The sequence below is a fragment of the Thamnophis elegans genome, chromosome 9 (assembly GCF_009769535.1).
Source record: "Thamnophis elegans isolate rThaEle1 chromosome 9, rThaEle1.pri, whole genome shotgun sequence".
Lineage (NCBI taxonomy): Eukaryota > Metazoa > Chordata > Lepidosauria > Squamata > Colubridae > Thamnophis > Thamnophis elegans.
Genome location: NC_045549.1, coordinates 76136572 through 76208660, shown reverse-complemented (window position 1 = coordinate 76208660; position 72089 = coordinate 76136572). Strand labels below are relative to the sequence as shown.

The 72089-nt window shown below is 43.6% G+C and overlaps 1 protein-coding gene across 1 annotated transcript; it reads right to left on the bottom strand.

The window, feature by feature from the left end:
* Positions 1-22196: 22196 nt before the first annotated feature.
* PPARGC1A (PPARG coactivator 1 alpha) lies at positions 22197-69798 on the bottom strand. The gene is made up of 12 exons (XM_032223683.1): positions 69784-69798; positions 67613-67807; positions 62273-62395; positions 60193-60397; positions 57564-57596; positions 54282-54327; positions 54096-54169; positions 37366-38245; positions 35568-35688; positions 28828-28949; positions 25714-25868; positions 22197-23062 (listed from the first exon to the last, which is right to left on the bottom strand). Exons 1-12 carry the CDS (start codon positions 69796-69798, stop codon positions 22965-22967), a joined length of 2067 nt encoding a protein of 688 aa, XP_032079574.1. The 3' UTR covers positions 22197-22964.
* Between the last annotated feature and the right edge of the window lie 2291 nt (positions 69799-72089).

The window sequence follows — 72089 nt, the reverse complement described above, 5'->3', positions numbered from 1 at the left end:
ATCTCTCATTTGAGTGATCTTTAAGATATGCCGATATTTTAGCCATCTCGGCTAAGTTTGTGACTTTCAATGTCCATTCTTGGATTGTAGGCAAGTCTTCCTTGCCAGCTATGGGCGAATACGTAGCAGCTCCACCTCGGCCTCTGAAGCAACCCAGGGAAGACAATTTTCTACACTAAGATTTGGAGACAAAGCATTCAGCCATTTAAGGGTGGCTTTTACCCTCTTATCATAAATACCTAATTAATTTATACTCCGAAGGTTCCAGCACAATTGGGGTTTTTTTTAAGCCTTTTTTTCCTTCACCTCGGACAAAAGCAATCAGGTTCCAGGTGTAAATGTCACTTTTGCGTGACAAATAGGTCCGTTCCCAAACACCATTTGGGCAACCTTTCTTTTTTAAAAAATAAATAAATCTGCATGCTTGTGGTGACTTGGAATACTGAAGCAATTACAGAAAAAAAAAATTGGTTTGTAAGCCTTCGATTAACTTAAGTGCTGAAACCATCCATGCTCCTGCCTCATCTGTTCCCCTTACAAAGGCAGGGACTGAGCAAATACTTTGGGCTTCCTGGGAAATCCCAGGGCTGGAGCTAACAAGGGATCATTGTGGGATGCCTTTGCATTCACAAAGGTGTAAAACAGCTGTAACAATGACAGTAGCGGAGGTGACCTTGGAGATCATCTAGTCTAACCTCTTGCCCAGGCAGGAAACCCTATGCCATTTGAACAAATGGTTGCCCAGTCTTATTGTAGTTCAAGAACGATATTTGTTCCTATTAAACTTAGAATAGAATAGAATAGAATAGAATAGAATAGAATAGAATAGAATAGAATAGAATAGAATAGAATAGAATAGAATAGAATAGAATGGAATGGAATGGAATGGAATGGGATGGGATGGGATGGGATGGGATGCAATAGAATAGAATAGAATAACAGAATTGGAAGGAACCTTGGAGGTCTTCTAGTCCAACCCCCTACTTAGGCAGGAAAGCCTACCTCACTTCAGAGAAATGGATATCCAACATCTTCTTAAAAACCTCCAATGTCGGAGCACTTACAACTTCTGGAGGCAAGTCGTTCCACTGATTAATTGTCCTCACTGTTAGGAAATTCCTCCTTAGTTCTAAGTTGCTTCTCTCCTTGATTAGTTTCCACCCATTGCTTCTTGTCCTGCCCTCAGGTGCCTTGGAGAATAGCTTGACTCCCAAATCTTCTTTGTGGCAACCCCTGAGATATCGGAAGGCTGCTATCATGTCTCCCCTGGTCCTTCTTTTCATTAAACTAGACCTGCCCAGTTCCTGTAACCGTTCTTCATATGTTTTAGCCTCCAGTCCCCTAATCCTCTTTGTTGCTCTTCTCTGCACTCTTTCCAGAGTCTCCACATCTTTTCTACATCAACGAGATATAAGAGGCTGAGTCCACACAGGATTGCATAGATTTATGCAAAACAAAAACCCCCAACCAACAACATCGCCATTTTGTCACATATCCCCCCCTCCTCAAAGTGAATTGCCTTCGTGATCACAACTGTCTGCCTTCATTAGCAGAAGTTACAGGGAATTATGAAATGTGACAGGACAATAAACAGCATTCAAGGCACTTTTAAAAACAAGTTGCATTTGGAGTCTTTCTGCATCATTTCTTCAGCCAATGGGCAGGATTTTTTTCCCCCTTCTCATAATCGGGGACCGGGTGATTTCTGTCCTGACATTTCGTTTACCGTTTAAAGTACGTATGGCCGGGCTTAATGATGAGTGAAGAGAAATGTCCTAGATAAATAAATCCATCCATAGACTGGAATAAATCCTTGGCCTGTCAGCAGAGGGAAGGAAATGGACAGAAACAGCCAAGATGTCTGTTTTATGATGGGGGATTGGAAATGGCATCTACAGGACTGGAGCCAAAGGCCAGATTCCATTGGACTATCCTGGCGGAGGAAAAAATAAATGAGAAGAGTTGGGGAAATTCTCCTGTTTATTTTTGTTTAGTCTTGATTTGCATTTGCTTGTGGTCCTGGTGAATGAGTAAGCATCTCACATAAGGTTTGCAACAGCCCATCTTCCCAGGTAATCCTTCAGAGCAAGTCGCTTCTGCAAAAACCGTTCCCCATTAATTGGGCTTTCCTGCGTTAATTGGCATTCTGAAAATCAGTTCTAATCTTCCTCCAACAGATAATTTCCAACGAATTCTATAAACAGTGATTACACCTTGTGCCAAGAATAAATAACACCGCCAAAGCAATAATAATAAACTGCCCGAAAGAGAAAAAAACAAAGTTATCTATTTTTGTACTTGTTTACTATTGTGTTTCTAAAACCTCATTTTTAAGAATTTCTTAGCGGTCATAACTTTCCCTTCACATTAGTTTCTTCTGCTGGTCGTGGCCCAGTTGTCACTGCTCTATTAAAATTTGCTTTTTTGAAGTCAGGTTAATCAATTCCACTTTTCCTTAAGATCAAGAACTCCAGGATTACATCATGAATTTCTCCCAATGTTCATCTTATTTACATTCCATTGATTGATCTTCCCTATTGATGTCCCTCTCTAGTTAAAGGCAACCAATTCTCTTGCACATTTCTTCTGTCTTCTGAAAGACAAAAGTTCTCAGCAACACCAAGGAATCTTCTGGAAGGGCCGTGCTTGGCAGATGTTAGGGAAGTTAGATATTCCCATCCCTATGACTTCATAGGGATGGGAAATGACTCCGTTTGATGGGAAAGGAATCTGGCAAGGCTGTATATTGTCACCCTGCCTATTTAACTTATATGCAGAGCCCATCATGAGAAAGACGGGGGCTAGATGAATCAAAAATTGGAATTAAGATTGCCGGGAGAAATATCAATAACTTTAGATATGCAGATGATTCCTCTCTAATGGCAGAAAGTGGAGAGGAACTAAAGAGCCTCTTGATGTGGGTGAAGGAGGAGAGTGCAGAAGTTGGCTTGAAACTCAACATTAAGAAGACTAAGATCATGGCATCTGGCCCTCTCAATTCCTGGCAAATAGATGGGGAAGAAATGGGGGTAGTGACAGATTTTATTTTCCTGGGCTCCAAGATCACCGCAGATGGGGAATGTAGCCAAGGAATCAAAAGAGGCTTGCTCCCGGGGAGGAAAGCGATGGCAAATCTAGACAGCATCCTAAAAAGCAGAGACATCACCCTGCCAACAAAAGTGTGCATAGCCAAAGGCTGTGGTTTTCCCAGTTGCAACGGATGGCTGTGAAGGTTGGACCATAAGGAAGGCTGAGCGCCAAAGAATGGAGGCCTTTTGAACTCTGGTGCTGGAGGAGACTCCTGCATTGAGTCCCTTGGACTGCAAGGCCATCCAACCGGTCAGTCCTAGAGGAGATCAACCCTGGCTGCTCTTTAGAAGGCCAGATCCTGAAGAGAAAACTCAAAGACTTTGGCCACCTGATGAGAAGGAAGAAGGACTCCCTGGAGAAGAGCCTCATGCAGGGAACGATGGAGGGCAGAAGAAGAAGAAGGGGACGGCAGAGAAGGAGGGGGCTGGATGGAGTCACCGAAGCAGCCGGCGTGACCTTAAATAAACTCCAGAGGATGGGAGAGGACAGGAAGGCCTGGAGGAACGTTCTCCATGGGGTTGTGATGGGTCGGACATGACTTTGCAACTAACAATAACAACAACAATGACTTCGTGCATATCTGACACATCTACAGTTTGTTTTTGGAAAGACATGTGAAGATATCATTCTTATGAGTGGTGCGGTGGCCTAGAGGGGGAGCTTTGGCCTCACAATCAGGAGTCTGTGAGTTCAATCCTAGGCAGAGGCAGACATTTCTCTCTCTGGGCACAATGAAAATGTATCTGCCGAACAAAACTCCGCATTGGCCACAGGAAAGGCATCCGGCCAGTAAAACACTCAAACACCATCCAGTTGCCGAGGCTTCACCCCACGAGGGATTATGGGACCATTAAAAGAAGAGGATCTGAAGGTATCACCAACCACATTGATCGATGTGCCTCTGCCACTTATTTTAACCCAGATGCTCTGAACTCTTATCCCCCTTGTCTTTTTCAATTTACTTTGATTTCTGAAAAAGGAAGGGGAACAATTCACTCCCTCCATTCGTATCCCTGAAGGACATCTTGGGAAGAACCTGTTCTGTCCTAGGCTTCACTTGGCACCCTTGAATCCCGACTGGCAGCCGTGACAAAGAGATAAATGAATTGCCATCAAAACTCCCGTTCAGCAAAATAGGAAGCCAAACACAATTGGGATGTGTGTCGTTGGGGGGAACAATCTCATATGGAGCTGACACAGCCCGTGTAACATGCTGTATGACCAGTTTACTAAAGTAAGTACGGCCAGGAGAGAGAGAGCATAATTAATCATTATTCAGAGATAGCTTCTACCTTCCAGAACTCACTAGCTGGACTGCCCGACCAAGACTGTGTCTAACTAATATATCACATTATTCATGCTACAGAAAGCTCCAATTAAAATGGCATGGACTACTGGAAGGCTGAGGGGGGAAAAAACAGTTTTCAAGAGGGTAGTAGGTGGCATTTTCCTTGCTTCTAGCAAAACTGGAACACTGAGCTAGCAAGGTGAGAAGACCCCAAGAGAAAGAGAGATTCAGGAGGCCAAAGCAATGCAGGTAGTCCTCAACTTAACACAACTGGGGCCACGGTTTCCGTTGTTAAGCAAGGCAGTCAATTGTTATGGCGTGTTTGTTCAGAGAACAGAAGTGAAGAGAAGAGAGCAGAGCAGAGCAGAATAGAATTCTTTATTGGCCAAGAGTGATGGGACGCGCAAGGGATTTGTCTTTGGTGCAGATGCTCTCAGGGTACATAAAGAAAAATAAAATAGAATACATTCATCAAGAATCATAAGGTACAGAAGATTGTTGGGTGAATACAGAACCAGGTTTGCCCAAACGCCACCCCAAAAATACACCAGATCAAAGAGGAAAATATGTAAACACAACAACGGAAAGAGGGAATGGAGAGAGGAGAAGGAAAGGTAGGGAGAGGAAAGGAGAAAGGAGAGGGAAAGAAGAGAGGGAAAAGGAGAGGAAGAAATGGAGGGAAGTAAGAGTAGGAGAGAGGGTAGGAAATGGAAGAAGAAGGGGGGAGTGGGGGAGAGGAAGGGGAAGAAGAGAAGGGAAAGGAGAGAAGGAAAGGAGAGAAGGAGAGGAGGAGGGAGGGAAGGAGAAAAGGGGAGGGAAGAAGAAGTAGGGTTGTAAAACAAGATGGGTGTACAGGATGGCAGGAAGGCAATCTCAATTATATATTTTTTATTTTAGGAGGAGGAATTGATTGTTATAAATGTCAAAAGATAACACATATTATTAATAATAGTTATCAGGTTGCATATTTGTGAATGTGTGTATAAGAAATAAAAATAAAAAACTTCAAAAAAAGAAGAGAAGAAAGAAGGAAAAGGAAAGGAAAGAAGGAAAAGGAGGGAGGAGGAGGAGGAGAAGAAGAAAGAAGAAGGAAAGGAAAAGAAGGAAGAGGAGGAGATGGAGGAGGAAAAGAAAGAGAAAAAGGAGAAGAAGAGGAGGAGGAGGAGGAGGAAAAAGAGGAGGAGGAGAGGAGGTGTGTCTGTGTGTGTGTGATGAAACTGTAGATTTTGCAGTTCCTGAAACATTCCCACCTGTTCCTGCCCTGCCTGGCAAACAGTTTCAAACTCTGCCCAACCTCTACATCTTAGAAACATGTTTACATGGTTACAAACCCCACAACTGATATCTCCGCACGTATTTTCCCCAGGAGGCAGGAATTAAACAGAGCGAAACTATTCTCTGGGGTGTGGGGGGGGGAGTGTATGCAAGCAGAAAGCTCCCCTCTCTCACGGACCTCGGCCTCATGTTCTTAAGCACATCCCTGCCTGTCCGGATGAGCCGTTTGGTGCCTGGTGATAGAATCTGTACAGAATTGCTTCCCTAAGGGATTAATTCCACCTTTGATTCAATCGGGGGGAGGTTTTAAATTAAATCATGAAGTTAGAAACCTCCGAGGAACCGGCGTACAGTTGGTGACCTTCTCTATTACTTTCTGCTGTTGGATAAAGTAGAGAAAATTGATTTGTGGCACGGCAAAGTCGGGGCCCTGTGAACCAAGAATATCAATGTTGAGGCTGAGTTGACACAACCCCCTTGCGTCACGAGAGTGCCCCGTGGAAAGATTAACGAGCACCGAACGCAATCCCAGCCACAGGCTCTGCCTTCGTGTCAAACCTAAAACCCCGGTGGCTTTTACGAGAGTTTGTTTGTGCTAAAACAGGCCCTCTTACTCAAATGCCTTTGTAAGTACAATGGACGAAGGCAGAGGTGGCCAGGCGTGGCAATTTAAAGACTTGTGGACTTCAACTCCCATAATTCTGCTGGCTGGCTAATTTTGGAAGTGGAAGTCCACCTGTCTTAAGGTTACCAAGTATGGAGACCCCTGGACTAAGGTTTCAACGGACTCCGCCTAGGGTGTGTATTCATCAGATGGAAGATGGGAAGGGCCATAGTCACATCCCCTGTGCTAATCATGAATTCATTGTCTGTCTCTCTACAGAATAGTCCATTTCTATTTATTTCATTTAGTTTGCCGAACAACTACGAGGTAACAGGTGTAAGTGTGAACATGGGCATAAACAAAGGAAATGAACACAAATAAATGGGGACAGCAGGGCAAGGGGGGAAGGCACACTGGTGCGCTTATGCACGCCCCCTTTACGGACCTCTTAGGGAATGGGGTGAGGTCAACGTTAGACAATTTAAGGTTAAAGTTTTGGGGGGTTTGAGGCTGTGACAACGGAGTCAGGTAGAGCATTCCAAATTCAAATTCAAATTTAATGAATTTATATGCCGCCCAATCCCGAAGTACTCTAGGCGGCTTACAGAAATACAACTCTAAAAAGGATAAAAATTAAAAATAGAGAAGAAAAGCAGATTAAAAAAACATCATCATGCACTCAATCTAGGCGTGGCTGGACCTCCTTTCATGAGGTCAACAGCCCCAGGCCTGCCGGAATAGCCAGGTTTTAGTAGCCTTTCGGAAGGCCGAGAGAGTGGGGAAGGTCCGGATCTCTGGGGGTAGATCGTTCCATAGGGCCGGGGCAGCTACAGAGAAGGCCCTCCCCCGAGGAGCCACCAGCCGACATTGTCTGGTTGACGGCACCCGGAGAAGGCCCATCCTGTGAGATCTTATCGGCCGTTGGGAGGTATGTGGCAGAAGAATTCCAGGCATTGACCACTCTTTTTGCTGAAGTCGCATTTTCTGCAATCGAGTTTGGAGCGGTTTACCTTGAGTTTGTATCGATTGTTTGCCCGAGTATTATTGCGGTTGAAGCTGAAGAAGTCGTTGACAGTAGAATGTTGTAGTAGACAATTTTGTGTACTACGCTTAGGTCCGACCCTTAGTTTGCGTAGTTCTAGGTTGTCCAAGGCCAAAATTTCGAGCCTGGTGGCATCAGGGATTCTCTCAACTCTGTCCATCTGTATCGGTATCTAATGTCTTATCACATTCCAAATAAGGGATAAGCTGCTGTTAGCCCATCAAAGGAAGCCGGGCCAGGGAACAGACCTCATAAGAATACTGCTTGATCGTTGTAGATTATAATAACAGAAACATGGAAGTCCCACAGATTTTTTTGCCCCAGTCCTTATACCCAACAGGATGAGGGATGCGTTATTTGGAGTTGTTGTTTTTTTCCCTCAAGCTTTCCCCTTTCCCAGAACTGAAGTCCTGTTTCTCCACCTCCGGATTTGGGTCAAGGTTGTTCCTGCATACTTGTGCCACTGCCAATGCCAGAAAATTTGGTCATGATGAAAATAGGGTATAATGAGAGGCGGCAAGGAAGAGAAAGAGGCTTGCAAATTCCGGATGGCTTCATTTCCTGCTTTCTGCACTGCAAGGACAATGGTGTCCCTTTTAGCTCTTCGTGCTAGACCAGGTGAAAAATCAGACACAGCCACCCTTCCAGAAATGTGGTATCCCATAAGGTAAAGGTTCCCCTTGCACATATGTGCTAGTCATTCCCGACTCTAGGGGGCGGTGCTCATCTCCCTTTCAAAGCCGAAGAGCCAGCACTGTCCAAAGACATCTCTGTGGTCATGTGGCTGGCATGACTAAACGCCGATGGTGTATGGAATGCTGTTACCTTCCCACCGAAGGTGGTTCCTATTTTTCTACTTGCATTTTTTACATGCTTTCGAACTGCTAGGTTGGCAGAAGCTGGGATGAGTAACAGGAGCTCACTCTGTTACCCAGCGCTAGGGATTTGAACCGGCGAACTGTCGACCTTTCTGATCGACAAGCTCAGCATCTTAGCCACTGAGCCACCGCGTCGCTTATCTCATTGTAAGGTAGAATAACCGAACCTTGAAATCCTGCCCAGGTTTCTCCCTGCCCCTTCTTCTCTCTATTTCAAGATGGCGTGACATTTTCTCCAACCGCTGTGGCTCCCAGCTTCCTTCTTCCCTTAATGTCCCTTTCATCTCTTCCTCAAGGTCAGTTCTCCGTAAGATTTCCCTGTGAATCTTACAATTCAGAAGGAAATGGATTAAGCCACACAACCAGATGGTATCAAAAGTTTCTGCAGAGGCACATTATCAGGAGAAAACACATACGTCTCCTCAGTATAATCCCCCTCCTTCAGAATGGAAGCTTAAAGCTCTGTAGAAAACACCCAGGTGAAGTCTATTTTATAACTTTAAATAACTTTAAGTTTGAACTTAAATTTGAAGCAACGGATGGAAACTAATCAAGGAGAGAAGCAACCCAGCACTAAGGAGAAATTTCCCGACAGAAAAATTAGTCAGTGGAACAACTTGCCTCCAGAAGTTGTGGTTGCTCCATCATTGCAGGTTTTGAAGAATAGACTGGACAATCACTTGTCTGAAGTGGAATAGCTTCTTTCCTCAAAAATAAGACTGGGTCTTATATTAATTTTTGCTCCAAAGGACTCATTGGGGTTTAGTTTCTGGGAAATACAGAACTAAATGCATCTTAACTGGGTCTTATTTTGGAATAGGGCTTATATTATGAACATCCTGGAAAATCATGCTAGGATTTATTTTCCAGTTGGGTCTTATTTGAGGGAAAACAGGGTGGGATCTCCTGCTTGAGCAGGGGGCTGGACTAGAAGACCTCCAAAGTCCCTTCCAGCTCTATTCTGATCAACTTGAATCCATGTCACCTTCTTGGCAAGCCTACAAAAGTGGTTTGCTGTTACCCTCTGCCATAAAGAGCCGAGGTGGCGCAGTGATTAGGGTGCAGTACTGCAGGCCACTTCAGCTGACTCTTATCTGCAGTTCAGCGGTTCAAATCTCACCGGCTCAAGGTTGACTCAGCCTTCCATCCTTCCGAGGTGGGTGAAATGAGGACCCAGACTGTGGGGGCGATATGCTGACTCTGTAAACCACTTAGAGAGAGCTGACAGCCCTATGAAGCAGTATATAAGTCTAAAAATAATAATAATAATGGTGGCTTCATTTCATTTTGCGCTTCTCGGTCTAGCCTAAATCCTGGGATTTTTCTGGAATTTTCCATTTCAAGGGAACGGGTCTGATCCCTCCAAGGTCTTTGCAGATATCATAAGATGATGAAGGAATTAATTCCCCTTCTAGAGATGCTATTGCCAGTCGTTTTGTGAATAATAAGAGACACGCAGTAATATCTTCCTTTTCTCGGATTAACCGGGTCCGAGTCTGCTTCTCTCAAGATCAGCCAAGGTTGTTAACTCTTAGTCATTTCTTTGCTCCTGCAAACCAGTAAGTAGCAAATGCCGAATTAAAGAAAGGTAAAATTAAGAACTCTAACCCAGAGGTGGCTGATCATACATAACTGCGTCCAGTTAGAAAATGGGTAGCATTGACTCAAGCCTTTATGTAAATAGTAATCAAGCTATTTGCTTACAATAAAGAAGAATATTTGTAGCTCAGGGTGGAAATGAGGGGTCCTTGGCTCTCTCTGAGCTTGGTGGTTTTCTGGCAGATGTTTCATTTTGCCTACAAAGAGACATCCTACCTATTGCAAATTTTTAGCACACTTTCTGAACGAAGTAGAGACTCTATCAATTTTTGTTGGAAATATTCTGCTCAGGGGAAATCCCCATTTTTTTCTATACTTGTTCCAAAGCAGGGGTGAAATTCACTAGATTCTGACAGGTTCTGGAGAACCAGTAGCAGAAATGTTGAGTGGTTGAATAGGGGTGAGAATGGGGATTTTGCAAAATCCTTTCCCCAGGAGTAGGGAGGGAATGGGGATTTTGCAGTATCCTTCCCCTGCCATGCCCACCAAGCCATGCCCACAGAACCAGTAGTCAAGGAAATGAATTCCACCACTGTTCCAAAACTGGAATTTCTTCAGATTTTTCCTGAAACTGTTTCGCTTCTCATCCGAGCTTCTTCAGTTCAAGAAGCTTCTGGTATGAGAAGCAAAACGTTTTCAAAGAAAAAAAACCCACGAATGTCCAGGTGCCTTTTGGAAGAGGGGGAAAAAGCACCTTTACGACAACCATGACCTGGATGATTGAGAATCTGCATAGACCCTTTTCTATACGTGCATAAAATGCCCCCAAGTGTTTGCATGGTGGGCATAGAATACAGGTGTTATTCTGAATTACAGAATAACAGAGTTGGGGGGGGGACCTTGGAGGTCTTCTAGTCCAACCACCTCCTTAGGCAGGAAACCTTACGCCACTTCAGGCAAATGGTTATCCAGCATCTTCTTAAAAACTTCCAGTGTTGGAATATTCACAACTTCTGGAGGCAAGTTCTTCCTCTGGTTCATTGTTCTCACTGTCAGGAAATTTCTCCTTAGTTCAAGGTTGAAGAAGGTAGATTGAAACATTTGTGTTGTGGCCCACCAATGGCCAGGGGAGCTGGCAGCAGAGTCGGAAGTGAGGAGGTTGGGGAGGAACATGGGCCAGTCCCGGAGTCTGGGGAAGGCTCTGGTGAGGGCTCTGTGACAGATGCAGAAAGGAGACCAGGGCCATCTGATAGTTATCAGCTGCCTTCAGAGTCAGACATCAGTGGGGCAGAAGAACAATTGGAGCCTGTTCCCAGTGTGCACATGCGCAGAGTGGCCAGACGAAGGGAACAGCTAAAGAACAGGGGTCGACTTGGGAGTCAGGCCACAGGTGGACGGTGAATGGCCCCTCCCAGAGGAAATAAAAGAGGAGCGAAAGGGGAGTGGAGTTTACAGGAGACCATTAGTTCGCTTCATTGGTTTGTGACTCTCTGAGACTCCTTGCCAAGTTCTGCAGAGATCGGCCTGGCAGTTCTCCAAGCCAGATAAAGTCTGTGACAGTAACTCCTCCCTTGAAAGACTTTGCTGAATGTGAAGGAGCAGAATTCACAGCAAATTAATAGAAGGGTTTTTTGTTAGGACAAAGAGTTTGCTTCAGGCTCTTTGGAAGCCTCGGTCAGAACGATTTGATCCCTTTATTTTGTACTGCAAGCCCGATGAACTTTGCACTTTTTAAAAAAGTGAGAAAATCACAGGTAATTGTCCTCCGATGGAGTCTTGAAGAAAACCTCATAACAGTGTAGAGTTCGAAGATGGCAGGGACACCCAATCTCTGCACCCGGAGAGCTTATCCTTCCTGCTGCAGCCATTTCTTTCGCCCTGTACTAGATTTCCTAGGAGTTGCAGGAAATCAGTGGTTTCACATTATTGAAAATGCCGGTCACATAGAGACAAATTTAGAGTCATCATATTACACAGTTATTCTAGGTCATTTATAGATTCGGCTTCTACTACAGTAACTCATTACGGCTATCCCCAAAAGGAGGGAGATAATCACTGCCTATTGGAGCTCATCTCTAAAGGGATATTATGGTTTCATTTTATATTTGCTCCCCTTCCTCCAAACCGTCCCAAATTGCTGCATTGCTAGAATTGCAGAAATGACTCTTTCCTGCCTTGCAACCTCTACTCAGAAGGGGTTTGAATGGCTTATGCAGTAGATATTTGGGACCAATTGATATTTTTTTTATCCTCAATTTTGTGTGGCCCTTCGCTTACTTACTAGTCATTTGTGCATTAGGAAAGAATGGTTTGGTTGTAGTGGCGATGGTTTGATAATCCTGCACATCCTGGACATCGTTTCAACTCCTACCCTCAAAACGACGCTATGGAGCACTGCACACCAAGACAATTAGACACAAGGACAGTTTTTTTCCTGAACGCCATAAACAAATAATTCCCTCACCACGGTCAAACTATTCACTAAGACTATTCTTCTTCTCATCCCTCCTATTACCTATCTCCTGGCACGTATGAATGTAACCTTGTTGCTTGTATCTTTATGATTTATATTGTTTTATTTAGTTTCCTAATATGATTTTAATTGTTTATTTAATATCCTAGGACTATCACCAAGTGCTGTATTTTATGATTCTTGATGAATTTATTTTTATGTACCCTGAGAGCCTATGCACCGAAGACAAATTCCTTGTGTGTCCAATCAAACGTGGCCAATAAAGATTTCTATTCTATTCTATTCCATTCTATTCTAATTTCTTATTCCATTCCATTCTATTCTATTCCTATTTTTATCTATTTTATTCTGTTCTGTTCTATTCTACTCTATTCTTTCCATATTCTATTCTATTCTATTCTAATTTCTTATTCCATTCCATTCTATTACTATTTCTTATCTATTTTATTCTGTTCTGTTCTATTCTACTCTACTCTTTCCATATTCTATTCTATTCCATTCCAATTTCTTATTCCATTCCATTCTATTCTATTACTATTTCTTATCTATTTTATTCTGTTCTGTTCCATTCTACTCTATTCTTTCCATATTCTATTCTATTCTACTCTTTCCATATTCTATTCTATTCCATTCTATTCTAATTTCTTATTCCATTCCATTCCATTACAATTTCTTATCTATTTTATTCTGTTCTGTTCTATTCTACTCTACTCTATTCTTTAAAAAGAGCCGAGGTGGCGCAGTGGTTAAATGCAGCACTGCAGGCTACTTCAGCTGACTGCAGTTCGGCTGTTCAAATCCCACCAGGCTCAAGGTTGACTCAGCCTTCCATCCTTCCGAGGTGGGTGAAATGAGAACCCAGATTGTTGTTGGGGGCAATATGCTGACTCTGTAAACCGCTTAGAGAGGGCTGAAAGCCCTATGAAGCGGTATATAAGTCTAACTGCTATTGCTATTGCTTTCCATATTCTATTCTATTCTACTCTTTCCATATTCTATTCTATTCCATTCCATTCTATTCTAATTTCTTATTCCATTCTATTACTATTTCTTATCTATTTTATTCTGTTCTATTCTACTCTATTCTTTCCATATTCTATTCTATTCTACTCTTTCCATATTCTATTCTATTCCATTCTATTCTGTCAGAATATTCATGAACTGGCAGAGGCATGGTAACAAGGTCAGACAATGAGGCTTATTTGGAAACCGAAACTTAAGTAAGAAGTCTGGGCGTGGCTTAGCTGTATTACGCACTGAGCTCTGAAACGAAACTACTCTGGACTTGTCTGCTTTCTGAATTGAAACTGAAAACCAACCTCTCTACCACATTGGAAGAATCTGCTGTGGGTATTGTACATTTATTCATGTTGTTATTATGGATATAAAGAAGTTAATGAATCCTGCTGAATCAGTTATCTGTGTGTGCTTTCTGGATTCGATTTTTCTGCAACAAACTCTGGCATTACTCTATTCTTTCTCCTGGCAGATGCCATACTTACCCCCATTGTGTCGCCAAAGTTCTAAGGCTGTTAGCTAAAAGTCATAGAGAACCATGCTGCAATTTGGGAATGTGAAATGCAATGTGTGATAACTTGAAGGAGGTTTGGGAAGAAGGAAGGTTTTTGACCCAGGGACGTGGGAAAAGCATAGTAAATATACTCGTGTTTGCATGCCTCCAATTCTAGACAGGTGGGGGGGGGGGAAAATCCCTTGGGGGGATTTTTTGGGGGGGTTGAAAGGCAAACAACAGCACCGTATCAGGTTCATTTTTTTTCTTTCTTTTTTAGCAACCATTTTTAAAATCACTTTTTAGGACCAAACAATAATTAAAAACCAATCAAGACTTAAGAGACTGCTTGAAACTTCTTTTGCTTGGTTTTACGAGCAGAGAGGTCTTTAAAAATCAGTTATTTGATTTCGTGAGAAAATGTAGATGTTTGATGTTCAGAATTAAAACGACACTATTTCTAACCGAGAAGCATTTCCAGGGATTTCAGATGGAAACACTTCTCTAAGGAACCAGAAACGATAGAAAAATGGCTAGAATTGAACTGTTTTTTTCCATCATGGCTAGCCGATAACCTGGCATTGCCCCAGTATCTATTGATAGGGAGGAAATGTCCGGACCAAACGTAATTTCTAATGTTGGATTTTCCCCCTTCCCAGAAGGAGTCTCCTTGTGGAGTACTGTGACGCTGTTATCATGGCAACTCCACTGCACTGCACAGAAGCCATTTTACGGCAGTACAGTAGAAGCCATTTTAAGGCACAACAGGCTGTATCTTAACAGAACACACATCCAGAGGGATTTTAGGGGTGTCTTACCCCCCACAGTATTTGTTTCCAGAGAGTACGTCATCTGTGTACCAAGTTTGGTTGAAATTGCTCGATGCGTTTCAGAGTTATGCTGGAACACACACACAAACAGACACAACTCTAATATAATATATATATATATATATATATATATATATATATATATATATATATATATATATATATATATATATATATATATATATATATATATATATTAGTTGAATAAATTATCATAATGGTGGTAGAATTTATCCAACATGGCAAACGAGCCATATCCTACATGTGTGGCATATATATCATAAGATTAGTGCTACATGTAAACCCAATTCCTGTTTTACTGAAAAATCTAAGCTTTTGTTGGGTTTAAAGAAATCATGATCTATACCAGTGTTTCTCAACCTTGGCAACTTGAAGATGTCCGGACTTCAACTCCCAGAATTCCCCAGCCAGCATTCACTGGCTGGGGAATTCTAGGAGTTGAAGTCCAGACATCTTCAAGTTGCCAAGGTTGAGAAACACTGATCTATACATTTTGATAGCAGACTGGTTCTTGAACACATGTTACACGAAGCCTTTGTTTCTTAAAAAATAATTTATTGCTTTTTTTTTCTTCTTCTCCTCCCCATTACAATAGAAGACACTCAAAATCCAGAAAGAAAGAAAGAAAAAGAAAAAAAGAAAGGGAAAGAAAGAAAGAAAAAAAGCTGTAAACGTTTAGTTTGGCATTCACACAATCAAAAGTTAAAATACCTGTATCTTCATCCTACAAAGCAATTGACGGCAAGAGCTGCAGAGAGATTGAGTGGGTGCTACAGTATGCAAACAGAACTCGTGAAAAAGTTCTTTTTTATTGTTATTGTTATTATTATTCATATTATTATTATTCATATTATTATTATTATTATTGCTATCTACCTACTTCGAAATACAAAGACAAAATGAGGCAGAGAGAGAACAAGCACACAGAACAAGACAGAGTGGGATCTTCAAGAACAGAAAATGCGGGTGATGGAATGAGGAGTAGCTATTCGGCTTGGCGAATTGAGACAGGTGAGGATCAGAGGTGGGTTCCTACCGGTTCGCACCGGTTCGGTAGTACCGGTTTGGTAGAACCGGTTCGTCAAATCTACCGAACCGGTTAGAAGAGGTTCCACCAGTGGACCCGGAAAGCAGGCCACACCTACAGAAGAGCTTCCAAACTTTTTTGAAACCCACCACTGGTGAGGATGCCGGGAGTTTCGACAAAGTGATAAGCGCCAACCGACCAGGAATTAAGTGAACTCGAGTTAATATCAGTCCTGCTTGAAATGAATTACTCGGGTCTCTTTGGCAGGAGAAGAAGGGTGAATGAAAAGTCAAAAGGAGACTAATAACCGGGGTTTAATTTTATTAAAAGGCACAAGCGTCCATCAGCCCACGCGTCGGATGGCGTGAGCTCAGCTCCCAACACCTGCGTCTTTTAATGACTGCCAGCAAACTCCTTCTGAATTCTGAGTTCCAGCATCCTTTCATAGGTGGTCCTTGACTTACGACTATGACAGAGCTCCCTTGTCAAGGGAGAGATTTGGTTCAGCCAGTTTTTGTCCTGTTTTACGACCTCCCTTGCCACGGTACCGTGGATAAGCTAGCCACTTGGGGGGATTGTTAAGTGAACCGGGCTTCCCCCCACCCTTGCTGGTCAGAAGGTCGCAAAAGGAGGGATCACGTGACCCCGGACCGTCCTAACGACAAGTCGGCTGACAGGTGTCTGAATTTGGACCACGGGGGATGCCACAATGGTCGTAATAAGTCAACATTTTTCTCAATGCCGTTGCAACTTTGGATGGCCACTAAACAGACCATTTTAAGTTACAAGGACGGGCTACCTGTAATTGTAAGAGCCGCTGGTGCTTTACATGCAGACTCGTAAAACTTTTTGCTACTCAACTTCCACCCTTCCAAATCTGCTATAAGAGCCGAGGTGGCGCACTGGTTAGGGTGCAGCACTGCAGGCCACTTCAGCTGACTGTTATCTGCAGTTCGGCGGTTCTAATCTCACCGGCTCAAGGTTGACTCAGCCTTCCATCCTTCCGAGGTGGGTGAAATGAGGATCCGGATTGTTGTTGGGGGCAATTTGCTGACTCTGTAAACCGCTTAGAGAGGGCTGAAAGCCCTATGAAGCGGTATATAAGTCTAACTGCTATTGCTGTGGCTTGGATGATCGGAGAGAGTTTTGAATGGAAGGCAGAAGGAAGAAACGCCGAGGGACCAGGCTTGTCCTAGCCTCCCCAAATGAAACAGGATTTGCTGTGATCTCAGCCCACCCACCCCTGGGAGCCAAATGCCCTGATGCATCTGGAGGAAACAGTCGTCCTGGCTTTTTTTCTTTTGCTCCAAAAATCAGAGGTTTGATCGCTTTGGGGAAAAAAAGGAGACCACATTATTATATCGCTTTGCCAAAGCAAAGCAATTTTTCCTCCTCTTCCTTTCTCGTACCGGCTCAGGCACGAAAGCGATGGGAGGTGGACTTATTTCGATTCTTCTGGAGCCTGGCGCTTGCTCCAGTAAAAAGACTAAGCAGGACAGGTCATGTGTGAATGTATCTTTCCTTAAAAACGCTTGCCCTTCTCTCTAACCAGCGGTGGGATTGAAAACTTTTAGCAAGGAGTTCTCTGCCCGGTTGCTGGGTGGGTGTGGTCTACTCAGCCTCCTGCACCTCGGTGTTTGGGGGGGGGGCATGTTTTTGCCCTCCCTAAGCTCTGGTGCCTTTCCTCCAGCCTTAGGAGGGTGAAAATAGCCACCCTGAGCTCCGGAGACCTGAAACGGGCCCTTTTCCGGACTTCTGGAACTTCCAGGAAGGCCGTTTTTCACCCTCCCAGAGCCTCTGCACTTACCTGGCATCCAAAACAGGCTGAGTGGAGACTCCTTGGAGGGGTGGAGCAGGATGGGCCTGGCCAGTCATTCCTTGGAACTACCCGGTTTGGAGAACCAGATGTAAAATTAACATTCGGTTTTCCCGAGCCAGTCCAAACAGGCTGAATCCCACCCATCTCTAACCCTGGGAACGAGCAAGAAAGAAAAGGCCCAAGGGTGGTTTTTTCCCCCCCAATAGGTCACTGGACTCTTCTCGTTTTTCTCTGAAGGCCTTTCACTTCTCACCCAAGAAGATTTTTTTTTTAACTCTTCACTTTTTTAAAATTTATTTTCTGTAAGCCGCCCGAAGTCCTTTGGGATCGGGCGGCCTATAAATTTATTAAATCAACTAAATCAAATCAAGATGAGACAGGGACTCCATTTTTCTCATCCTGAAAGATTTCCGGATCCTTTTTCTGTCCTCTCTGTAAGGGAATTGGTGGCTTCTTTTTGGGGAATCCGCTGAAGGAAGCTTCTTGGATGATGTATAGAGAGTGAGGGCCATTCCATGATCTCCAAATCCTGATGGTCTCCTTCAAGGATCAACACCAGGCCCTATCAACATGACGAGTAGCAAAAAAACTATGGGGGATCGTAGTCTAAAGCAGAGATGGGATTCAGCAAGTTCTGACCGGTTCTGGAGAACCGGCAACGGAAATTTTGAGTAGTTCGGAGAACCGGCAAATGCCACCTCTTGCTGGCCCCACATGGGGTGGGATTGGAGATTTTGCAGTATCCTTTCCCTGGAGTGGGGAGGGAATGGGGATTTTGCAGTATCCTTCCCCTGCCACACCCACCCAACCGGTAGTAAAAAAAATGAATTTCACCACTGCCTCCACCTGTCCTCGGACACCTCTCTCAACCCCATGAACGGGAAGATGTAACAGGAAGACTCATCTTGCAATGGTGTGTGGGTGTGTTTGTGTGTGTGTAGTTGAAATCCAGTGAAGCAATGGACGATAATGACTCGGACAGACATAGATGTGAATGAGATGGCGGGCCGCACAAATGCGTTCTTTTTAGCAGCTTTTTACTATGTCAGCCCCAAAACCTACGAATGGATATGATGATTATGATTCTGAAAAGCTCCCACAGATTTATGGGGGCTCCTAAGGCCATAATAGTGCATAGCTAAATCATAATAAAAGGGAAGGGAAGAGCAACAGTTTCGTAAGGGGAAAAAAAGAGACATTAAAAAAAAAAAACTTAATATACATTTAACAACCTTACAATAGGGTGTGCATCTTAGGTATAAAATTTCCACTGGCCTTTTTTTATTATTTTAGTCACCTCATAATTTATAATAAATAGTTAATCACAACTGATAAATATGCCTCTTTCAGTAAACCAAGGAATGAATTGCAGATGTAGACATTTAAGATCATCGAACGCTGCCAATGAAATGATTACTGGCTTCAAGAGAAGAGGGTTCAGAAACACAGCATAATTTAAAAAAGCAGAACTGTGCTCTGTCCCACCACAATTTGTTTTATCAAATTAAAGTCACAGCAGTGAAAAGAAAGCTAGTTTTGAAACTATCAATACATAAAATAAAAACTGATCTTGATTACACTTTAAGAAGCAGTCAATAAAATAATGATATCTTCTAGAAAAAAATAATGAGAAATATCTGCCACCACCCCCACCCCACACACTTTAATAAATGTTATGTATATAAAAGCACTAAAGTTATGCAAAAAAAGGGGAGGGAGGGAGGAAAAATAGAGATATTAGTTGTACCTAGGTGGTTGAGATTTGAAAAAAAGTCAGGATCCAGGCAAAGTTAAGATAAATCCAAGTCCCAGGCAGATTTGCACCAAAAATCACATTAAATGAGAGTGTAAAGAGGAGAGCAGTGTTAAGTTCAGACAAGTTGCATTGCAAGCTTTGTGATGAACTATCTCACTGATATCTATGGGGCCAAATAGTACTAGAAGTTAAACCAACCACAACAAAGGTTCTCAATCGAGTTGGAAGGGGCCTTGGAGGTCTTCTAGTCCAACCTCCTGCTCAAGCAGGAAACTGTGTACAATTTGAGACAAGGGGCAGTCTCTTCTTCAAAACCTCCAGTGATGAAGCACCCACGACTTCTGGTGGGAACTTCTGTTCCATTGGTTAATTGTCCTCACTGTCAGGAAGTTTCTCCTTAATTCTAGGTTGCCTCTCTCCTTCGTTAAGTCTCCATCCATTGTTTCTTGTCCTTCCTTGTTAGTTGTTCTGACTATTCTGTTAGTTGTTCTCTTGCGTGTTAGATCTTATCCCAGTTCTCAAGAGCCTCTTGCTAACGGTAGTTAACAGAGCTACTAACTTGGGGTTTCTGTTGTATATCGAGTTAGGCTCCTGGATAATGTTATCAAGATTGATGGGCCATCTGTCTCTGAATGCATAAGATGCCATCTCTAGAAAATCCTCCAGTCACTTTCCTGGTAACCATAGTGACCCTTGTAAATAGCAAGAAGTATTTCTTCTGGAAACACTTTCAGATTCCTCATCCAGCAATTTCACTAATTCAAGTCAGGACATTAATAATCCTGGAAGCTGTAGAATGTTCTCTCTCTCTCTCCCCCTCCCTCCCTCCCTCTCTTTCTCTTAGCAGAGCATGTTTCTGATTTAAAGCACATTTTTATTCTGAATAACAGAATATCCAAGTTGGAAGGGACCTTGGAGGTCTTCTAGTCCAACCCTTTCCTCAAGTAGGAAATCCTAGACCATTTCAAACAAGTGGTTATCCAATCACTTCTTTAAAAACCTCCAGTGTTGGAGCATTCACAACTTCTGGAGGCAACTTCTGTTCCACTGATTAATTGTTCTCACTGTCAGGAAATTTCTCCTCGATTCTAAGTTGCTTCTCTCCTTGATTAGTTTCCACCCATTGAGTCTTGTCCTGCCTTCAAGTGCTTTGGAGAATAAGCTGACCCCCTCTTCTTTGTGGCAACCCCTCAAATATTGGAACACGGCTATCATGTCTCACCTAGTCCTTTCCCCCCCATTAAACTAGACACACCCAATTTCCAATTCTAATCCAGACAAAGGCATCCTATGTGTTTTCAGCAAGCAAGACCAGAAATGTTTGATTGGAGTTCTGCATATTCAATTGAGAACATCCGTTAAGAGGTTGCAAGCCTCCAATTTCACGTGCAATATGAATATTTGGAGAATGAATAAAACACGTGTGCATAGCAAGTACAGGTGACTTCCTGACACAGAAGTGCTAGAAAACTTCTTTTCCTTCAGAATAACCCCACTTCTTTCCTGCTCTGCCCCGATTTGACATTTAGGATCATGGAAGTTTCCAGAGGTTAATCCTCAAATCCAGTCCATTCTAGTTGGGAAGACGGCTTCTACCACCTGCAAGAGCTAAACTGCACGCAGAAGAAGAGGAGGAGGGGGGGGGAGAAGAAGGGAGGAAGGAAGAAGATGGAGAAGGAGGAGAAGAAAAGAAGAGAGAAGAAGGGAGGAGGAGGAGAGGAAGGAGGAGGAGAGGAAGAGGAGGAGAGAGAAGGAGGGAGGAGAAGGAGGAGGAGAAAAAGGGAGGAAAGAAGAAGAAGAGAGAAGAGAAGAAGGGAGGAGGAGAAGAAGAAGAAAAGAAGAGAGAAGAAGGGAGGAGGAGAAGGAGAGGAAGGAGGAGGCGAGGAGGAGGAGGAGAAGAGAGAAGAAGGGAGGAGGAGAAGGAGAGGAAGGAGGAGGCGAGGAGGAGGAGGAGAAGAAAGGAGGAGGAGGAGGAGAAGAAGAAGGAAGAAGGAAAAGAAGAAGAAAAGAAGAGAGAAGAAGGGAGGAGGAGAAGGAGAGGAAGGAGGAGGTGAGGAAGAGGAGGGGAAGAGAGAAGAAGGGAGGAGGAGAAGGAGGAGGAGGAGAAGAAAGGAGGAAGGAAGAAGGAGGAGGAGAAGCAGAGGCTTTGTGAATCTCTAATCTGTATCTTTGACCTGGTACATCTCTGTTCAACCTGCCTTAATATTACCAGCGCAAATAACAATCATATTGGGAGCTACCACTGGCTGAGATGAAAGTGATAATTGTGCAAGAGGGACTTTTGAATATTCTTAACTTTGGCTGAATTCTGACCATTAAAGAAAGGAAGATGGTGAAACATCCACGTTTTCCCCATCCAGTGCACACATTCATACATTCACTTGCACACTTTACTTTTTCTTCTTCTTTTAACAATCAAATATAGATAAGCGTTAAGTTCAGCTTCCTAAATACGTTAGTGTACAATATTGTTTCGCCTTGTATAATAATTACATTTGAATAGTCTCGATTAAGAAAAAAATCAGCAGTTTAGTTTCTTCTTTAAAAGAACGCGGCATTTACAGTGCATAGCTCTAACAAAAAGAGAGAGAGAGAGAGAAAGAGAGAGAGAGAGCGAGAGAGAGAGAGAGAGAGAGGGAGGGAGGGTCGTTTTCTCGTACCCTATGTACACAAAATAAAAATACTCCGTTTAACAAGTGTAAATACTTGACTGCATTCTCAAATGTCGACGGTTACATTCTTTTCTCCTTTTCTCCGTGAAGGTTACCCACAACCGTTTTGTAGAGTAACACCATGTGGGTTCATCAAGGAAGGAAGGAAGGAAGGAAGAAAGAAAGAAAAAAGAGAGAAAGAAAAAAGAAAGAAGGAAAGGAAGGGTATGAAATAAGGGAGGGAGGAGGGAAGGAAGAAATAAGGAGAGTGAGGGAAGGAAAGAAAGAAACAAGGAAGGAAGAAGGAGAGGGAGGGAAGCAAGGAAGGAAGAAGGAAGGAAGGAAAGCAAGAAAGAAGAAAGAAAGAAGGAAGGAAAGGAAGGAAGAAAGAAGAAAGAGAGAGAGAAAGAAAGGAAGAAAGAAAGAAGGAAGGAAGGAAGAAAGAAAAACTATCCCACAGGCTGATGGCTAATAAAGAGGGTCTTGACGTTTCCCTGTTAGATCACTCTGTTTTGGACACACACGCACACACACACAAAATGGAAGTCACAATTAAAACAGCACACATTTAAAATCCCCTCGATGTTTCTTCAACCTTCCACTGTTTCTTTGCTTTTCTCCCCTGACAACAACACAAGAACCGACGGTGGGTTTTGCAGTATCCGCAGTTCTCTTTTGAGATGGTCATCCTATCAAAACAACCCAGTGTGGGAAAACTTGCTTTAAGGGAATTTAAATAAAACAGAATGAAGCACCCAACACACAGTTGTGTTATCTTAGATGCCAGCAGCTAACGGTTCGATTTGCTCCGTTCGGGAAAGAAAAAAAAACCAAAAACGCGCCGTTATGTACATATTTTCTAAGTTTTGATCTCTCTGGAACTGCTTGCCCCTTATCAAAACACAACCACCTCCTTCCGCCTGGGAAAAGCAGCACCGAAACTTAAAAAGAGGTTTCACTCGTGGCGTGAAAACTCCCGGCTCCCTCTCTTCGTCTGCCTCTAACTTGTGTCCACGTAAAACGACGTCGTTGGTTTTTGTGTAAGGGAGAAACGCAGAGGAGGAGGAGACGCAGGGCGACTTCGTTGCGGGCTACGACGGTACGGCACGATTCTTGGCGAGGCATCCCGCAGCTTTCCGCTCTTCTACGCCCCGCTGAGCGTTACCTTCGGAAGCTCCGTTGCGCCTCTTTGAGTAAACTATCAAAATCCATGGAGTCGTACTTGCTCTTAGTAGAAGCAGGATCAAAATCGTCTGAATCTAGGAGGAAAACAGATGCCTTGAGCCAGGCTCATACGCCCTCTTCCTATGACCCGCGCGTACCAGCTCTGCTGCCAGCTTGAAAAGTAGTGCTTTAAAAGTCTTTAAAAACGCTTTAAAAACACTTTAAAAACAGACTTTTTCACGGCCATATGATCCAGGGCCAGCAGGTAATAGGGGAGGGGCAAGTACAGCAAGGACAAAGGCGGAACGCGCTGCTAAAATTGGCCACGCCCACCCAGTCACATGACCACCTAGCCACGCCCCCCCCCAACCGTCTGAGGGACCGTGAATCGGCCCCCTCTTTAAAACATTTGCGGACACCCAATCTAGAATATGGCATGATGCTTTTTCCTCCATAAGCTAGTCCCCTGTTCCTCTTCCATGTTTAATTTAATTTATTCCCTGCAACTCGCAAGTCAGAATTCGGATAATTTCCTCTGACATCCGTCGACATTTTCCCGCGGAACGATGGCCGGATCACTTCTAGTATAACAGCGGAGAAAAACACAGTGAAGAGGCCTGGAGTGCCAAGAAGGGCCTACTTTTAGTAATGAGTAATGCTCAAGCATCTGTCAGCCCACTTATTTTATATCCTAGATATTTTGAGATACTAGGAACATATTCCTGACTTCATCAATGCGGAAGATAAGTCAAATCAAGCCAAGGTTCCCATCCGTCTTGGCTGGGTTTTTATCAGCTGAACGTTGGAGCAAATGATTTGTTAAGGTTGAGATTTTCACTCGGCTTCTGTCTACGAAGCAGGCAGCTGCTCGCTGCTTTCTGCAACTTTACAGCTATCTGTTTTAGCCCGTGAGGGATCGCATATTCGCTTTAAACTAATGCACATTGCTGTTATCGTTGTAACTCTGAGAAAGCGTCAGGGGCTCAGGGAAAAAACACCGCCGTGGATTCTCTCCCCGCAGCCTGCAAAGCAGAGGCAGAACAGAACATACAGGAGTGTGGCATTATTAGAATAGAAAAAGAAATAGAATAGAATAAAGGATGGAATGAAAATAGAAATAGAATAGAATAAAGGATGGAATGAAAATATAATAAAGGATGGAATGAAAATAGAATAGAATAGAATACAGGATGGAATGAAAATAGAATAGAATAAAGGATGGAATGAAAATAGAAATAGAATAGAATAAAGGATGGAATGAAAATAGAATAAAGAATGGAATGAAAATAGAATAGAATAGAATACAGGATGGAATGAAAATAGAATAGAATAAAGGATGGGATGAAAATAGAATAGAATAGAATAAAGAATGGAATGAAAATAGAATAGAATAAAGGATGGAATGAAAATAGAAATAGAATAGAATAAAGGATGGAATGAAAATATAATAAAGGATGGAATGAAAATAGAATAGAATAGAATACAGGATGGAATGAAAATAGAATAGAATAAAGGATGGGATGAAAATAGAAATAGAATAGAATAAAGGATGGAATGAAAATAGAATAAAGAATGGAATGAAAATAGAATAGAATAGAATACAGGATGGAATGAAAATAGAATAGAATAAAGGATGGAATGAAAATAGAAATAGAATAGAATAAAGGATGGAATGAAAATAGAATAAAGAATGGAATGAAAATAGAATAGAATAGAATACAGGATGGAATGAAAATAGAATAGAATAAAGGATGGGATGAAAATAGAAATAGAATAGAATAAAGAATGGAATGAAAATAGAATAGAATAGAATACAGGATGGAATGAAAATAGAATAGAATAAAGGATGGAATGAAAATAGAATAAAGAATGGAATGAAAATAGAATAGAATAAAGAATGGAATGAGAATAGAATGGAATAGAATAACAGAGTTGGAAGGGACCTTCGAGGTCTTCTAGTCCAACCCCCTGCCTAGGCAGGAAACCCTATACCACTTCAGACAAATGGCTATCCAACATCATCTTAAAGACTTCCAGTGTTGGGGCATTCACAGCTTCTGGAGGCAACTTCTGTTCCACTGATTAATTGTTCTCACTGTCAGGAAATTTCTCCTCAGTTCTAAGTTGCTTCTCTCCTTGATTAGTTTCCACCCATTGCTTCTTGTTCTGCCCTCAGGTACTTTGGAGAATAGCTTGATTCCCTCTCTCCCTCAAACATTGGAAGACTGCTCTCATGTCTCCCCTGGTCCTTCTTTTCATTAAACTAGACATGCCCAGTTCCTGCAACCGTTCTTCCTCTGTTTTAGCCTCCAGTCCCCTCATCTTCTTTGCTGCTCTTCTCTGCACTCTTTCTAGAGTCTCAGCATCTTTTTATGCAGGCCAATATTTTAATTTTGCCCATTTCCCCAGAATGAAATTTAATCATTAGAGAGGCTAATAATAGCATCTTTTCTCAACTTTGGAAAGAGAATAATATTGATTTGACTCTAATATTAAAAGGGGCATCTGGCGACTGGGGTGGGGGGGAAACATATAAATACATACACACACATACATACATAAACACCCACACAGATATCTTTACACAATCCTTAGATGAGGAACAATAACCCTGTTCCTGAACCATGTGCATTTTTCAAATTTGTTATGTTAGGTGGGTCAGGAGCGGAACGAGCTCAAAAATCAGAAAACCCTCTGGCAGACCCCAAAAGAGAGTTTTACAGTCGGCTAATAGCAATCATCATACCGAGATCTGCATAGTTATCCTTGCAGGGTTGATGCTTCTGTCCACAAAAATATAGCTGAAAGGCGGGTTCATTAGATCTGCGTAGAGTATTTCCATTTTCTAGTGCAGCGAATGCATCACAAGTATAGCGGTAAGTGATGAATCCATAGCTATCTCTGAAAAAAAGAGGAATATTAAGGCATTACAACCAGTGTGGGATTCAGCCGGACTGAGCAAACTGGTAGTGGCCATCCTATTTAGCCACATTTTCTAAGCCGCGCACATGCGTGCAAGCTGCACACGCCAGCAAAGCACATGCGTGGAAGGCGTGCTCACATTTTTGGTGCGCGGCAAACCGCTGGTAAAATTATGTGAAACCCACCTCTGTTTTACAACCTGGTAGAAATATTGATAAGAGTGAACCTCCCCCCGCAGAAATAAAGGTTTACTTCAAGTCCAACAAAATTGGATGTTGAAATAACGTAATAAAAACACGAACAGCATGCTGGCAAGGGAAAACACTACGTGGTAAATATTTATCAAAGACTGAGAGGAAAGTGGATAAAAGATAAAAGCTGCCCAATAGCTTAGACTCTTTAAAAAAGAAACTGAAGGCTCGATTTTGGCTGCTCAAGAGTTATTCAAACTAACAAGGGCAGAATTGAAAAAATCATCAAAGTGCAGTTTTCTTCAAAGAGGTAAAAGAAACAGTGGATCATACAGTCCCAAAAGTGCTTTTTCAAAAGGGAACTGGACTTTTTCGTTTGAAGACCTTTCGTTCCTCATCCAGGAAGCTTCTTCAGTTCTGACAGAGACTCTCCGTAGACAAGTAGATTGCATACAATTCTTCAGTTCACGCAAGAAAATCGCAGAAACTTGACCATAAACCATGACATAACGCAGTTGCAAAAATGATTCACTGACACACTTCTGAAAATGATCATGTGCCAGAAATGAAGAATATAGTGGGATATTTATCCTCAGGGCAGCTTAGAGGATGGATCCTTGATGTATATTTTAATGGATCGTTTTACTATATTAGGTTTACCAAACATGGACTAACAGAGATTTGTTAAGGTAAAAGTTCCCCTCGCACATAGGTGCTAGTCGTTCACGACTCTAGGGGGCAGTGCTCATCTCCATTTCAAAGCGGAAAAGCCAGCACCGTCCGAAGAGGTCTCCGTGGTCATGTGGCCGGCATGACTCAACGCCGAACGCTGCTCTCTTCCCACCAAAGGTGGCTCCTATTTTTCTACTTGCATTTTTTATGCACTTTCGTACTGCTAGGTTGGCAGAAGCCAGAACAAGTAACGGGAGCTCACCCCGCTATGCGGCGCTAGGGATTCGAACCGCCGAACTGCTGATCTTTCTGATCAACAAGCTCAGGCGTCTTAGCCACTGAGCCACCACGTCCCCTTGAGATTTGTTAGTGTTAGATAAATAAAGATGGCACTATTGCAGTGTTTCTCAACCTTGGCAACTTGAAGATGTCTGGACTTCAAGTACCCAGAATTCCCCAGCCAGCGAATGCTGGCTGGGGAATTCTGGGACTTGAAGTCCAGACATCTTCAAGTTGCCAAGGTTGAGAAACACTGCACTATTGTAACAGAGGGGCTTAGAATATACCATAGCTGATTTATTTTATAGTTGCCAATATAGAATTGTGCTCACTTCTCCCTGTTGATCCTGCATGTAATTGTTGGCGTTTATTTCTCTCTTTTATTACTTTATGTTGCCTCTCATTGACCGAATAAATAAATAAATTTCAAATCCTCCACAGTAATCCTGACATATTTATTGATGGAACACGGAATCTCGTCCAGAGCTAACTTCATAAACACGGGGTTGAAGAAGAAAGGGAAGAGAAAAACCACAGTTTGAACATTATTGCATTTTTATGGCCATTTTTCAAACCTCTGGATTCCGCCCCCCCCCAAAAAAATGCAATATCTTGCCAGAACTGAAGAAGCTTCTTGGATGAGAAGCGAAACATCTTCAAAAGGAAAAAAGAGAATTTAGAAAAAACTCTGGCACTTTATGAAAAAGCGGCGAACGCCCTAAAAATTAGGGAACGTTTTACCAATTTTGTGATCTCGTAACAGGCATTGGTGCTTTTCTCAAGAGGCAACTGGGCTTTCTTTGGTTTTTCCTTGAAGATGTTTCACTTCTCATCCTTCTTCAGTTCTGGCTGAATGATGGAGAACGGAAGGATTTATAGTCAGTCGGAGCTGAAGAAGCTTCTTGGATGTCTAGTGAAACGCCTTCAAAAAAAAAAAAAACTCAAGAAAGTCCAGTGGCCTCCTGGGAAAAAGAAAACATGGATGACAGAGAATCTCTGCAGACTTCCTGGATTCGGTGTACCATATTTTTCGGAGTATAAGACGCACCTTTCTACCCCCCTAAAAGAGGGTGAAAATGTGGGTGCATCTTATACACTGAATGTAACCCCACCCACCCACCACCCACCACCCTTTGGCCTCTGCCTCCCAGCAATTTGCCTCCTTGCAGCAAATGGGGAAAATGGGGCGTGCTGAGGCTGTAATAAGCTATAGCAATCCCTGCAGCCTGAAACAGCTGATGATCGGGAGAAACTGAAAGTGAAACTAGCTGTTTGCTCCACCTGGCAAATGGCTGGGAGGCAGATTTTTTTTCCCTTGTGCTAATCAGGCTGTTTGCTGCAAGTCAACAACTATAAATGCCTATAGAAGGTTCAAATTATTAGACTTATTTTTTTAAAGACTGCTTTATTATTATTCTAGACAACTTAACAAAGTGAAGAAGCTTTTTAAACAAATGCTTGATCTGAAGAAGCCCTGTGCTATTCTTTTAAAAAGTGCTATTCTTTTAAATAGCAGAGAACAACATATACTTCCAGAAAGCACATCACTTTTAACAGCATCTATACAAGTATAGTCTGAAATGTTAACACCACAAATAGTCTATATCTTCTGTACTGTTTGCTGCAAGGAGGGAAACTGCTGGGAGACAGAGGCAGATATTTTTCCCTTCTTTTCCTCCCCAAAATCTAGGTGCGTCTTATACTTTGGGGTGTCTTACACTCCAAAAAATACGGTATTTTTATTTTTCCTCTGCTGAGTGAGGGGAGCCAAAGAGGGAAAGGAAGAGTAATCTTACCCATCATCCTGTAGATTCAGGGTGCAATCCTCAATTTCGCCGAAAACTTCAAACCGGTCCCTCAGCTCTGTTCTGGTAGCACCAGATCCAAGTCTCCCGACATAAATGACACGACGCTCTTCCTGTTCGTAAGAAGAAATGGCACAGAATTTCTACATAGTAAAGGTAACGGTTCCCCTCGCACATCTGTGCTAGTCGTTCCTGACTCTAAGGGGCGGTGCTCATCTCCGTTTCAAAGCCAAAGAGCCAGCGCTGTCTGAAGACGTCTCTGTGGTCATGTGGCCGGCATAACTCAACACCGAAGGCGCACAGAACACCGTTCCCTTCCCACCAAAGGTGGTTCCTATTTTTCTACTTGCTTTTTTTACCTGCTTTCAAACTGCTAGGTTGACAGTAGAAGCTGGGAGAGGTAACAGGAGCTCACTCCGTTATGCAGTGCTAGGGATTTAAACTAGTGAACTGCCAACCTTTCTGATCGACAAGCTCAGTGTCTTAACCACTGAGCCACCACATCCCATAATTTCTGCATAATTTAGCCCAAAAGGGTGGGTATTTTTACAAGTGCATCAAACCAAGATGATTCTTCTCAGTCTTCCCATGTCCTTAAGTAATTCCCCCCCCCCCCCCATTGAAGGAGCGACGCCCTTGAGAAGCAACTCAACTTAGTATTGATGTGGTGGCCGTCACTGGCTAAATCCCTATGGGTGTTCAGCAATGAGATGGTCAAACATGCTTTTTCAGTTACTCAGATTCTTTGGCGTAGGTCTATCCATCATCCACTTGATTTAACATAATAACAGAGCTGGAAGGGACCTTGGTGGTCTTCTAGTCCAACCCCCTGCCTAGGCAGGAAACCCTACACCACTTCAGACAAATGGTTATCTAACATCTTCTTAAAAACTTCCAGTGTTGGAGCATTCACAACTTCTGGAGGCAAGTTGTTCCACTGGTTAATAGTTCTCATTGTCAGGAAATTTCTCCTTACTTCTATGTTGCTTCTCTCCTTGATGAGTTTCCACCCATTGCTTCTTGTTCTGCCCTCAGGGGCTTTGGAGAATAGTTTGACTCCCTCTTCTTTTTTGGCAGCCCCAAAGATACTGGAACACTGCTATCCTGTCTCCCCTAGTCCTTCTTTTCATTAAACTAGACATACTCAATTCATAAAACATCAAATAACAGAGCTGGAAGGGACCTTGGAGGTCTTCTAGTCCAACCCCCTGCTTAAGCAGGAAACCCTACACCACTTCAGACAAATGGCTATCCAACATCTTCTTTAAAAAATCACAATCTCTGGAGGCCAGTTGTTCCACTGGTTAATTGTTCTCACTTTGAGGAAGTTTCTCCTTAATTCCAGGTTGGTTCTCTCCTGGATGAGTTTCCACCCATTGCTTCTTGTCCTACCCTCAGGTGCTTTGGAGAATAGTTTGACTTCCTCTTCTTTGGGGCAACCCCTGAGATATTGGAAGACTGCTATCATGTCTCCCTTAGTCCTTCTTTTCATTAAACTAGCCATGGCCAGTTCCTGCAACCGTTCTTCATATGTTTTAGTCTCCAATCCCCTAATCATCTTTGTTGCTCTTCTCTTCGTCCTTTCTAGAGTCTCAACATCTTTTTCCTATCATGGCGACCAAAACTAGGCGCAGTATTCCAAGGGATTTAACTATTTAATTGCTCTATTCTGGGCCCTGGACACCTGTTCAGCTTTTCATTGGCATGTTTAGTTGGAAGCGATAATCTCATTCTGACTATTTCAACCACTTTAAGATACAGAGGAAAGAAGTGAAAGATGGAGCTATTCCTTTTTTTAAAAAACCAAACCAACTTGTAATTTTATCCCTGAAGAATTAAAAGAGTTCCTCAGCTATTAACACCCCCCCCCCCCGTCATCCCAAGAACAGGTTTAAAGATAGGTCGGTTAAATAAAAATAGTTAGAACTTGGCCAAGGAGAAACTCAAGGAGGGAACGTTTTAGTGCTCGGTTCAAAGGCTTATCGGTATCAGGGTTATTCCGTGGCCGCCGAGGTTCTTCTTGTTCTTTTCCTCTTTATCTAGGAACTAAAATAGGACTCCAAAGCTCTCCCAGGAATGTCAAGGACACGGCCTGAGTAAATAAATTGCTTTTACTGCAGATTGTAAGCAGAGTTGTAAGGCTGAAGCTCAGCGTTTTTTTAGCCTGCGACTCCAGTAACGTATCTGTGCACATGTATCCCTCAAGGGATTTTCCTGCTGCTGCTGCTATTATTATTATCATTAACATCATCATCCGAATTGTATGAATGTTGTGCTTTTAATGATGTACTGTCTTATGTGTTAATTTGTTTGTTTTCCCCTCCTTTCGAATTGTAAGCCGCCCTGAGTCCCCCCAGGGAAAAGGGCGGCATATAAATAAACTACTCATACTCATACTCATCTCTTTTATTCATTAAACATGAAACACAGTCAACTGGACATTTAAAATGCATCACAAATACCATTGACTGGTGCTAATGGTTGATACGGTTTGCTGCCAGCATCCTAGGTATCAACCAAGGACCTTCTTCAAATATAAGATGTTCCGAGTAGCACAGTTTTTTTTTTGCAGTTCTGCTGATGTAGCTGCAATTTCTTGATGTATTTTATAAAATTCTTGGACATCATCATCATCATCATCATCGCAGTCATCCGGATGTTCAGACTGGGTTTGGCATTTCTGTCTACCTATCGAGTCCTTACCAAGGACCTGGGAAAGGCAAATCTGGGTGTTCGGTGGTGTTACAAATATTGTCGCCGGATGGAAGCTGCAAAGCCGCCTTCTGCAATTGACTGATGGCCAATTGGTCAATGCCAATGATGGTGTTTGAGTGGTGCCCCAGTTCTTTTGGGACCGCGCCCAAGGGGCCTATGACTTTGGGCTTCCCTTGGCCACAGTCGTCCCATTTCTACTTGTGGGTCTTTGTATTCTCTTCTCTTCTCCAGTTCTTTCTCTTCTCTTCTGCTGTCTCCAGGCACCGACACATCCACTATCCAGACTCTTTTTTTAATCTCTCTTATCAACAATTCTCCTCCTCCTCCTCCTCCTCTTTCTTCTTCTTCCTCTTCTCCTCCTCTTCCACCTCCTCCTTCCCCTCTTCCTCCTCCTTCCTCTCCTCCTCCTCCTCCTCCTCCTCATTATTATTACTGACATCTTCTATTGCAGTGTTTCTCAACCTTGGCAACTTGAAGACGTCTGGACTTCAACTCCCAGAATTCCCCAGCCAGCATTCGCTGGCTGGGGAATTCTGGGAGTTGAAGTCCAGACGTCTTCAAGTTGCCAAGGTTGAGAAACACTGTTCTATTGCATTTCTCAAGCTAGATTGTTAACGGTACCTCACTGTGTTTTCATAATACTTGGGTTTTGTCCCCGATTCCTTGTTCCTCACTTGGCTAGCTGAGTTCTTATCCCAAAAACACGACCCCAACGTACGAACAGGCTCTCTACAACTCTTTAGTTAAAACTGCCCCAGGTTTTAGAGCCTAAAAGGATGTCCATTCTGGGATTCTTCTACGAGAGATCTCTGCAGCTTTGGAAGTGCTGTTTAGACGCAGCCAAAAGCTAATGAGGCAGATAGAAGGAGAATCTTTTCATCTTTATTTTCCTAAAAAATACCTTGAAACGGGAGAGGATCCAGCTCATAAATCTGGAAGCAGCAGAGCTCCTGCAGGGTGAAATATATATTTTCTCCCCCCCGAACGTCTCACCAAAACAGAAGCTTAATTGTGCCGAACCTCTTGGTAAGAAGCAATTTGGTTGACACTAGCGACTGAACCTAAATGACTGACCAGATGGAGTATGACAGAGAGCCAAATTTTCTCATATACTCCCATTTCCGATAAAATACCTAAATTGGAAGGGGGCAAGGAAAACCCATAAAGTTTCAGACACCAACGTAGAGAACGTGATGAAAGTTATGTGATGCCAATAAGCTCCTTTTCCACATATGCTTCCCTGAAATTTGTCATGGGTGTTCATTATTTTTGGGCTTTTATCTGTTGCCAGAGGAGCTGGCAGAAGATTTGGCCAGTGAGGAGGTTGGGGAGGAAGATGGGCCAGTCCTGGAGTCTGGGGGGAGGCTCGGATAAGGGCTCTGCGTCAGAGGCAGAGAGGGGGCCAGGGCCATCCAACAGTTATCAGCTGTTTTCGGGAGTTGGAGATCAGTGAGGCAGAGGAACAGCTGGAGCCTGTTCCCAGTGTGTACATTAGCAGAGCTGCCAGATGAAGGGAGCAGCTAAAAAACAGGGGTCGACTTGGGAGTAAGGCCACAGGTGGCCCTTCCCAGTGGAAATAAAAAGAGGAGCGAAAGGGGAGTGGAGTTTGCAGGAGTTCGCTTCATTGGTTCGTGACTCTCTGAGACTCCTTGCCAAGTTCTGCAGAGATCAGCCTGGCAGCTCTCCAAGCCAGATGAAGTCTGTGACTGTAAATCCTCCTTTGAAAGACTTTGCTGGATGGGAATGGGAAGAATTCACAGTCAAATAATAAAAGGGGTTTTTGTTGGGACAAGGAGTTTGTTTCAGGCTCTTGGGAAGCCTCGGCCAGAACATTATCTACCTTTTCTCTCTTGTTTAGAGGAAAATAACCCCACTCTGCTTTTTTTTTGAAAGAAAAAAGCCGTGTAAAGCACAATTAAGGGAGTAAGTAAAAGAGCTCAAATGCAGGAATTGAAATGTAACACCGAGAGGCCCCAGATGTCCTCCAAGCTTAGGAAACATTGAGCGGGCTGTTTCTTTAAATGGCAAACCGTTGTGTCATTTGGGAGGCATCCTTCCTGTTGTGATTGTGGCAAAAGCTTTTCAGAGCTTTGATCTTTCCAATCGTATTCCTTCGCAATCTCTCGTATCTCAGCACCAGAATTGATCAGGCGGTAATACTACGTCTGAATATAAAGTCCCCGTTTTTATTTTTAGCATCTTCAAGTCTGTGTCGATTCCTGGTGGCTGCCTAGAACAAACTGCATTATTCTTGCCCAAAACACTAACACAATCTTTGGTTGTATAAACAGAGACATGGAATCAAAATCACGTGAGTATACCCCTTTATAAAGCCTTAGTAAGGTTCCACACCTGGAATCCTGCATCCAGTTTTGGTCACCAGGTTTCAAAAAAGATGTTGAGACTTTGGGAAAAAGTGCAGAGAAGAGCAACTAAGATGGTTAAAGCCCTGGAGACTAAAACATACGAAGAACGTTTGCAGGAACTGGTTATGGCCAGTCTAGAGAAAAGAAGGACTAAGACAGAGGTGGGTTCCTACCAGTTCGCACCTATTCGAATCGGTAGAACCGGTTCGTCAAATCTACCAAACCGGTTAGAAGAGGTTTCACCAGTGGACCCGGAAAGCAGGCCACACCTACAGAAGAGCTTCCAAACATTTTTTGAAACCCACCACTGACACACACACACACACACACACACACACACACATTGACACAGAGAGAGAGAGAGAGGAAGAGAAAGGAAGGAAGAAATAAATAAAGAAAAAAGAAAAAGAGTGAGAGAGAGATGAAAGAAAAAATGAAAAAAAGGGACAGAGAGACAAAAGGAAGGAAAAGGAGAGAGAGAGGGAGGGAGAGAGAAAGAGAGAAAGAAAGAAAGAAAGAAAGAAAGAAAGAAAGAAAGAAAGAAAGAAAACACATGGCCGGCAAGCCACTCCCACCAGCTCACATGGCCGGCAAGCCACTCCTTGGACTCAAAGGAGGCCACACCCACAGAGTAGGTTCCAAAAAATTTTGAAACCCACCACTGGACTAAGGGATGACATGATGGCAGTCTTCCAGTATTTGAGGGGCTGCCCCAAAGAGGAGGGGGATCAACTTGTTTTCCAAAGCACCAGAAAACAGGACAAGAAACCATGGATGGAAACTTATCAAGGAGGGAATCAACCTAGAATTAAGGGGAAATGTTAGCAGTCTTCCAAAGAATAGTGCGTCAACTTGTTTTCCAAAGCACCAGAAAGCAGGACAAGAAGCGATGGATGGAAACTAATCATGGAGAGAAGCAATCTGGAACGAAGGAGAAATTTCCTGGCAATGAGGACAATCAAGCAGTGGAACAGAAATTGCCTTCAGGGAAGGGGGAAAGGAAGGAGAGAAGGAGAGAGGGAAGGAAGGAGGGAAGGAAGGAGGGAAGGAGAGAAGGAGGGAAGGGGAAGGAAGGAGGAAAGGAAGGGGGAAAGGAAGGAGAGAAGGAGAAAAGAAAGGAAGGAAGGAAGGAGGGAAGGAAGGAGGGAAGGAGGGAGGGAAGGGGAAGGAGGGAGGGAAGGAAGGGGAGTAGGAGAGAAGAAACGAGGGAAGGAAAGAGGGAGGGAGGGAAGAAGAAGTAGGACCGTTGTAAGATAAGATGGATCTATGGGATGTTAAGAAAGCAATCTTCAAGTATATTGTCAACTGTAGGGGAGAAAAATTGTTATAAATACATATTATTAATAACAGTTATGAGATCATATAATTGTGAATGTATATATGAAATTGATAAAATAAATAAATAAATAAATAAATAAATAAAAGATTAGCTGAAACACACACACACACACACACACAAAAGAAATTGCCTTCAGAAACTGTGGGTGCTCCATCCCTGGAGGATTTTAACAAGAGATTGACCAGCCACCTGTCTGAAATGGTATAGGGTCTCCTGCTTGAGCAGGGGGCTGGACTAGAAGATCTCCAAGGTCCCTTCCGGCTCTATCCTGATTGAATTAAAATGACAGCGCTGTCTGTCACAGAGCTTACAACTGCTTTCTGCCGCTCCCTTTCTCTCTGCTTTGCTCTTTCGGATTCTCGCTTTTCGTATTCTTTGCGGTACTCTTCCCTCTTCAGCCTCTCGTGCTGATATTCCTCGTAGCTGTCGTATCTAGGAGACAAATGGGAGTTGCTGAAATCAAAGGCCCAAATTTCCCCAAGGATGCAAAGGAAGGCGGCCAGCCTCTTCCTTTGCATTCCCTTGGCTTTTCTTTTAATTTTATTTTTGGGCATATGCAAAAGAAAGGAAACTTCGTTGTGTTACCTGCATAGATCTACCAACCCCTCACATATCAAATATCTGCAGATCCCTCAAATATCCTCAAACACTGAACCCTCACATATCAAATACCATCCCTCAAATAGCTGCAGACCCCTCACATCCTGGACACAAACTGCTCCAAACCCCCATAACTTTCACCTTCAACTGTCCACCGTGGATCTCCTCACCCCTTTCTTGAGAGGTCCATAAAGGGGTGCCTTCCGTCCCTGTCCTGCTGTCCCCATTTATTCGTACCCATTTTCTTTGTCCGTGTCCATGTTCATACTTATACCTGTTATCTCGTATAAGTTTGATAAACTAAATAAATTAAATAATTAAATAAATGAAATTCTTCTCCTCAGGATGACACTACAGGGCATTGCACATCAAAACAACCTACACAAGGACAGGTCCCTCCCCCTTCCCATCTTCTAAACAACTAATTCCCACAACACTCTCTTATGCCCTGGGATATCAAGCCAGGTAGAAAGGCGGTGTTACCTATTTCCTTCTGTATCCTTATCTGTCTGTCTATCTGTCCATCTATCGTCTGTCTGTCTCTCTCTCTCTTTCTATATATCTATCTCTCTAACTCTATAATCTATCTATCATCTCTCTCGCATCCATCTATCCATCCATCCATCCATCCATCCATCCATCCATCCATCCATCCATCCATGTCTGTCTGTCTGTCTGTCTGTCTGTCTGTCTATCTATCTATCTATCTATCTATCTATCTATCTATCTATCTATCTATCTATCTATCATCTATCAATAAATCAATTATGCATTAATCATCTATCTATCTATCTATCTATCATCTATCTACATCAATCATGTCCGTCTGTCTGTCTGTCTATCAGACACCATCAATGATCTATCTATAAATCATTCATTAATCTTCTATCAATCACCTATCTTTCATTATCTATCTATCTATCTATCTATCTATCTATCTCTATCTATCTATCATCAATTATCTATCAATAATTCAATTATTCATTAATCTTCTATCAATCACCTACCTTTCATCTATCTATCTATCATCTATCTATCATCAATCATCTATCTTTCATCCACCCATCCATCCATCCATCCATCTATCATCAATCATCTATCTATAAATCAATTAATCATCTATCATCTATCAATCACCTATCCTTCATCTATCTATCTATCATCTATCTATCTATCTATCTATCTATCTATCTATCTATCTATCTATCTATCTATCTATCTATCTATCATCATCAATCATCTACCAATCATATATCTTTCATCCATCCATCCATCCATCCATCCATCTATCTGCAAACTGCTAGGTGGGCAGGAGCTGGGGCAGGTCACGAGAGCTCAACCCATCGTGTGGCGCTGAGGTCTCAAACCCAGGATGGATCCATCTCTTGTAAGCTGGAATCAACTTCCTGCCCAAAATGGACTGAGGAAACGCAGGAGGTCCAGCTTTGCGGAAGCCAGACTCCCCTCTCCTTAAGCGGGACGTGCCTCCCGTCTCCCCCTCCTTGTTACCTTGAGGAGGAGCGTTTGCCGGGCGACCTTGACCTCGAACGGGAATACGCAGCCTGGGGACAATGCCTGCACTGTGGGGAAGGCCTTGACTGAGAGCGCAGCCTTTGGAACCGTTGAGCGAACGAGTTGGGGGGAGACCCCGGATCTCTGCCCGGGGAATCCAGGGGGGAGGAAGACGGTGACCAATCGAATAAGGTGTAGCCTGGTATCTTTTCGCTTTCCTCTTCGCTGTCCTCCCAAAAGCCGTCCATCGCTAGTCCCGAATTTATAAACATAGAGAGCTTCGAGAACTGCTCCTCGCTGTAGTGGCCGTAGTCCCCCAGGTCGCCCGTCTTGGTGGTCTGTTCCTCAAAAATGGCTTGGCTAGGGGGACCAAAATGCTTGTTGAGTTCGGCGCGGATCTCCCGGTCTTGGAGCTGTTTCCGACTGTTGGACGGTAAGTCCTGCTTCCTGGCCTGGGGACTTTCTCTCTCGTCCTCCTGGCTGTTTTGCTCGGAGGAAGAACAAATGTGGCACCAGTGTCCAGGCAGGCAGCCCGTGAGGTCCACCTGGCTGGAATCCTGCAGCTCCCAGGGACGGCTGAGGCATCGTTCCGTCTGAGAAATGACCAGCTGACAGTAGTCGTGGTCGCCGAACAGCCTCAGGCCCAGCCGCCTGGCCTTCCTCTGCTCTTGACCCACGGGAAGCCCACTGGTCTTGCTCAGCTGCGCGTACAGCTCCGACTGCTCTGGAACCTTCCAGAACAAATTGTGTCCTTGAGAGATGGAAGGTTTCGGGGAAGGTGGCATAACAGTCTGGCATGACGCCTTGGGCTTTGGTGAAGTCCTAAAAGAGTTTTCTTGGCTGGCCTTGTGAGGAGGGGTGGTAGGTGGAGTTAGGCCTAGAATACAAAAAGTGGGGGGGAGGAACCCAAGTTAATCCATGCTTAAGTATTGCAACCGATTTTGGTTCACCTGAAAAGAGGTTGAGACTTTGGAAAAAGTTCAGAGAAGAGCAACTAAGAAGATTAAAGGCCTGGAGGCTAAAACATATGAAGAGCAGTTGCAGGAATTGGGTATGGCCGGTCTAGAGAAAAGAAGGACTAGGGGAGACAGGATAGCAAGATCCCAGTATTTGAGGGGCTGCCACAAAGAGGAGGGGGTCAAATTATTCTCCAACGCCCCAGAAGGCAGGACAAGAAACAATGATTAGAAACTCATCAAAGAGAGAAGCAACTTCCAATTATGGAGAAACTTCCTGACAGTGAGGACAATCAACCAGTGGAGCAGAAGTTGCCTTCAGAAGTTGTGGATGCTCCATCCTTGGAGCTTTTTAAGAAGAAACTAGACAGCCACTTATCTGAAATAGTATAGGTCCTCCTGCTTGAGCAGAGGGCTGGACTAGAAGACCTCCAAGGTCCCTTCCAGCTTCTATTCTATTCTATTTCTATTATTTCTATTATTTCTATCATTTCTATCATTTCTATCATTTCTAATTCTATTCTATTCTATTCTATTCTATATTATTCCATTCCATTCCAATTTATTCTCTTCTATTCCATTCCTATTCTGAATTCTATTCTGAATTCTATTCTGAATTCTATTCTATATTATTCCATTCCATTCCAATTTATTCTCTTCTATTCCATTCCTATTCTGAATTCTATTCTGAATTCTATTCTGAATTCTATTCTATATTATTCCATTCCATTCCAATTTATTCTATTCTATTCCATTCCTATTCTGAATTCTATTCTATTCTATTCTATTCCTATTCTATTCTTATTCCTATTCCTATTCTATTCTATGCCATTCTATTCCATTCTCTATTCTGTATATATTATCTATATCTATATCTGTTCTGTTCTACTCTACTCTTCTGTATATACTTTAGGGTTAGGGTTAGAGTAGCCACTCAGCTGGTTACAAGGGGGGGCTCATCCAGTACCCCTAACCTCTAACCCACACCAGATCTCCCTTTTAACTGTATTTCAATATTTTAATCTCCAGAGTAATATTTCGAAATACTTTTAATCTTCAGTGCTAAAGCTAGTAGCATCTCTTGCTCAGTATCCCCCTGGTATTCTGGAATCATTTGATTTATTTACTTTCCCCATTTTTACGGAACGGTGGATCCTACAGTTTTATAAATCGAACGAAACTGAAAACCTGCTCCAGAGCCATTGTCAGCTGCATGATAAAAGGGATACATATCCATTTCCATCTATTCCCTCTTTTTAAAGCCAGGTACGGCAATCCAAACAACGAAACTCCCCCCCACCCCCAGCCCCGAAAAAAATAACAAATCTGATATGAAGGGAAGAAAAGATTAATTATACGCTGTATAAAGAGGCGGCAAGGGGCAAAAACGTTATACTATATAGATGGAAACGTTACGTTAGAGAGAGAGAGACAGCCGTGATTGTGATTTGCAGCCACGCTTTTGGCTGACGAGGTTAATTAACCGTCACCCGTTGCTGCCCCGCACAGAACCCACTTGTGGCATCATAACCGTGTGTACAAAAACTGTGTGCGGGAAGGAACAGAGATGATCGTGAAATTGAAACGGCAGGTAAAACTGCCTGAGTTGCCCCCTGCACTGTTTGAGCCTCGCGCGAGAGAAGCTGAAGTTTACCTTCCGTTTAGCAAATAGAGGCTTAAGTAAATAAAGAGGAGAGAAATGTCAGATCAATAACGGTTTTCCCCTCGCAGCATGTTAATTTCCTCTGCGGGATCTCTTGGTGGAGACGAAAGATCACACGCAACAGCCTTGCCGAAATCCCCCAATGGAAGAAGTCAAAGCTTTGGTCTCCCAAGGTTTAGTTTCGTGCAGGAAATTTTGTTCGCAAGCCTTCTGGCTCCTTTCTGATGTCTCATTCCCTGGTTCCCACACGCAACTTCATTTGTTTTTTTTACTTTAACATACCGTTCTTTGCATTCGCAAGTCGTGAGTCCTCCATCACCGGAGGTTTTTAAGAGAGGATCGGACAGCCGTGATGGCGAACCTATGGCACGCTTGCCACAGGTGGCATGGAGAGCCCTCTCTGCGGGCACGGCAGCTGTCAGCCCAGCCCAGCCCTACTGCGCATGCGCATGTGTCTCCCACCGGGCCAGCTGGTCTTCGGGTCTCTGCCGTGCTTGTGCAGGAGGCAGGGGACATGTAGGGGGACATGCATGTGCATGCACAGGGCGTATGCTCGGGGGGTGCTTGCATTGCATTTTGCGGGAGCTCACCCTGTTCTATGGAGGTCAGGTCTTGAACCCGGGCTGTCAGCTCTCAGCTGACAAGCCCAGCCTCTTTTACCGCTAAGCCATAGCGCTAAGATGAATTCCTAAAATGGAATACTTTTATATATTGAACACTTTTGAATGCTTCTATATCATCTCTCCCATCTATCTATATATCCATCTCTACCTCTGTTTATTTCTATATCTTTCTCACTCTCTATCTCTATCTATCCATCCATCCATCCATCCATCTATCTACAGTATCCATCTATCTATGGTATCTATCTATCTATCTATCTATCTATCTATCTATCTATCTATCTATCTATCTATCTATCTATCTATCTATCTATCCATCCATCCATCCATCCATCCATCTATCTATCTATCTATCTAATCTATCTATCCATCTCTCTTTCTATCTACCCATCTATCTCTATCGTTATTCACTTTCACTCACTCTCTATCTCTATTTATCTATGCCTCTATCTGTATGTACCATCTATCTATCTATCTATCTATCTATCTATCTATCTATCTATCTATCTATCTATCTATCTATCTATCCATCTTACGGTATCTATCTATCTACTGTATCTATCTATTTTCTATCTATCTATCTATCTATCTATCTGTCTGTCTGTCTGTCTGTCTGTCTGTCTATCTATCATCTATCCATCCATCCATCCATCCATCCATCTACCCATTTATCTATAGTATCTATTCATCTACGGTATCTATCTATCTATCTATCTATCTATCTATCTATCTATCTATCTATCTATCTATCTATCTATCTATCTATCTATCATCTATCTATCTCTATCCATCTCTCTTTCTATCTATCCATCTGTCTCTATCGTTATTCTTTCACTCACTCTCTATCTCTATTTATCTATGTCTCTATCTGTATGTACCATCCATACCTATCTATCTATCTATCTATCTATCTATCTATCTATCATCTATCTATCTATCTATCTATCTATCTATCTATCTATCTACATAGCAATAGCAATAGCAGTTAGACTTATATACCGCTTCATAGGGCTTTCAGCCCTCTCTAAGCGGTTTACAGAGTCAGCATATTGCCCCCAACAACAATCCGGGTCCTCATTTTACCCACCTCGGAAGGATGGAAGGCTGAGTCAACCTTGAGCTGGTGAGATTTGAACAGCCGAACTGCAGAACTGCAGTCAGCTGAAGTAGCCTGCAGTGCTGCATTTAACCACTGCGCCACCTCGGCTCTACCTACCTACCTACCTACCTACCTACCTACCTACCTACCTACCTACCCAGCCAGCCAGCCAGCCAGCCAGCCAGCCAGCCAGCCAGCCAGCCAGCCAGCCAAGGAATCAAAAGAGGCTTTCTCCTGGGGAGGAAAGCGATGGCAAATCTAGACAGCATCCTAAAAAGCAGAGACATCACTCTGCCAACAAAAGTGCGTCTAGCCAAGGCTGTGGTTTCCCCAGTTGCCATGGATGGCTGTGAAGGTTGGACCACAAGGAAGGCTGAGCGCCAAAGAATGGAGGCCTTTGAACTCTGGTGCTGGAGAAGAAGACTCCTGCATTGAGTCCCTTGGACTGCAAGGCCATCCAACCGGTCAGTCCTAGAGGAAATCAACCCTGGCTGCTCTTTAGGAGGCCAGATCCTGAAGAGAAAACTCAAAGACTTTGGCCATCTGATGAGAAGGAAGGGAGCCAAAGAATGGAGGCCTTTGAACTCTGGTGCCGGAGAAGAAGACTCCTGCATTGAGTCCCTTGGACTGCAAGGCCATCCAACCGGTCAGTCCTAGAGGAGATCAACCCTGGCTGCTCTTTAGAAGGCCAGATCCAGAAGAGGAAACTCAAATCCTTTGGGTACCTAATGAGAAGGAAGAAGGACTCCCTGGAGAAGAGCCTCATGCTGGGAAGGATGGAGGGCCAAAGAAGAAGAAGGGGACGGCAGAGAAGGAGGTGGCTGGATGGAGTCACCGAAGCAGTCGGCCTGAGCTTCAATGGACTCCAGAGGATGGGAGAGGACAGGAAGGCCTGGAGGAACGTTCTCCATGGGGGTCACGATAGGTCGGACACGACTTTGCAGCTAACAACAACAACAACAACCCACCTGATAATATTGAACGGCAAAAGAAGTTTTAAGTAAGGCCTATTTTTCTCTCTCCAATTCCCTTCCTTCCACTTTCCTGGGATCGAAACTTGGGAGAAAATTAATCCTCTCTCTATTCACAACGAGTAGCAGCTCCACTTTGCCTTGCCTCTAATCACAGCAATCTTGAGTTCCATCTCGTGGCATGAACCTAAATCAATAGTGCTAAAACATTCGGGGCCCTTTTCGGATTATTTCACGGCGGTTGATTTTTCCCCCCCTCTTCCCCGCCCCACGAAGAAAAACGTACAAGTTTTTGCACGGAGAGAGAGTGCCAGGTAGTATCCTCTCTGCTCTCTCTCGAACTTCCCGGAGTTTGGCAGATTTATGGAAGGCCAGATGGCCATTACAGGTTGGAAGCTGACGAGAGGCAGCTCGGAGCATTGTTAACACACTTACACAAACTCTCAGCAGTGCGGCACTGTGCGGGAATGTAATTCAGAGGATCACTTTTTTTTTTTATTGCCGCCTATTTTTCTTTTGTCAAATGAGCCTGGTGTGCGCAGGAACAAATGACTCCTATTACCCGGAAATGTAATGGGTGTCAGACAAATCACGTAACGCAAACAATCAAGAGGACGCGGGTCGTATTTCAACCGAGCACAGACCTTAGCAATATTTATGATTACTGCATCGAAATGTGCTCTGCAATAAACAAGGACCTCTGCATCACGCCGCACGTATTTCGGCACAGCAAACGTGGAAGAGGGTACGCCCGCCGTGCTAATTTGTGCTTTCGGATCCGGGGATTTTTCATTATTATTATTTTTTGTTTCATTTGCCAAAGGCCAGCAGAACTGGCAGCAGAGTCAGACAGTGGGGAGGTTGGGGAGGGACATGGGCCAGTCCTGGGGTCTGGGGAAGGCTCGGAGGAGGGCTCTGCGCAGGAGGCAGAAGTGGGGCTGAGGCCGTCCAGCAGTTCTCAGCTGCCTTCGGAGCTAGACAGCAGTGAGGCAGAGGAACAGCTGGAGCCTGTTCCCAGTGTGCGCATGCGCAGAGCTGCCAGATGAAAAGAACAGCTCAGAAATCAGGGTCGACTTGGGAGTGAAGCCACAGGTGGACGGTGAATTGCCCCTCCCATGGGACATAAAAGAGGAGCAAAAGGGGAGTGGAGTCTGCAGGAGACAATTAGTTAGTTCGTTCATTTGTTCATTTCAGGAGTGTGAAGATCTGTCTGTGAATCTCAGAGACTCACTGCCCAGCCTTTCCTTGCACAGCACCTCATTGGGAAAATATTTACATGGCAGCTTTCCAAGCTAGATAAGGTCTGTGGTCATAAATATTCCTTTGAAAGACTGTTTGCCAGGCATTTGCTGAAGGTGAAGGAGAGGAATTCACATTTCTTTAATAAAAGGGGTTTTGTCGGAACCAGGAATCTGCTTTGTGCTTCTTGGCGAAGCCTCTGTCAGAACAGGAGAATATAACAAGATAATGTTGCAGAATCCAATCTGGGTCGGTCATTAAGACCAGAGGTTTTGCCTTCCGAGCTTTCGGACTCATGCTGGAGTCCGTCTTCAGGGAACTTCTCTCTGGCAGAGTGTGTGCTGCTCTGTGTGTGTGGTGTTTATAGTGCCTGTGGTTAAACTGTGGCTATTAAGACGCTGACTGGGGTGTGTTGACGGCTGGCTTTAAATCATGGGTAGTCATTTGCTTGTGTTGCCCAGCCCTCGCCTGCTAAGCACTTGATAGACGGGTGGTAAATCAGCACTCCGGTTGTCTTGACAAGGGGCCTATTTCCTGGCTGTTTTTGTCCCTGCTCGACCAACAATCTTAGTAATATAGTAGCTGCTTTTTTTTTCATGGGGGGGGGGGGAGAAATCCAGTTTTTCCTGTAGAATCTCTTATAGAGCATAAGGCAATGCTCCCTTAACCAATGTCTCCTTTAGCAACAGAAATTCTGGGCTCCACCACGATCCTAAGGTCAAGGCCTTGCGCGTTTATCACAAATAAATATTTCATTTCTCAGATTTAAACCCACCATCCAAAATTCAACCTCCAAGTCGGCGCGATAGTACAAAGATGCAACATATGGGCATTACAATATTGGCTGACTTGTTTGATCTGGCTGTGAAACGAAGGCAGGGATTGGGGAGGGAAGTCGATAGAAAAAGCACAGCAATCAAAGTATTGAAGCGGGCAAGAGATGGTGGATAGATCTGTGATGGCAAAACTATGGCACACACAGCCCTCTCCCAGGGGACGCCTGCCCTTGCCAGCTTCTCTTCTGGTTTCCAGCATGCGCAAGCACACTGGCCAGCTGGTCTTTGCGCATGCTGGAATGCGCGCAAATTCAGGTTTGGGCACCCAAAAGGTTTACCATCACTGGGAGAGATGATTTCGTTGGTTTTTTTTTTTTGGTCCTGATTTGATTTTCCTTTTCTGTCTCTCTCTTTTAAAGCAATTAAAATATTAAAGCAGGCAAGAGACGATGGATGGAAGATCCTCCTTCTTCTTTTTTTGCTGTTGTTATGATTTAGCAATAGCAGTTAGACGTATATACCGCTTCATGGGGCTTTCAGCCCTCTCTAAGCGGTTTACAGAGTCAGCATATCGCCCCCACAGTCTGGGTCCTCATTTCACCCACCTCGGAAGGATGGAAGGCTGAGTCAACCCTGAGCCGGTGAGATTTGAACCGCTGAACTGCAGATAACAGTCAGCTGAAGTGGCCTGCAGTGCTGCACCCTAACCACTGCGCCACCTCGGATTTGATTTTCCCTTCCCCACCTCTCTCCAAGGTGGCGCAGTGGTTAAATGCAGCACTGCAGGCTACTGCTAGATCAGCAGGTCAGCGGTTCAAATCTCACCGGCTCAGGGTTGACTCAGCCTTCCATCCTTCCGAGGTGGGTAAAATGAGGACCCGGATTGTTGGGGGCAATATGCTGACTCTCTGTAAACCGCTTAGAGAGGGCTGAAAGCCCTATGAAGCGGTATATAAGTCTAACTGCTATTGCTATTGCTATTTTTTTTTCTTTTTAGAAAAAAGTAAAAAAAAAGATTAGAAGTTAGATAGGATAGATAGAATTTTTTTAAAAAAGTGTGACATGATTAAAAGCTAGAATAAGTGATAGAAATAAAAGATATTACTGTATACACTTTATAATAATAAAAGTAATAACAAGGTATAATATGGAATAATTGAATAATGATGGACTATAGCCTAACAGGAATGTGTATTATTATTATTAAAAATACGTAAGTTGACTAAATGTAATAATTGCGATTAATTTTATTAGTTCAGTGTTAATCTTCAGGCATCTAATAATTCATCTTATTTGCCGATATTACATATTCCTGAACTCTAGAAAAAGCGAATCTGTCAAGAGTTTTGAAAAGCAGGCTACAATATCAGCATTATTATTATTTTTTTTTAAAAAAAAGAACCAAACCCACACAAAACAGATCCTTTTATATCTGAAGACTTTTGGAAATGGGATTATCCAGGGAATCATTATTTAAAGCCACTTAAGGCATTGAACACGAGATAATGGCTCGATTCAGTGGAAAAAACACAGCAGGGCTTCCATACGGCACAAAACAGCCGAAGCTCTCCAAACGGATAATAAAATTAAATAGCCATCATATAATAAAAAAAAAAAACCACATGTCTGTCAAAGAGTCAGTTTAATCTTGTTGTCACTACAGCAGAGGATAAATATAGACCTCTGGATATATATCTAATAATTTACCAGATAGTAGTCCCTCCGGTTAAAATTCCTGCCAACCGGGCTTGCTCTCCTATCACTTTATCACAAGACAGATTTTGCGGAGAGGCAGCGCAGATGTGAGAAAGAGAAAGAGGAATTTTTTTTTTACAGGCCTTTGGTAGCTAAAGTTAAAATATTCTTAGCAAAGTTTTGTTGAGCATCTGAAAACTCCAAACGCCAAATTCTGCAGCACCCATGTTAAGAAACCCTGGTTTCAAAAGGCCAGCTTCCTTTTCTGCGAGTATCCCGGGAGAATTCGGTTGCAGAAGGAAGTAAACATATTGTAAACAAATAAACAAAAAAATAATAATATTTGCTATGTTGTCAAAGCGGGAAACCTTTATTTTGGAGCCCTTTAAAAAAGGCTTATCAATATTTAATTTAAGAGTACGTTTACGTGTATACTTGCGGGATCTGAGTAGATATAAATCATTGCCTGGCGTCTTGCGATTGTTTTGAAGCAGGGTGTACAATTTTTTTAAAAAAATGGATTATTTGTTTTTTTTTTTAAAAAAAAACAACTTGCAGTAGAGATTGTACCAGTCGTACAAAGTTGTATCCAAACTTATCGTGCCCAGTTAAATCAAGGAAACGTCTTTGAGCTGACTTCAATCAATCATTTCTGGGTGTGATTCAGTCTGGGTCCAACCAGCATTGCTTTCTGAACTGTCTTTCATTTAGGACAATTATGTATGTGAATCAAGAAAACTCCATCTGTTTTTCAGCAGGAGGAGCATGGCCGAAAGGACACTGCACATATGTAAGAATATTTCTCTCCTTTGGTGCTTTATGACCAAAACTGTATTCATGTTCGGTAGAACAGTCTTAAAAAATGCCCTGGATAATTTTGGAGAACATCTCCATTTCGGTAATTCTGACAACATTGCCAAAAAAGCCAACACAGTTCTAGGCTGCATCAACAGAGGGAGAGAATCAAGATCACGTGAAGGGTTAATACCACTTTATAAGGCCTTGGTAAAAGCCACACTTGGAATATTTGCATCCAGTTTTGGTCACCACAATGTAGAAAAGATGTGGAGACTCTGGAAAGATTGCAGAGAAGAGCAACAAAGATGATTAGGAGACTGGAGACTAAAACCTATGAGGAACGGTTGCAGGAACTGGGTATGTCTAGTTTAATAGCAATATAGCAATAGCAGTAGACTTATATACCGCTTCATAGGCCTTTCAGGCCTCTCTAAGCGGTTTACAGAGAGTCAGCATATTGCCCCCAACAATCTGGGTCCTCATTTTACCCACCTCGGAAGGATGGAAGGCTGAGTCAACCCTGAGCCGGTGAGATTTGAACCGCTGAACTGCTGATCTAGCAGTAGCCTGCAGTGCTGCATTTAACCACTGCGCCACCTTGGCTCTTCTGAAAAGTTCTGAAAAGAGGAACTAGGGGAGACATGATAGCAGTCTTCCAATATCTCAGGGGTTGCCACAAAGAAGTGGGAATTCAAGCTATTCTCCAAAGCACCTGAGACTAGAGGGTAGCAATGGGTGGAAACTAATCAAGGAGAGAAGCAACTTAGAACTAAGGAGGATTCTCCTGACAGGGAGGACAATTAACCAGTGGAACAACTTGCCTCCAGAAGTTGTGAATGCCCCAACATTGGAAGTCTTTAAGAAGAGGTTGGATAACCATTTGTCTGAAATGGTGTAGGGTTTCCTGCCTAAGCAGGGGGTTGGACTAGAAGACCTCCAAGGTCCCTTCCAACTCTGTTATTCTATTCCGTTCTGAACTGTAATTTTCTCATTTGTTCCTGGAGGGGACATAGCTTAAACCTGAGCAAAGCATATTTTTACCCCAAAACTAGCCTTTTTCCTTTCATCTTCAGGCTTTGACTGAGATGGGCAACCACAGAAACTGAAGAAACAGACAAGCAAACAAATAAAAACCTCCAAAAACTTAGAAACCTTCTCTACAAGTCGTTCATGGCCCAAACTCTACAGCCTTAGGAGACCTGCAAGGATACTCATAGGATACTCATGGTCAAAAATCCATTCCTTGATTTGGACAGCTTTTGGATAGCTCGTTTCAAAATGTACTAACCGAAGATTAGAACCCACAAATTAAAGGGGAATGTGGGATTGTATTGCGTTCAGCCCATCGAGAGTGGGTCAGTAGTGTTAAAATATTCATGACTGGGAGAGACATGGGAACAAGGTCAGCCAATATATAGGCATGGCAACTGAGTCAGCCAATGGGAGGAGCTTAAACAGATCTGAATCTGTGCAAAGAATCGAAACAGAAACTTATGTAGCCTGCTGCTCTGAGAAGTAAACTAGCTGCTTGTCTGGACTGGTCTGCTAAATTGAAGCTAATTGCTTGTGTTTGCCTGTAACTCCTGCCTTGTGTTTTCTTGGAAGAACCAAGAATAAATTGTACATTTATTCATCTATTCTTATGTATATAAAGAAGTTAATGAATCCTGCATCTGTGTGGGCTTTCTGGATTGGAATGCATGCAGCAAACTCTGACCATAGAGTTTGGCATAGGAGAAACTTGTGTGGAGACATCTCCCAGCCAAAAAATAAAATAAAATATATGAAGCATGACTTGGTCTTCAGTCATTTTTGCAGCCTCTACCTTGTCTTTCCAAAGGAATTCTGCTGTACCCATCAGCAAGGAAAAGACACAGGAGCTGAAAGATTAAAAGCCTGTGTCAACAACCAAGGATGGATGGGTGGGGGGTTTAAATTGAAATGTCAGAAGGGGGTGTTGCAATATTTCCTGGGGCACACAAGAGCGAGGTTTTAATTGCTGTTGTTTCATGAGAAACTTTAAACAACCTCGCACGCTAACAAGTTAAAAAAAAAAGACTTTTTTGGGGGGAGAAAAGTTGAGTAGCAACCAACTCCTCTTATGGGCAAATAGTTTGAGCTTTTTCATTTTCCCTGTTAAACAGGGAACTGTGGCAGAGTCAAGCACAGAACTTGACGTGTTCCCGGATACCCAACTGAAATTGTTATTTTGCATGGTGGCTTGTAAGTTACGCAGACTTTTCCAAATTCATCTAAAAAGGTATCTTCTCTTTCAGTCATCTCCGGTTGCTCTGACCCTTCCAAAGCCCTTTCTCTCTCCTCTGCTTGGTTTTCCCTTCCCCAACTCTTCCATGGTCAAAAGTTGATCACTTTGAGACAAAAGGTGATTCAGTCATGGGATAACAAGCCATCAAGTTCTTTCTTTCTTTTCCTTCCTTCCCTTCCCTTTCATTCTTTCTCTTTCTTTCCTTCATTCCTTTCCTTTCTTTTTTCTTTCTTTCTTTCTTTACTCTTGCTTTCTTTTTCTTTCTCTCTTTCTTTTTTCTTTTTCTCTTTTTCTTTCTTTCTCTTTCTCTTTTTTACTTTCTTTTTTCTTTCTCTTTTTTCTTTCTCTTTTTCTTTCTTTCTTTCTCTTTCCTTCCTTCATTCCATTCCTTTCTTTTTTCTTTCTTTTATTCCTTCTTCCTTTTTCTTCCTCTTTTTTACTCTTTCTTTTTCTTTCTTTCTCTCTTTCTTTCTTTTTTCTTTTTCCTTTTCTTTCCTTCCTTCCTTCCTTTCTTTTTCTCTTTATTTCTCTCTTTCTCTTTCCTTCTCTTTTTTACTCTTTATTTTTTCTTTTTCTCTTTCTCTTTCTTTCTTTCCTTCCCTCCTTCCTTACCTTTCCCCTTCTTTCTTTCATTCTTTTTTCTTTCTTTCTTTCTTTCTTTCTCTTTCTTTCTTTCTTTCTTTCCTTTCTTTCTTTCCTTTCTTTCTTAAACTGTTCCATTTATTCTGCATTTCCTGCAAGAATTCAAACCAGCTCCTTCAAATGTTCCCTCAAATAACCAGAACAACTGAATAACAGAGTTGGAAGGGACCTTGGAGGTCTTCTACTCCAACCTCTCTGCTCAGGCAGGAAACCCTACACCACTTCGGACAAATGGTTGTCCATTCTCTTCCTAAAAGCCCCCTTTGCTGCTTCCTCCTCCTCCTCCTCCTCCTCCTCCTCCTCCTCCTCCTCCTCCTCCTCCTCCTCCTCCTCCTCTGATTTGGCTGCTGGATGAGCTGGTGGTCAACAGGCCACAACATTAAAGCTAAACTAATCCAACATTTCAGCTAGGATAAACATATTGATTCTTAGCAGAAAAATCCACCTTTGCTTTTCTGTATTCAGCCTGCCTATGTGCCACTTGTTTATTTATCCACGAGAAGGGAACTTTTTCCAGTCACCAAAAACACTTGAACGTGTCCCTGCCTTAGGATCAGGAGTCGTAGCAGGTAGTTGGAATCTAGTTATGGTTTTAGAGAAACTCCTTCCTTACTGTCCACCCAGCAAAAGTAACACAGAGGAAAGCTGTTTGTCTTCCCTACTTTCATGCAATGCCCATCAGTCCCCAGGAATCGTAATCCTGCGTTCTTATTGCCTTCGCATTGTTAAGATGGGCCTCTTCTGACTGAGGCTTCCCAAGAGCATGAAGCAAACTCCTGGTCCCGACAAAAACCTATTTTATTGACTGTGAATTCTGCTCATTCACATCCAGAAAAGTCTTTCAAGGGAGGATTTACAGTCACAGACCTTATCTGGCTTGGAGAGCTGCCAGGCCGAGATCTGCAGAACTTGGCAAGGAGCCTCGGAGAGTCACGAACCAATGAAGCGAACTAATGGTCTCCTGCAAACTCCACTCCCCTTTCGCTCCTCTTTTATTTCCTCTGGGAGGGGCCATTCACCGTCCACCTGTGGCCTCACTCCCAAGGCGACCCCTGTTCTTTAGCTGTTCCCTTCTCCTAGCAGCTCTGCGCATGCACACACTGGGAACAGGCTCCAGCTGTTCTTCTGCCTCACTGATGTCTGACTCTGAAGGCAGCTGATAACTGGCATAGGGCCCTGGCCCCCTCTCTGCCTCCGACACAGAGCCCTCCTCAGAGCCTTCCCCAGACTCCTGGACTGGCCCATCTTCCTCCCCAACCTCCTCACTGTCCAAATCTGCTGCCAGCTCCATTGGCCACTGGCAGGCCACAACAGGGACACCTATACCTCAAAAATGGTTGTGAAATTGGGCCCAGTCTCTTTGGCTGCCTTCAACCTATGACCATCATGACTTAAGACCGAAATAACGAACTGCCTGTAACCATTTTGCCCTCTGCTTAATTGTAATTCTAAATTTTCTAGCCCTGGCCAACTCCGTTAAGCACTTAAAAAGGATTTCTTCCTGAGATTTCAGAAAAAGCTGCAATTAATCAGGAACATTTATTTTATTTTACTTCATTTGTTTATTTATTCGTTCATTTATTTAATTTATCGTATGGCATCTACAGAGGTCATGCAATCAAATAGGAACTGATTAGGTTTAAACACAGCCCACCTGTTTAAGATCTATGGGGGGGGGGGGAGTGGAATTCTCACTCCCGTTACCGTTTTATTCCAAATATAAAACAGCCCCCTCATCTACAGTATTTGGACCTTAAAGAGATTTTTCATCTAAAAGGCGGATAGTTCTGTTGTGCTTGTTGGATTAAAGGCAGGAAATGTAACAACCGAGATAGCAAAATATTTCTGGAAGTCAAGAACGAAAGAAAACATAAAGGGAGATTCATCCAGTGAAAACCAAAAAGCCACAGAATTTGTCTCCTCTGTTTATCAATGTTCATCCACAATATACACGCAGAAAGAAAAGCTTTGGCATTTGTGTTACAAAACTGAAAGCAACGGAGGAGAGAGAGAGAGAGAGTGAGCAAGAGGGAGAAAGAGAGAAAGGGAGAGAGGGAGAACAAGGGACAGAGAGGAAAAGAGAGAGAGAGAGAGAGAGAGACAGAAAGAGAGAAACAAAGAGAGAGAGAGAGAGAATAAAGGAGAGAGAGAGAGACAGAGAGCGAGCAAGGTGGAGAGAGAGGAAAAAGAGACAGAAAGAGAGAGAGAAAAAGAGAAGATGAGACCAACAGAAAGAAAAAAATGAGAGCCGGGGAGAGAGAAAGTGAAAAAGCGAGAGGGAGAAGAGAGGGGGAGGGAGAGAGACAGAAAAGAAAAGAGAGAGGAAGAGAATGAAAGAGAGAGAGCAAAATGAGAGCAAGGGAAAGAGAAAGACAATGAGAAAAAGAGAGAGAGAGACAGAAAGAGAGAAACAAAGAGAGACTAAAGGAGAGAGAGAGAGAGAGAAAGAGAGTGAGCAAGGCAGAGAGGAAAAAGAGAGGCAGAAAGAGAGAGAGAAAAAGAGAAAATGAGAGCAACAGAAAGAGAAAAAAAATGAGAGCTGGGGAGAGAGAAAGAGGGAGAGAAAAAGAGAGAGGGAGAAGAGAGGGGGAGGGAGAGAGACAGAGAAGAAAAGAGAGAGGAAGAGAATGAGAGAGAAAAAAAATGAGAGCTGGGGAGAGAGAAAGAGAGAGAGAGAAAAGAGAGAGAGAGAGAGGGAGAGAGAAGCGAAACCAAGGAGGTTTCTATTTATACCACCCTACTTGGGGGTTTTGGTGCCCTGACACAGAGGCTGCCGAATGGCCTTTTCAGTTCAAGCCGGAGATTAAGGCAACTGCTATTTAAACGGTTATAAATAGAGGCACCGTAGCAGCAGAGCGACACAATCCGAAGACGTGAGAGAGCTTTGCAGCTGTAATTTGGACTCGCACGGGGCACCTGTGACCTCTGTCATTTGTCAAAACTAATTTTGGTGTGTGTGTGTGTGTATGTGTGTTTGCGTGGTTGTTGCTTTTCAGCTAAAGTGGGAGTTACCCAAGACATTTTTTCAAATGGAGGGGATGGAAGCAGCTGTATAAGCTTGCTAGCAGGAAAGATATTTATACATATACATATATACGTCTGTGTGTATACATATATTCTTAAGGGAAGGGGCATAATTGAGTAAGGGATGTAAAACGTGCAGCATTGGTACCAATATACCAGGGCCTAAATAAATCGGGAGGACGTTGTTAAAATATTCCCCTTGGAGGGAAAAGAAAGAAAGAAAGAAAGAAAGAAAGAAAGAAAGGGACTGACCCATTCAGACAACCTCTTTGCCTTCAAACCACAAATGAAAACTATTCTCTCTCTCTCTCTTTTTTTTGAAAGAAAAATTAGAGCTTTCGATTTGCCATCTCAAAGCTGCAAATGGAGGCTAATATATAATATAAAATGGGGAGGGAGGGAAGAAGGGAGGAAGGAAGAGGAAAGAAGGAAGGCCAGAGAGGAAGGAAGATTAAAGGGGATGGAGGAAGGAAGGAAGGAAGGGAGGAAGGAAGAGGAAAGAAGGAAGGCCAGAGAGGAAGGAAGATTAAAGGGGATGGAGGAAGGAAGGAAGGAAGGAAGGAAGGAAGGCCAGAGAGGAAGGAAGATTAAAGGGGATGGAGGGAGGAAGGAAGGAAGGAAAGAAGGAAGGAAGGAAGGCCAGAGAGGAAGGAAGATTAAAGGGGATGGAGGAAGGAAGGAAGGAAGGAAGGAAGGACAGAGAGGGAGGGAGGAGAGGAAGGAGAGGAAGGAAGAAAAGAAGATGCTCCTCTCCACTTCGTTCCACTCCATATTCTATTCTTCTATATTCTAGTCTAGTCAAGCGAGGGAATCGTCCCTTTTTAAAGCTGACCTCATCCCGGAGAATTGTGCGGGGAGGAAAAGCAAATCCTTCAACGCTACCCATGTCCATTCCTCACAAGACCACCATCACCGTAACGCCAACCTGCCCTTCAAAAGGAACCTCTGGCAAAGGCCGAGAACGGCGCATCTCACCTGCCGTTCCACAGAGTTCAGCGTTCAAGGTTTCTTCCATGGTCTTCTTCCCAAACGGAGAAGCCTTCGGCTCACTGGAAGACAGGGCACATTTATAAAAAGAAGCTGAAATGGAGTTGCTGTAGCCAAATTAGGGGTATAAACCCCCCCACCCTCTCACGAATATTTGCAGTTCTTGATACTTACTTTGGCGAATCAGGCGTCAACGGAAGTGATAAATTCATTGATTTGGCTGGAAGGGGGACAGGAAAGAAAGAAAGAAGGGGGGGGGGAATATATGAAAGACTTGCCAAAAAAAAGGAGAGAAAAAGTCACGTCAGCGTCTGAAGGAGGTTTATTGACGGGGATGCATGGAATTTTATTGCCTGAACACAATCTAGATCAGTGTTTCTCCAACCTTGGCGACTTTCAGTCCTGTGGACTTCAACTCCCAGAATTCCCCCAGCCAGCAAAGCTGGCTGGGGGAATTCTGGGAGTTGAAGTCCACAGGACTGAACGTCGCCAAGGTTGGAGAAACACTGAGCTAGAGGGTCCTCTTCCTTATTGGATCCCCCTCCCAAAATGTGCGCGGATCTCAAATATTCCCCAAACAGAGAAGAGTCACAGGTGGGAGACTCGTTAAGAAAACAATCCGGAAACAAAGCCTTATTTTGTTGTTCCTCGAAGGCTTCTGTAGAACTGGGGAAGCTCCTTGGATGAGAAGGGAAACGTCTTCAAGGAACCACAAAGTCCCTTAGCCTTTTGAAAAAGCACCTTTGGGGCAACCATGGCCTGCGGATGGCGGAGAATCTCCGTAGACGAATCCAGAATAAAAACCTTGGCTGCTCTTGACAGGAGTCGAGGAATTCCAAGCTACAACTCTTACATTTTTCGAAGACCCACTTCTTTCTGGCGTCGTCTTCCTTGGTTCTTCTCCCATCACCCCATCCTCTGTAAGGGTTCCTTACAGCTGATCTTCACGAAATGAAAATTTTCTTCTTGTCAGGGGTGGGGAATGGGTTATTTTATATATCACTCGCTTTCGCGCCTAAATAATCAGTCTTCGCTTTGCTACGCTTCTAATCATTTATAATTAGTAAAAGTACACTTGATTTCTATCAATGGAGTCTCGTGGTCTTCTTTCCTAATTACTCAATGAAGAGGTGCTGACACTTTTGCTCTGGAATCCCAAAGGTGCTTTTTTTTTTCCCCAAGAGGCAACTGGACTTTCTGGGTCTGAAGACGTTTCGCTTCTCATCCTAGAAGCTTCTTCAGCTCTGATTGAACGGTGGGGAAGGGAAGGATTGATACTCCTTGCAGACAGGGAGCTGGTCATTTGCATTCCTTTTTAGAGGGTCGTTGAGGCCACTTGGAAGTTTATCCCTGTCCTCAGGGTCACCTGAGTGGTGCAAATAGATGTGGAGCCTTCTTGGAACTGCTGAAAGGATCTGTGTTGTAGATTGGAGATTGCACTTATTCTACTGTGGCTAAGGGCATATTGTAAAGTTCTACCTATAGGAATCATGTCGGCCTTCCTCACTGATGACTCTGATGGACATATTTAGGATTCGGGGGGGTGGGGGGGAAGGACAGGCTGCATTAAAACATTCTTCAGTCAATCTTCTGCAGAGTATCCTGGGGTAGATTGCAGGGGTGACACCGAAATCTGATTTTATCATATTTTATCTCTATCCTAAATTATTGCATTCTGTTCCCATTTCACTTTAGACTGCGTTCTATTCCAATTCCATCTGAAATCGTACTTTATTCCAATTCCATGTGTGTTTTATTCCAATTCCATTTTAAATTGTATTTTATCAAATTTCACTTTAAATTGCTTTTATCAAATATTAGTAATCATTTGTCTCTGGAACTTTGCACCTCGACGGGGCTCAAGGGCTACTCAATAAAGACTCCATGTCAAGGATGTAGAATATCCAATAAGAGTAAGAAGACCTTTCCATCCAGAATGTAATTTTATGAACATAGAAGATTGATTCTGGTTCATTCCCCAGCGAGTAGAACGGACTCACTGAGAAAATTCAACATTGGCGTTTAGCCATTCATTGGGCTTCGATTAACATATAGGATCAGAACTATTGATTTACTTTGGACCGGGAATCAATTAAGAAAATCCTCTCCATTCCTTCCTCCCCCCTTTTGTCCTGTTCTTAAGTGAAGCCCGCGGAAAAGCCCTTGTTCACCTTTTGGGAAACGACATTGGTTCCGGTTTCATAGCTCTTCCCTACTACCCAGTTTCCCCGAAAATAAGACCTCCCCGGATAATAAGCCAAGTCGGGCTTTTGAGTACATGCACTAGAATAAGCCCTCCCCCCAAAATAAGCCCTCCCTGAAAACATTTCAATGCATGCGCAGCCGGTCTCCGCCATTTCCTCTGGTTGCTTGGCACAAAAACACGAGGTTAGGAGATGGGGGGGGAAGGGGGAAACATGCCCCATGCACCCCCCCCATGCCATTACATAATGGCTGCTCCCGCAACCCTGGCCACCATGCCCTTTTTGTCACGCTAATGACCACCGCAAATAGAATGGAAGGCCCAGCACTGCGCAACACTGCAGCAGCCGTGGGGTGATCATGCTCGCCGCCTCCTGCACCTCAAAAATAATAAGACCCCCCCCAAAAATAAGGCCAAGCACTCAGGAGTGGGTTGCCACCAGTTTTACTACCGGTTTGCAACACGTGTGCATGCACTGTTCAATGTAAATTGTTCTTCGCGCATGTGCAGAACAATTTACAGTGAGCATGTGCAGTCACTAAAAACCAAAATGGCGGCAGCCCATTGGCGGTGGGAGAACTGGTTTGGGGGGCATAGTAGACCTGGATCGCTGCCGGTTCTACGACCCAGGCCTGAATTCCACTACCAGTTCGGCTGAACTGGGCCGAACTGGGAGCAACCCACCTTTGCAAGCACTTATTTCAGGGGGTCAAAAGAAAATAAGGCCCTGTCTTATTTTCGGGGAAACACAGTGTTTTAAAAACATTTAGCAACGTTTCCCCAAACCGAGTAGAATTCAGAAGAGAGGATTCTTTGGGAAGTAAACGAAGCCAGTAGGGGACTGGAGGCTAAAACATATGAAGAAGGGTTGCAGGAACTGGGGATGTCTAGTTTAATGAAAAGAAGGACCAGGGGAGACATGATAGCAGTCTTCCAATATCTCAGGGGTTGCCCCAAAGAAGAGGGAGTCAAGCTATTCTCCAAGGCACCTGAGGGCAGGACAAGAAGCAATGGGTGGAAACTAATCAAGGAGAGAAGCAACTTGGAACTAAGGAGAAACTTCCTGACAGTGAGAACAATTAATCAGTGGAACAGAATTTGCCTCCACAAGTTGTGAATGCCCCAACACTGGAAGTCTTTAAGAAGATTTTGGATCACAATTTGTCTGGAACGGTATAGGATTGGACTAGAAGACCTCTAAGGTCCCTTCCAACTCTGCTATTGTATTGTATAGTAAATTAGTAAATACTTACTCTGCTTAGCAGGCGCCCCATAACATTCGTTCTCTAAACGACACAGAAATAGAATAATTAAAATATATATTTTTTAAAATCCCGTATTTCCGTATATAAATCCCGTATGAGCCTGGCCACAGCAGCTCAACTGCAGAGCAATCTCTCTTGATCAATGACACTGTAAATGAGGCTTTTCTTGGGGGGGGCAGGTCCTGGATTGCTGGAAGTGGGGGGGGGGGGGGAGATAGCTGTAGAAACAGAACAATACACCGGGGCAATGCTGGTATCCTTGCCTCCGACTTCTGCAAGCTTCCCCCGCAAGACTAAAGAATAGTATCAAATGTTTTCACACCAGAGGACACTAAACTTCATTACAGATGTTCAGTTGGCCATAAAGAACCCTTTCGTGGATTTTTTCCCCCCCAGTTCTTAAACTTGAACACGGTGTAGAAAAGGAAGCAATAAAACGGTGAGGAGTTTTTAGATGTAATAGGGACGGTACATTTATCGCCTATTCGAAAGCTGCAAGAAAGCTGTTTTGAGTGTCTCCGAAGGAATATATTGCCGGTTTTAACAACTCTTTTTGCCTTCTAGTTCGGTTCAAATTACACACACGGGTGGGAGAAGGAGGTGTTCTGATGACATCCCTTGCCCCAACTGGCACAAAACAGAAGAAAGCCGGACCTTCCTTCTGAGGGTTAAGGCCAGGGTTATGCCACCGGATTTACGCATGAGCTATTGCTGGCAGCTGCCTCCCTCTGCCTAACAGTGTGCCAGGGCCGCATCCATCTTTTCTCTTGGATCTTTGGCCCGCTACGCTTTCTATTCTTCTACTATGCCTTTTCTATGGTGGGAAAATGGGAGGGAGGATTGTAAGGAGTTAGATGCTATGTAGCCATAACAACATTCTTTCTAGAAAGCCAAGGTCGTCCTTTGTCTCTGCACTCCTGCACCTAACCAGAACTGGATGGGTGGAAGCTGCCAGCGTGGCAGAGGGAGATTGGACCATGGGATGGACTTGTGGGTGTGGGGGGAAAGATCTTGAACTTTCAACTGGGGGTGGGGAAAACCGGGAAGCTTTCAGATTCGGGTTTCCCCAGATGTGTCAACGTGGCTCTCTTCATCAACTGGAACTTTGAGCAATACTTTGCCTTGGACTCTGATTTAATTTTGGATGCCATGTGGAACCCTGACATAGTGGAGATAAAGAAGGAGGTACAGGTTTCCCTGTCCAGGGGTGTTCAACTTTTAGAGCACAGAGGTCATCTCTGTTTCTTGGCCGAGGGAGCCGGCATTGTCCGAAGACACTTCTGTGCTCACGTGCCCATCGTGGTTATACATCAAAGGTTCACGGAACGCTTTTACCTTCCCACCAAAGTGGTAGCAGTTACTGTGTTTCCCCGAAAATAAGACAGGGTCTAATTTTCTTTTGACCCCCAAATGAAGCGCTTGGCCTCATTTTCGGGGAGGTCTTATTATTTTTGAGGTGCAGGAGGCGGAGAGCGTGGTCACCTCACGGCTGCTGCTGTGTTGCAATATTTCCAGGGAGGGCTTATTTTAGTGCATGCACTCAAAAGCCCGATTGGGCTTATTATCTGGGGAGGTCTTATTTTCAGGGAAATGGGGTAGCAATAGCACTTAGACTTATATACCGCTTCATGGTGCTTCTCAGGCCTTTCTAAGTGGTTTACAGATTCAGCCTCTTGCCCCCAAGAATCTGGGTCTGCATCCTTTCAAACTGCTAAGTGGGCAGGAGCTGAATCTAGATACGGGAGCTCACCCCGTCACGTGGCGCTGGGGTCTCGAACCCAAGCTTTCCATCTGAGAAGCTCAGCGTCTTTAATCACTGAGTCACCATGTGCATCCTTTCAAACTGCTAAGTGGGCAGGAGCTGAAGCTAGGTACGGGAGCTCACTCCATCACATAGAACTGGGGTCTCGAACCCAAGCTTCCCATCTGAGAAACTCAGCACCTTTAACTACTGAGCCACCATGGGCATACTTTTGAATTGCTACGTGGGCAAGAGCCGAATCTAGGTACGGGAGCTCACCCCGTCATGTGGCGCTGGGGTCTCGAACCCAAGCTTCCCATCTGAGAAGCTCAGCGTCTTTAATCACTGAGTCACCATGTGCATCCTTTCAAACTGCTAAGTGGGCAGGAGCTGAAGCTAGGTACGGGAGCTCACCCCATCACATGGCGCTGGGGTCTCGAACCCAAGCTTCCCATCTGAGAAGCTCAGCATCTTTAACTACTGAGCCACCATGGGCATACTTTTGAATTGCTAAGTGGGCAGGAGCTGAATCTAGGTACGGGAGCTCACCCCGTCACGTGGCGCTGGGGTCTCGAACCCAAGTTTCCCATCTGAGAAGCTCAGTGTCTTTTAACCACTGAGCTACCACGCCCGAGAAAGTACCAGAAGAAAATGATTCCCAACATCTGTAAACACATCGGGATAGAATAGTGGACCGGAATAGCCAAAGAAGCTCTTGTAACAGAAGTTGGAGATAATTTCCTGCTTCTTCTGCATCCATCTCTCTCTTTACATCTATGTTTCGCCGCGTCTTCCAGGGTCGGCCACGCGCTACTATGACAAATGACAGCCACACACCCCCTCCCCAAGGATGCTTTCTGCTCGTCACCTACCTACCTTGTAAATGATGCATCTGGGAATGCAACAGCGCCTTCTTTTTAGAAGTGTATCTGTCCCTGTTGCCGTGCCGGTTTTCTGTCTGCTTGGCCTGAACGTGGTCATCGCTGGTGGTCAGATATTTGAGAAGCTCCGAGCAGGGACGCCTCTGTGGCTTTTGAGGCTGGCAGATGCTCTTGGCTTTATTGCTCCATGAATTCTCAGTCTTGGGAAATGAGTCGCAGCGAAAGAGGAGGGGGAAAAAGAAGGGGGTGAAATTAGGGAGCTGAACCTTATCAGGATGGATACCGAGCGTGGTGGTTGTTGTTGTTGTTTTTAAGAAGAAGAAAAAAGAGAGAGAAAGAGATTAGCGGTGAAGGGTCGAGTCTAAGCCACCAGATCGATGAGCTGTGAATAATTATTTGCAGAACCAAGAAGGAAAATTACATTAACATTCGTAAACGACTTCGCGGCTGTTTTTTTTTTATTTCCGTCCTGCTAATGCTTCTAGGCAGCGCTCAAAAGGTCCCAGAGTTCCTTCACTGCTACCAACAGGACAGGAAGAGACAGAGGAAGAGTTTAAAGCTTAATTTGATGCTGATTGCTCAAGTCTTACAACCTGTTTGCAACTCTCTTAAGTGCCCCTAAACGCTCTGTTTTCAGTTACAGTGACAAACATTGTTTAATGCAGGTTGCTAACAGAATTACCCACTTGCCAACATCTCAAAACAATTAGTGGCCATCATGGAGCTTTCTTCTTAAGGTGCCAGCGTAATCTTCTTTTAAGCTGGATGGCTGGCAGAGGAGCAAACCTGGGCCTGTACATCAAACCAGGCCCATCACTAATATTTTTAAGAGCAAGCCCATCTACTCTGCAAGTAGAAAAAGGTAGAATTGGGCTGTGAAAATGCCAATATGCTTTGCCAAGGAAAAAAAAAGGAAGAATTGACATTACGATGTAGAATATCAATTGTTTTTACTCCTATTAGACATTTCCCCTCCCTCTGCCACTTTTCCTTTTTCTACTGAAGGTATTTACCAGGGGTGAAATGCTACCAGTTCTGACCAATTTGCTAGAACCGGTAGCAAAAAATAGCATTTTTTGCTACCGGTTCTCCCAAACCAGTAGTAAAAAAAAGCTTTAAAAAGTGAAAAAAAAAGAGGTTCACTTTTTAAAGCATTTTTTTCCTGCTGATTTGGGCAAATTTCTGGGAGGCAGAGACAGATTTTTTTTTTTCTTGTGCTAATCAGGCTAAACTGAAACCGGCTGTTTGCTGTTTGCTGCAAGGAGGTAAGTCAATAACTACAAATGTCTATAGAATGTTCAAATTATTAGATTTATTTTTTAAAGACTCCTCTATTATTGTTCTGGACAACTTAAACTTAAACCCCCCTCCCTATTTTATGTAAGCCGCCCTGAGTCCCCGCGGGGAAAAGGGCGGCCTATAAATATTAATAAAATACTAAATACTAAAACAAAATGAAGAAGGTTTTTAAAATAAATGCTTGATCTGAAGAGGCCCAGTGCTATTGTATCTCCTTTTAAATGGCAGAGAGTAACATAGACTTCCAGAAAGCCACAACAATTTTAACAGCATCTGTACGAGTATAGAATGAAATGTAACACTACAAAGAGTGTATATCGTCTGTACTGTTTGCTGTTTGCTGTAAGGAGGCAAATTACTGAGAGGCAGATTCCCCCCCCCTTTGTTTTCATCCCCAAAAGATAGGTGCGTCTTATACATCAGAGCATCTTATATGCTGAAAAATATGGTAAATAAATAACAGCCACCTTCCGAATAAAAGCAATGCAGCTTTATTGCATGGGTGGTGCGCTTATTACACGCACTAATATTTGCTTTCTAGTTTCTGACTGACCTCATGCAGGAAGGACAGAGACAGCCAGAGGGACAGATGTGACCCAGCAGCTATAAAATGCCCGGTGTGCTCTAAGTTCACGGAAGGAAAGTGAGGCATCTGCTTCTCCGGGTGCCAAGAGCTGACGCCTGTCTATACCAGGCTATGCTCTGTGCTGAAAGCACAAGGATGAGCATTTGCACATTCATCTTCACGGACGCCTTCACTGAGGTGAACACGGTACCTTGGCCGCCGCGGAGTTTGTTCGGATCCTGTGATTGGCGTTTGCATGGTTGCGTGTGCCGAGGCCGCTGCATTCATCGTAATTTAGCTGGGTATTTGCTGGAGCCAACAGGAGTTTCTTAAGCTGCAATGAATGATGGGGGGGGGGAATTGAGGGGGGGGTCGGGAAAAGGTTGGGAAGAGAAAGAAAAAGAGGTTATGTGCTCTTGTTTCTTACTCCCTTTTCTCTGAAATTCACTCTCTTTCATTCATGCGTTCGGTTTGGACGTGGATATGGTCCATGCATACGGTGTTTCCCCAAAAATAAGACAGTGTCTTATTTTCTTTTGACCCCCGAAGTAAGGACTGGGCCTTATTTTCGGGGAGGTCTTATTATTTTTGAGGTGCAGGAGGTGGCGAGCATGGTCACCTCACGGCTGCTGCTGTGTTGCGCATCGCTGGGCCTCCCATTTTTTTGTGATGGCCAATAGTGTGGCAGAAGGAATGCGTAGCTAGGGTTGCAGGAACAGCCTTTAGGTAAAAGCATGTGGGCTACGTGGCGCAAAGACCTTTTCATTTCTTGGCCCCATCCCCGTTAACTATTTTGTCATAAAAACGAAACTTCTAGGAGACAGGTCCACCATTTCAAAATAGATTTAGTAGTTTAGAAATCTCAAGAATGTCTGTTTGAGAAAGGGTGGGAAGTAACGTAGAGATAATATTTGTATAATATATTGGGGTTTTTTTCATTGAATTTTTTTTTTTTAAAAAAGACTTTTACAAATATTTACCTAGCAATAGCAATAGCAGTTAGACTTATATACCGCTTCATAGGGCTTTCAGCCCTCTCTAAGCGGTTTACAGAGTCAGCATATTGCCCCCGACAACAATCCGGGTCCTCATTTTACCCACCTCGGAAGGATGGAAGGCTGAGTCAACCCTGAGCCGGTGAGATTTGAACCGCCGAACTGCAGAGCTGCAGTCAGCTGAAGTAGCCTGCAGTGCTGCACTCTAACCACTGCGCCATCTCGGCTCTTATTACCTCCCCTCTCCCACCCTCCCCACCCGAACCCCCCCAACCTCTCCCCCCCCCCGACTTCCCAGAAGAGATACAGGGTAAAAATCTTTAACAAAGATGTTCTAAAATAAACTTAAAGAAAGTTAGCATCATCTTTCATTTGAGCTTTAACTCCTCTTTTGTTAGGCTAACTCTAAACAGATTATATCAGTGTTTCTCAACCTTGGTAACTTGAAGATGTCCGGACTTCAACTCCCAGAATTCCCCAGCCAGCATTCGCTGGCTGGGGAATTCTGGGAGTTGAAGTCCGGACATCTTCAAGTTGCCAAGGTTGAGAAACACTGGATTATATCATTCCTTGCTTCTTCAGTCATAAACTATCTGGAATTTCTTAGTCCCGTATTTATTTTGAATATAGTCAATCCATCTTCTCCACTCCACTTTATGTTTCTCATTTGAGTGGTCCTTGAGATATGCTGATATTTTAGCCATCTCTGCTAAGTTTGTGACTTTTAATGTCCGTTTTTGGATAGTAGTAATATTGGTTGTTTTTTTAATGCACCTGTTTTGATCGTTTGGTGTTATTTGTCCTTCCTTTGTCCTTTTTTTTTTTTTTGAGTGCTCTTTTTTCATACACGACAAAAATGTATTTAAGAGAAAGTGATTCTCTGTGTTGACAGAGAATCTACATATGGAGGTTTATCCAAAAGTTAATTTGTTTGGTGAAAAGAAGGACCTAGGGAGACACGATAGCAGTCTTCTAATATCACAGGGATTTCCACAAAGAAGAGGGAGTCAAGCTATTCTCCAAGGCACCTGAGGGCAGGACATGAAGCAATGGGTGGAAACTAATCAAGGAGAGAAGCAACTTAGAACTGAGGAGGAATTTCCTGACAGTGAGAACAATTAATCAGTGGAACAGAAGTTGCCTCCAGAAGTTGTGAATGCTCCAACACTGGAAGTTTTTAAGAAGAGGTCGGATAGCCATTTGTCTGATGTGGTGTAGGGTTTCCTGCCTGAGTAGGGGGTTGGACTAGAAGACCTCCAAGGTCCCTTCCAACTCTGTTATTATATATTAATTGATTGGGTTTTATAAATCTAGAAGGGTTTCTTCCCCACCCCCAATTCTGGAATTTCCTCTTCACCCCGTATACGAACTGCACAAATGTTCATTTTCAATGCAGTCCATCCGAGAACGATTCTTTGTTCTTTTAAAGCTTCATAGAATTGTCAAAAAAAGTTGATGAGCAAAAGAAGTTTCACAAAACCACTTTTGGAAAGTGATGTATTAGCACTCAGGCCATGCCAATGTTTTTTTTTTAAAAAATATTATTATTATTATTTTTAAAAGGTCCACTGTTAAATCATTTATCATTTTACAAATAAAAGCAACGGGGAGCCCGTTTTAATTTTAAATGCAGGTTGTGTCCAAGATAAATTCATGGTCATCAGCCTCGGCCATTGTGCGCAGACGGGCACTAAAGCACATGCTTCATTTCGTGTGCATATACAAAGGGATTTACATTTTCCCCTTCCCAGGATTCGGTTGGAACCCATTCAGGAGGGCTCAAAATAATTATTTCAGTTGGCAAAAATGAGATTCTTTGTGTTATTTCCAAGGATCTGGGTAACTGATCATTGCAAAGTCAGATGTTCTTGGCTCAGGGATCCAATAACAGGGAAAAAAAGGAGGAAGAAGAGAAGACAGATTGGGAAGAGGCAGTGATGAAAAGATTTAGATAAAAACAAACAGTTAACCATTATTATTTTGTTTAGCCAACATTCCAGTAAGCTAATGGCTAGTGACAGATTTTATTTTCCTGGGCTCCAAGATCATCGCAGATGGGGACTGCAGCCAAGAAATTAAAAGACGGCTGGCTCCTGGGGAGGAAAGCGATGACAATACTAAAAAGCAGAGACATCCCCCTGCCAACAAAAGTGTGTATAGCCAAAGGCTGTGGTTTTCCCAGTTGCAACGGATGGCTGTGAAGGTTGGACCACAAGGAAGGCTGAGAGCACCAAAGAATGGAGGCCTTTGAACTCTGGTGCTGGAGGAGACTCCTGCATTGAGTCCCTTGGACTGCAAGGCCATCCAACCGGTCAGTCCTAGAGGAGATCCACCCTGGCTGCTCTTTAGAAGGCCAGATCCTGAAGAGGAAACTCAAAGACTTTGGCCACCTGATGAGAAGGAAGAAGGACTCCCTGGAGAAGAGCCTCATGCTGGGAACGATGGAGGGCAAAAGAAGAAGAAGGGGACGGCAGAGAAGGGGGTGGCTGGATGGAGTCACCGAAGCAGCCGGCCTGAGCTTCAATGGACTCCAGAGGATGGGAGAGGATAGGAAGGCCTGGAGGAACGTGGTCCATGGTGGTTGCAATGGGTCGGACACGACTTTGCAATTAACAACAACAACAAGCTAATGGTCTCCTCTGTTACATTAACAAGATGTGGTGATGAGCATGATTGACTAAGACTGTATTCCAGTCACCCAAAACCTGTACCCCTTCTTGAGCTTAAATCCCCTTTCTAAGTCACGATCCTGAGCTGACCCACAATAACTTACATTTGCCTGTCATGACGAGATGACTAAGACTCAACGTATGAAGATTTGGAGCCACACTTAAGACGAAATGAAACTTTCAAACTTTCATGCCCAACCGAAAACCTCACTGATTTTAAATAAGAAAACTCTGGAGCCAACAACACACAATGCAATATTCCATCCCAAAGGAAACATCTGGGCTTTGGGCAAGCATCTTCCTTGTGGTTGATAACATCTTATCCTGCTAGTCTCAGTTATGAGATCCTGAGCTTCTCCACTCCATCAGGCCTGAAAGATGAACCTTGTCGGGCAGCTGAATTGGGTTTTCTAAAGGGAGGGTTGAGGGGGGGTCTTTCCTCTTATTTGGTTCTGTAACTTCTCATAAGTCTTCCACCCAAAGGACATTCATTACACGCTTGTTCCAATCACGTGTGAGATCTACAATAGATTAATGGGTCGGGTGATTTATGCTGAGCTTCCCCAACCAGAAGCTATGAAATATCACCTCCAAATCCCGTGATTTTTGAATCCGAAAGCTGATCTAGGAGAGTTATAGTACATTAAGAGTCTCTCTCTTTCATTGCAGAATGTTTGTAACACTTTTCCTTTCTTCTTCCCTCTCTCCCTTCCTTTCCTCCCTCCCTTCCTTCTATCGTTTCCTTCCTTCCACTCTCCCTTCCTTCTCCTTCCTTCTTTCCCTCCCTCTCTTCTACCTTTTCCTTCCTTCCTCACACCCTTCCTTCCTTTCCTCCCTCCTTCTATCTTTTCCTTCCTTCATCCCACTCTCCCTTCCTTCTCCTTCCTTACTTCCATCGTTTCCTCCCTTCTTCCTACCTTTCCTTCCTTTCCTCTCTCCCTTCTATCCTTTCCTCCCTCCAACTATCCCTTCCTTCTCCTTCCTTCCCTCCTTCTCATCTATATTTTCCTTCCTTCCTCCCACTCTCCCTTCCTTCCAATTCCTTCCTTCCCTCCCTCCCTCTCTTCTATTTTTCCTTCCTCCCACTCTCCCTTCCTTCTCCTTGCTTCCTTCCCTTGCTCTCTCCTATCTTTTCCTCCCTCCCTCCCTCCCATCCTTCCTTCCTTTCCTCCCTCCCTTCTATCTTTTCCTCCCTCCAACTATCCCTTCCTTCTCCTTCCCTCCCTCCCTCTCTTCTATCTTTTCCTTCCTCCCACTCTCCCTTCCTTCCTTCCATCTTTTCCTCCCTCCCTCCCACCCTTCCTTCCTTCCCTCCCTCTCTTCTATCTTTTCCTTCCTCCCTCCCGCTCTCCCTTCGTTCTCCTTGCTTCCTTCCCTTGCTCTCTTCTATCTTTTCCTCCCTCCTTCCTTCTTCCCTCCCTCCCTTTTCTCAGGACCTTTCATTGAGCTGAACTTGACAAGAGCTGAACATCGCACAGAGAGCCTTTAACTTTAATCATGTCCGAATGTGAGCAAACTCTTAAACCAACTTCCCTCAATGAGCAGCCGATGCTTGGAAGGAAATGCACCCGAAGGTGCCCGGAGGTCCCTAGGGAGACTGCGTGGACGAGCAACGTTTCCTTTTCCTTCCCCGACCCAAATCGAAGGAAAAGAGCCACGCAGTCCTTAGAAAGCCACACGGAGGGCCTGGAGAAAGTTTTTCTCTTCCAGAGATTTTACCCCCTCAAAACTCCTCTCCCAGTTGGAATTTAACTCCCTCGACGTTGCAACTGGCCGAGAGGAACCAACCAGACAGTGGCGTTGCCATCCCCCCCCCCCCGCTGCCGCTTTGGGCCGTCCGAAGGCAGCGCCATTCCCCCCAGAGACCCCAGGAAAGGAGATCCTTACGAGAGACGTCTCTTCGGCCTCCTGGGGGGGAGGGGTGCTGCCCTGCACTGATGAAGGACTAGCCTCATTCTCGCTGGTCACATCTCCGTCTGTCAGGGCATCGAAGGAAGGCAATCCATCTTCATCCACCGGGATGCTCTCCAACGTTTCCGTGAGGACGGCTAGGAGGTTGGCTTCGTTCTCTTCATCTATCTTCTACTCATGCAGAGAATGCGGGGTGGGGAGGGGGAGAGGGAGGGGGAGAGAGGGAAAGTGAAGAAGAGAGGAAGGGAGAGTGGGGAAAGAGAGAGGGAGCGAGGGATGTAAGGGGACAGAGAGAGAGAGAGGGACAGAGAGAAAGTGAGAGGGAGAGGAAGGGAGAGAGGGCGAAAGAGAGAGAGGGAGGGAGAGAAAAAGAGAGGGGGAAGAGGGAGGGATGTAAAGAGACAGAGAGAGAAGGAGGGAGGGAAAGAGAAAGTGAAGGAGAGAGGGCGGGAAAGAGAGGGAGGGAGGGAGAGAGAGAGGGGGAAGAGAGGGAGCGAAAGAGACAGAGAGAGAGGGAAGGAGGGAGGGAAAGAGAAAGAGAGAGAGAAAAAGAGGGAAAGAGATGGAAAGAGGAGAGAGGGAGAGAGAAAAAGAGGGAGGGAGAGAGAGAAAAAGAAAGAGAGACAGGGAAAGGGAGAGAGAGAGAGAGAGGAGGAGGAGGAAGAGGAAAAAAACATGACTCAGGCCAGGAAACGAAGAATGTTCAGCCTTATACATTAACATTTGGTCACATTCCTCCTATGCCAGCCACCTGCAGACTTGCAGATCCTGGAAAGTCCCACCTGTCGGGGACCTGCACACACTTCTAACCACCAATTTGAAGTTGCAATTATCCTTACATGAGACGTTACAGGGAGAAAAATCCTTCTAGAATAATTTCTGCTTAAACCCCGCTCTCAACCTTGCTAAACCATAGGATTCGTCCTTCTAGGACTCTCAAGAAAGAGAAACCGCGGCTGTTCTTATCACTTATAGTCTTTGGCCTTTGAAGTCGGTCTTCCCAGTGATGTGCTTTTAAAAAAAAATTCAAACAGAATTATTTATAAGCTTTTATCCGATTCGAGTTGCAATTATTAAAAGCAGATTAATTTCTAATCAGATGTGGCTGTAACATTAACTTGCATTAGATGTCTTCTTGGTGTAAAATATCTATCTATATCTATCTCATCTATTTACATCTATCTATCATCTATCTCTATCTACAAATCTATCTCTTCTATCTATCTCTTTATCTACCTACCTACCTACCTACCTACCTACCTACCTCTTTATCTATCTGTCTGTCAATCTATCTCATCTATTTACCTCTATCTATCATCTATCTTTATCTATCTATCTATCTATCTATCTATCTATCTATCTATCTATCTATCTATCTATCTATCTATCTCTATCATCTATCTATCATCTATATCTATCAATCTATCAATCTATCAATCTATCAATCTATCAATCTATCAATCTATCTATCAATCATCTATCTATCTCATCTAATTACCTCTATCTATTATCTATCTATCTATCTATCTATCTATCTATCTATCTATCTATCTATCTATCTATCTATCTATCTATCTATCTATCTATCTATCTATCTATCTCATCTAATTACCTCTATCTATCATCTATCTATCTATGTATCTATCATCTATCTATCTATGTATCTATCATCTATCATCTATCATCTATCATCTATCATCTATCATCTATCATCTATCATCTATCAATCCATCTATCCATCTATCCATCTATCCATCTATCCATCTATCCATCTATCCATCCATCTATCTATCTATCTATCTATCCATCCATCCATCTATCCATCTATCCATCTATCCATCCAATCATCCATCATCCATCCATCCATCCATCCATCCATCCATCCATCCATCCATCCATCCATCCATCTATCTATCTATCTATCTATCTATCATCTCCCATCCATCATCTATCTATCTATCTATCTATCTATCTATCTATCTATCTATCTATCTATCTATCCATCCATCTATCCATCTATCCATCTATCCATCCAATCATCCATCATCCATCCATCCATCCATCCATCCATCCATCCATCCATCCATCCATCTATCTATCTATCTATCTATCTATCTATCTATCTATCTATCTATCATCTATCTAACCTCATTCCTCAGCATGATACATCACAATTAGCATTCATATTTTGGGGAGACAGAAAAATAAAAGCATAAAAACTTAATACAGCATCCAGTTTTGGTCACCAGATGACAAAATAATATGTTGAGGCTTTGGGAAAAAGTGGAAAGAAGAGCAACGGAGACCATCAAAGGCCTGGAGACAAAAACACAGGAAGAACGGTTGCAGGATTTGGGTTTGGCCAATCTAGAGAAAAGAAGGACCAAGGGAGGCATGATTGCAGTCTTCCAGTATTTGAGGGGCTGCTACGAAGAAGAGGGAGTCAAGCTATTCTCCAAAGCCCCTGAAGGCAGGACGAGAAACCATAACTGGAAACTCACCAAGGGGAAAAGCAACCTGGAATTAAGGAGGAACTTCCTATCAGTGAGGACAATTAACCAGAGGGACAGAAGTTGCCTTCAGAAGTTGTGGGTGCTCCATCCCTGGAGGATTTTGAGAAGAGACACTTGCCTGAGATTGTATGGGGTCTCATGCTTGAGCAGGGGGGGGGGGGTTGGACTAGAAGACCTCCAAGGCCCCTTCCTGCTCTACTCTGAAGGACTTGAATACTCAGAGTCCATACAAAGAGTTTGCAGGCAGCCAACTCCAAGTGGGCAGAGGAAGGGAGCGGCCAAGATCTCTGCAGGTGTTGTACCAAAGGACTTCAGCTCCAGCTAGGAGGAGGATGGGACGGTCTCTAAACACAGCCTCGAGCTCAAAATGAAGGATTCTCCCAAAAGGGATTAGTTAAGATTGATCGTAACTGGATTAACGCCTATTCGGTTAAGTCTAAATCTTTAGCAATTGGGGAAACAATTAAAGAGGAATACGATGATGAGGCTGGTTGGCTTATTCCTAGCAAACATCACGGCTTCTACGCCCCTTCCAAAAAAGAAAAAAGAAGAAGTCCTACCTGAACTGAGATGATTAGGTGCCAACCTCCCGCTTTGAGATTTGGCTGGTTGCGCTTATTGAGGGGGGATGAAGCAACAAGGGAAAAAAGGGGGGGGGACGCGGATACAAGGCAGCCCTGGTACAATCGATGGGGAGGTTAGGGCTTGGGGAACGAGGTCTCCAATCAAAATGACCCAGCTGAGTCCCTTTCCTTTGCCTGATTGATTCTCTTTCTTTCCTTCCTCTCTCTCCTTCCTTCCCCATCTCTTTTCTTTCTTTCTTTCTTTCTTTCTTTCTTTCCTTCCTTACTCTCTCTCCTGCCTTCCTCTCTTTCCTTCCTTCCTCTTTCTGTCTTTCTTTTTTCTTTCCTTTTCTTTCTCTGTTTCTTTCTTTCTTTCCTTCCTTTCTCTCTCTTCTTTTTTCCTATCTTCTTTCTCTTTCTTTCTTCTTTCCTTTCTACCTTCATCTCCTTCCTTCCCCATCTCCTTTCTTCCTTCCTTTCTCCTTCTCTCCTTTCTTCCTCTTGCTCTCTCCGTCCTTCCCCATCTCCTTCCTTCCTCTCTTTTTTCTTCCTTCCCTCTATCTCTTCCTTTCTTTCTTCCTCTCTTTCTTTCCTTCCTTCCTCTCTTTCCTTCCTCTTTCTTTCTTTCTTTCTCTTTCTTTCCTTCCTTCCTTCCTTCCTTCCTCTCTCTCCTTTCTTCCCCATCTTCTTTCTTTCTTTCTTTCTTTCTTTTTCTTTCTTCTTCTTTCCTTCCTCTGGCTCTCTCCTTCCTTCCTCATCTCCTTCCTTCCTTCCTTCCTCTCTTTCTTTTCTTCCTTACCCCTATCTCTTTCCTTCCTTCCTTCCTTCTCCCCTCTCTTTCCTTCCTTCCTTCCTTCCTCCCTCCCTCCCTCCCTTCCTTCTCTCCCTCCCTCCCTTCTTTTTTATATGCCACCAATCTCACCTGGAGACCACTCCAGGCAGCTTATAACAAGTAAAACCAACAAAATCAAATATTAAAATGTTACAATAATAAACATCAACGTCAAATATATATAGACTAAACCCGTTTAATTGGTTCTAGTTCTGAAGATACATTCTTATAGTCCAGTCCAGGCAATTAAAACGGAACATTTTTGCAGTATCTCAGATTTCAAACTAGCTATTTATCAAACCCTATCAGAAAATTTATGCCAGTGGGCAAAACTAACTCATTGCAAACAGAAGGAGAAATAGTTTTTAAAAAAGTGTTATCTTCCTAGGCTCAAAAATTCACAGAAATGGAGATTGTAGCCATAAAACAAAGAGCTTCCTGGTATTTGGGGAAAATATTAATGCAGGTAGAGAAATGGCAGTGATAATCAAGAGACCCACAGGATACCAGGAGCCTGGAGGCTGTCAATGAGTCTCAGAGGAAAT

Coding starts and splice junctions, on each gene's coding strand:
- PPARGC1A (XM_032223683.1), bottom strand. Junction 62,396..67,612: donor AGGCCGAAGAGACGTCTCTC/GTAAGGATCTCC, acceptor CATTCATTGCAG/CTTAAGAAACTCCTGTTGGC. Junction 28,950..35,567: donor GGGAGCGGCAGAAAGCAGTT/GTAAGCTCTGTG, acceptor TCTTACGAACAG/GAAGAGCGTCGTGTCATTTA.